Genomic DNA, 72,089 nt, shown 5'->3' on the forward strand with positions numbered 1-72,089 from the left:
AAGTTCTTAATTAAAAACCTGAGGATAACAGGATCTAAACCTGGCACGATCTGGGTCTCTTCCTGCATTCTAAGAGAAAGGGCCCAGTGTCTCAAGCTCATAGCAGATACTGTGGACTGTGAGGCTGACACCCGGAGGACAGCAGGATCTGTGTGGAGCTGCCACTACAAAGACGCCGGCGTGGAAATCCAAGCCTCCTCCCGTGGAGCTCCAGTGGCTTTGACTGATTTGTTGGGTCAGTCTTCCAGAGCTGAATCGTCTTGAAACAAAGCAAGGCAATATCAGTAAAGAGAGCAATTTTAAAAGCTTACACTTTTAGAATGGAAGGATTTGGGGAAGGATTCCCTATGATCTCATGGGTCAAAAATACAATTAATAGATAAACAATTGTTACCAGAGTAGTTGCTATGCTGAAGGTTTTTTTCTTTCTAAAGACCCGCTCCCATCATCTAGAATGTTCCATTAGTTTGCTATTAATCAAGAACAAATAGGCAATGTAAAAAGGATTTCCAGTGCTGTCAGTACTACATTTGTTATTTTTTATCTTGACAGGTAACAGCATGTGACAGGTAACAATAAAGGCATTTCCTTTGAGGCCTAAATGCTGAAGCCAGATGACACAAATCCTTGTCTGTTCTGCTTTCAGAAGAACTGGGCAAGCAGCCACTGCAACATTGCCAGGACAGGTGCTAGCACCTCTTCCTCACCAGCTGATTACTCCCCCAACCGAGGTCTGTCTGTTGTAAACTTGAACCTCACATAGGCACAACAAAAGAACATGATGTCATCATAATATGCTATTAGTGAACAGAGGGTCTCGTCACCCAGCACACGATGTGCCACCTGGGGAAAGCTGTGTTTACCTGCGTTTGGTTGCCCTGCGCCCAAGGCGGAGACGTTTCTAGGTGTTGTAATGCCCCTCCCGCCCTCACCCCTTCAGTGTTCATGTCATCTAAGATTTATTAAAGAGCACAAAACAGACTGTTCAGAGGAAACAGTTCAATTCTTTGACAGGTCAAAGACTGGATAAGGCAACCTTGTAGCTGGTTTGGCTCATAAGAAAGCAAACAGATGAATAAGTGGTGATTCAAGTGAAGTAGAACTAAATACTGTAACACATTAATGCTGTCTGACATTTGGCTGTAAGTATAATTCATTGCCTAGAACAGATTTTTTTACATGAACAACTTCCCATTGTATTTCAGTGAACCTAGTTGTGCAGTAAGCATAAAATTCTTATTCCACCAGTTGGGGGCAGGCTTCCCCTTTTCTTCATTTACATAACGGGTGACCTGGATTGTAAATCCTACTCTAATAGTTGTGTTGACAACATAATCTACTGAAGTTATGGATATTTAGACAGCACACACTGTTCAGATGGGGACATCCAAGTTTGCAGACTATATAAGGAGTACCATGAATCTAATCACCACACAATATTTTAGTCATGCTTTTCATTATTTATCTGGGGTTTTTTTGTTTTTTGTTTTTTTTATTATTTGAATGGTACACCATGACAAAATAACTAAAGTTAATGTCTTTGCCCAGTTGTATATGTAATGTGTTTTGTCCATGTTACGAATATTTTATGACATGGTAAAAAAACAAAAAAGAACGTGACACTGACAAGATTGATGTTTGTGTGTCAGGGATTTTACTTAAGATGATTATGTATCACATACTCAGTCTGCACAATGAATGTAGTAGCTAAAGTGTCACTGCCTGTGGTTAATGGATCTCAGTGTGTGGTTTTTAAATCCAGGCATAAAGATTTTATCTGTCATTTTATTTAATCTTCCCTCAATAATAAACACTTTTGCCTATCTATTTATTCACCAGCATTTACTTTCACTCCATCATTCTTTCCTTTTCACTTCAACCCTTTTTCCTTTGTTATGTTATTGTTATGTTAAGGGATGATATTTTGCCTAAATGGACAAGTATGAACTCATTGTTCTTCTGCTGCAGTGTAAATGAGGGGTTGGTGTCCTGATGTGGATTGGGTAAGTGAGCATCACCCAAACTCTAGCATATGTTGTTTCATGTGAGTTTGAGTTTGAATTAATGAGAGACAGAGAGAGAGAGAGAGAGAGAGAGAGAGAGAAGAGGCATGCTATGATCTAAACCTGGAGCAAACAATTCACCTTACCCATCACTTCATACATTAGAAGGTTTTGAAAGTCATTTTTCTTCTTGACTTGTGCTGATTCACTTCTATGTGAGATAGTGCTACATTTGAAATGCCTCTCCCTTTGCTACCCAGGGAGAAGAAAAGTATGCAATCCCCATTACTTAACATGGACAAAGTAGCGTGAACCTCTCCCCATACAACCACATTTACTGGTGAGAAGATGAGTCATAGACATCCCCTGTGTTTTAAGTAATTTCTTAGCGCCATGGAACTTCTCAACATCTGAGCAGCAGATGATAGTGGTGGGCTGTGTACTCAACAGAGGAACATACATGGTTATTCTGAACTTTAAAAAGCAATTTTGGCAAACACACTCACAGACAGGATGTGACCTGTGGGAGTGACAGCAGTGAACTTGTCTCAGCCATCCAGAATCTGACACGTTGCTTCTATCTAGTTTTATGTGTTCCTTTTTTGTTTGTATGTTCTCCTTTTTAGAGTCATGAAAGGTCTTCAATACTGTGAAAGTAAATCTCACCTAGACATTTTATTCCTCCCTGTAGGGCTGATTTGTGATAGCATCCATCATATAGATCTATATAGAATGAAGCTGAATGGAATACCCCATCACTGAATGCTAAATGTTAATATGGTGTTTTTAGTGTCAAACGGATTATGCTCATCTGAGTTATTGCATGAGCATCATAGGAACTGGGTTGACACAGAAGAGGACAGACAGGCAGTGGGTGGGGTAAAGCTGTGTCAAGCTCAGGGCCCAGACACGGTCTGCAAAGGACATTGTCATTGGCTCTTGCAGGCTGGGAGAGGACTACACACATGGTAGTATCATCAGCCTCTTTACCCTGGTGGCTATGGTGAGGCTGGTTTTTCTTCTTGAAACATGTTTACCTTATTTATGATGGGAGGAGGGACCAGGCTTCTGCTGTTTCTCTCCTTTAGATGGGTGAATGTGGGCTTTGGCCATCACCGACTGCAACGCTGGTGGGTCAAGCCACACTAGTTGAGTCACTGCCGGCTATCACAAGTCATGAAAAGTGACGTTAACATAAAGGAATGTAAATATACACTTAATTTGGCAACAAAAATGTTTGTAAGATCACTAATGTTCACAAAATCACTAGTGTTCATTGAATACGTTAGGGCCAAATTAGGACACTGTTCATATCTGGACTTCAACATATGATTTTGCTGTTTATAAGATTATAACATAATTTACATGAAAAAATAAAAACATACTTCTGTCAACAATCAATTAAACAACAGTATAAATCAGTAAATTACTAGACTGTTGCAGGCCAGATGACTCATTACTGAATCACTCCGACTGAAGGACTGAAGAGAGAGGGCCTCCCTGAGCTGTCCCAGAGCAGCGTTTCGCTGTCATGTTAACAAACCTCCCTTGAAAGGAACAAAGGATGCCGGGTCATTTTATGTCATACCTATTGGATGCAGGAGAATTCAGCACTCCTATCTTGGCTGAGGGGGCCCAGGAGAAACTACTGCAGTGAGCATACACTGTAGATGATTTTCTGCAGGAGCATGCAAAGGTCTCATTCTTTCATTAGTATAGGTCACAACGAGGAGTGGAACAAACCAGACTAAATTTTTCAACTAACTGCAGTGACACCAAATGTGCAATATTACACATTGACGTCATAGCACATTTACAATGTAATACATTGCATACGTGTAAGTATTACGGTGTAGGTATTGCATGGCAGCTGTGTGTATATCCACAAATTGGACAGTAAATGTATGTACTATTGAAAATATTTTGGAATCTGTTATTAAATGTCATACAGGTTGACTTGCGATGGCTGAATGTGTTATTCCGACTTTTCCACCAAACCTTTTGAGCCCCAAATGTCAGCTAGTTTCTCAAAAATATTGGACAAGCTGGCTAAGCACTTACATGCCCACCAGACAGAATAGGCAATTAGTTCACTAAAGAGGGCAAACTTTCTCCTTGTGCAGTCAGTACCATTTATTCTCAACCTTCATCACACAAACTCCATGCCAAAGCCATTATTGGCAATGAAACGTGGGGGACTTGTTGCCAGAGCTGATATTGGACCTTCATGGTAAATTACCACATTGCTGAGTGTCCTAATTCTGTGGAGGTAAGATGTAGAATGCTTTTTTTCCCCAGGCTAATAGGGAACAGTCATTCCATTCAAATAAGGACAAAGGTTGTTTTGTCATAGGTTAGCTGGGACTACAAAGAAAGGGGCTGTAGCTAAATAACAGCTAAACCAACATACTCAAACAAGCAAGGTGTTTGCCAGATCAAGATTTCAATTAACCAAAATTTACACAAAGAGTTAAAAATTTAGCAAATGCAAGTTTATGTCTCGCGGTAATATTGAAACTGAACTAAAACTGATGTTGGTAACATTACTTTTAAAACTTTACGATCACATAAAAACATCTTCTCTAACATTTGACCACATTCAAAGAGATCTATAGCAGACACCACACATGACTTCTTCTGTGTAGTCTCAAAGCTCATGTGTTACCCAGTTATCCCTATGTTTGTGTCAGTCAGTTTATGTGTGATGGTCAGGATGTTTATCTGAGAACAGAAAATTGGCCAAGCCAGGCAAGAATGAAGCTGTACAATGATGGCCTAGGTCTGTACATATCTACAACCTTTAGGAAGAAACTTGCACAAGGGCTTTGAGCCATCTGTAGTTTCAGATGTGTTTCAAATATTTACTTCTGTATTTAGGTCAACATTATTGTGTTGTACAAGTTGCTCACAAATTGGAGCCTTTTGATGACATCCATATTGTCATCAGCATTGTTCCATTAAATTACACAGCAGTCTTTTGACAAGTCCAGCTTTGTATCATTCTTTGTTTGATGGCCTAATACTATTAGCTAACAGTGTATTTTAAAGCATGTCAAATTTTAATTCTCTTTGAGGATGTGTCCAGATGGATCGTCATGCTCCACCTCCACGTCATAGCCATCTTGAGCATGTGCTTAGAATCACTTCCAAAAAGTACGAAAGCTTGTTCTGTACAATAATATATTGTCACAGTTCAAACAGGCTACGAAAAGGTCACCAGGCCTTTATCTTACGGCCACTGTGGCTTGACATATACCTTGGACACCATTATAGTTGTTTTCTTAAGCCTTTGATCATATTAAGCATATTCCTGAAACATCTGACATTTCTCCCTTCTGGAAAAAAGACATCACTCTTATCATGTTATGTCTTGCATTATGTTTTATAATTTGTGCCAGATTTGTCTGTTTTTCAACATGGAAAGGGAAACAAATGGAAAAATTGTTTTACTCATACATGTGAAAGCATGGAACACTGAAAAGCACATTATCCCTTATTTTCTCAACATTCAGCCATGTCTCAGGAACACAAAGAAGCATGGAGATTCCTTATATTTATGAGACACATTATATTTAATTAGAAGAGAAAAAGAAACAATTTAGGAAAGTGAAAAACCTCTTCATAAAAGTGGAACACTAGTCTGGCCAACAATTAATTACTGATTAGCGTGATTAAGACCTTTAAAATGATACAGCCATCTTTCAAACCTCTAACTGCTTAAAGTCCAGACAGTAAAATACTGGCAAGACCAATCAGAGGCCCACAATGACCTATTTTTTTAATGAACTTCAGAATTAAACCAAAGAGGTGCACACTGCCGTAAAGTAACAACAGAGTACAGTATCACACGTTCATTTGTGCCAAGTGAATCATATAATTGAAATCATGGAAACACATGAACATTTTAGGGCTATGTCCCAAACTGAAATAGCCCATAGAAATAATGACCAGATTTCCTGGCCTACAGTTCAAATGGCTCTCACGTTTGACTACAAGCTTTGCCTTGAAAGGCAGATTTACAGCCAGCCAAAGCTAACTGATCTGAATGCCAGAGCTACTTTATGCCAGCACAAACGCAGCATGTTGCGCTGTTCAAAATATCATGCTCGTGGGATATCTCATGGGATTTAGGTAGAGGCATGGTCAGGTCAATCATCATCTGTGCATCAGATAAAAGGAGGAAGACGAGGCGGCCTCTGTATCTCCTTCATCCATGGGCCGGTCTAGTCCTCTCTGCCTCTCCTGACACGGCGTAGCACAGACAGCTTTCTGGCTCACTCCACAACCAAGTCCATGAAGGCGGCTACGTGAACTGTTTCCCAGGCAACGGCCTCAAACATCAGCTGACAAAAACGAGTGGATGCAATGTCTAGGAGGTGATTTCACTGTCGTGGCAAGAATTATAACATTCTTGGACATTGTAGTCCAAAATGAGTCATGGGACTTTATCGGCCCACCGCCGTTTTCCGAAATGACGAGCTCTGAACGAACATGAGAAAAAAAGCAAAACTCAGACACATTCTTTGTTGCAGTTCATTTCAGAGTATAAATTTAGTGAACACTAGGTGCTCATTACTTGCTAAGTAGGCTTGATCATTGTATCAGAAGCAGTCTCAACAACATACTGACAGAATGAAATGGGACAGTTGAGCATTAATGAAATCTTCTATTGTCTTTTATTATGTAATCTGTTGCTTGAATCCTTGCTTCATCTTCAGGTCATCATTTAGTTCTATTATATTATACCTAAGAACTTAAGTAAACATCCAAGGTTATTGAGATTCCACAGCCCTGTCTCATCTGAAGTTCAAATTCACTCACCACAGCAGCCCTTGGCAGCATATACTAAACACTATTACAAACAAGCTTAGTATAGCTGGTCAGTAATCCCTCATATATGCTCTTGCTTGACTAAAATGTTAATTTGACTAAAGCTACATCTCTGACCAAACTCATATTTGATGCAAAAGGATCATGTCCTCATAAAGTATGTGAAGATTTTTGAAACACAAACACTAGTTTTTTCCTTCTTCAGGTGAGCATCCTGTTTGAACATGTGCTCATGGAAAATAATATCATGACCACTGTTTCAGTGTGAAATCCTAAAAAAGTATCATAAAAATATACATCTCGATGATGCACAGGAGCTGGGCAGAGAAGCCTTGCACATATAGATGGAAACCAGACACAATTAAGGCCAAACAAAGAAAGCACACACAAAAAAAGCCATCAATGCAGTAAATCTTGTATATAAGCCCAAAACTCACTGTGCTCTCCAAAATCAGTCTGTTAGATAAACCCAAAGCTTTTTACTGCTTTAGCACCTCATTTGAACAACCAGAAAAGACTGTTTGTATTTACTGTAACCAAGCTGAGATGTTTCAGCTTATCTGCTTGGATGAACAGACTTGACCCACTTTTGCCCTTTTTGTTGGGCAAGTCTGCACAAGGACTCTTCCACTCTTATGAAGACAGCCATGACCTAATACAAGTTCTGCATATATGGAAATAAACAAAATCTGAAATTAATAAAAGAAGTAGAAGAAAAAAGAAACAGAAACCATTTTAATATCCACTCTGACCATTTGAAAATCAGGCCTGAGTTTTGGCATTTGCTGTGCTACTCTGGCCAGGTGCCTAATCCAGCACTAGTGGATATTTCTATGATCTTGGGCAGAGTGAGATAGGGTCACCAACAAAATGACAATAGTTAGACAGCACAGAAGAGGGCAAACACCATGAGCTTGACTAGCTGTAAGCTATAGGTATATGGATCTGGGGAAAAGCTGAATCAAATGCCCCAAAAACCCCACTGATCGGTCCGTATTTTCCAGTATTTTTATAGACTTGAGATTTATGAAAACAATTAGAAAGAATAGGAAATGCAAAAAATAATTTGGCCTCTCCTGAAAGATCAGGGGTATGGTATCATTAAAAGAAATGCTGCTCAGAAACTTGTCATATTGTTTTAAGGCCTTCTGTGCATTTCAAATGCTTTTCTGGAGCCATTTAGACAAATAAGACAAAATCCTAAATAGGACGGTATACCGTGAGACTGCATGTCTAACACATTCTATAACGTTAACAAGTAGAAAATGCATGGCAAAAGCAAAAAGCAGATTTGGAGAATTTCCAGGGCTCTTGAGACTTGCATACTTCTACTTATTAGTCAGCTGTTTAATAGGGCCTTGTTTGATAGAAGACAATTTCACTGGCCTGCCTCCTGTAACTTTTATTAGATGCATCTATGAGACTGCAAGTCTTCTTCAAATTGTCATCAGCAAACATGCCCAGTACATTAACCCAGGTGTTGCAGAAGCCCTCCAAGTCAAGAGCGACTGCAGAATAGCCACAGCTAAGTGGTCAATGTGCACCAAAGGCTGGTTCAATATACAGCTGGGCCTTCCTACCTCCAGAACTGCATGCTGTCCGTGGAGACTCCTCAGAAACGGACCTCATCGGCAATGTCATGGGGATGCTGAAGAACCCTTAACCCCACCCCCTTGTCCTAGCATGGTAGTACGAAGACAACTACACCTTGCTTTACCATATAGTCAATCATTCTTCCACGTCATGCAGTGGCAAAGGCCCATCCTAAGGGGCATGTGTTCATTCACAGGAAAACCTGCCAGACACGTGCCACAGTTTTCTGGATCAAAAAAGTCATCTGCCATCTCTGTTCTTAATAAAATGCTTCCATTACAATGGCTTACAGCCATCAATTCCCCTAATGCAGCCCCACACATAATCTGACTCCCATCTGGGTGCGTTTCTGCAGAGTTGACCCACTTTCTAAGCCTCTTCTTCTGCTTCTGTCTCTCTCACTGGGCTAATGTGATAGGTCACTATGTGAGAAGACACATAACCACAAGCAGTTGTTCACAGTCTTCAACCAGCTTCATTTAAGCCTTATCTAGGAAGCCAGGGCAAAACTAAAGAGCCTACATCTTTCACTTCCCTTCATCTGTTTGTGCAGCTCTGCAATGGGCAGTTGTGTTTGGCCCTTTGCAGTCTAATCGCCTTCACATGTCCTCCTAGACATGAATCTCTTTGCAACACACACATACGCACGCACGCACTGTATGGCATACTGATTACAATGCGGATGCACAGGCCAAAGCTCTATTGTGGGTGTTAGGCTGTAACCATTTACTTTCAGTTGTAACTTGCTGTCTTTTACAAAACATTATTCAGCAAAACAGCATTGGCATAATAAGGACCACTGAAAAGATACAAAACAATAAAGGTACATTTGTCATTATCAAAATAAACACAAGCACACATATTAAACCCATAGTATAGCACTTCAAAAATATTTTAGGTTACAAGCTACATTAGTCTACCAGCATTCTGTCTACAAAATGGTATGACTCCATATCAATGTATGTTTTTACCATTAAAATATACTACAGTTTCAATATCCAAAGGCACAAGATACAAGTAAAACCAGATCTGGGGGTGGAGTGGAGGAACAGAAAAACAAGAATTGAGAGTAAATATCATTAAGACATCGTCACAAAAGCGGACAATACAAGGCTCAAGTCAAAGAACAATTCACACTCACGTCGGTATAAGAAACGTACAAAATCCCACTTTAAAGTGACTATTAATAATGCATGATCAGAAAAAAGCATCATGACCATTAAAACATCAATTTTTCTGTTTTGAAACATTTCAGACATAGAAGGTTGAGTATTTTACATAGAAATCAAAGTTCCACACATATCTGAAACAACATCCAACAGAAAAAAAGAAAGGAAAAAAAATTAAATCAACCCATGCTATACTGATTTTGCTCAGATTTCTTATGTACTTGGATAACATGCAGGTACTGCAGAAAGACAGAAGGCAATATTGTGTTGTGGATACTACATCACTACACAACTCAGGCTAGGAGATGGTGGGGTTTCATTTGGCCACAGCAGTTCTGGTTGTGGTTGGTGGGGGGGGTGCACACTCAAGGGCAATCTTCTTGTATGTCTGCAGCAGATATACTGACTCTAAATGTGATATAATATCAAGATCCCACTGGGGCTTTCCATGTCTTCCTCAATACTGTAGTACTTTGTTGGTAATTGGTTTTTCAAGTGTAGAGCAACAGTCGGATTGATGTTCAAAAGGCTTCTTCAGAACTCCAGTAAGTCCTTCAGAAGGTAGTCCACTCCATTGGGGCATGAGGGCCCCTACTGCCAATTATCAGTCCTACTGTTCATCATTGTCCTTTGCAATTAATGAAAAGGCTCCATTTCACATTCTTGCATGTTCGGGAAGTAAAAAGGCGGTCATCTATCAAAGACGAATATTGCACAACGCAAAAAACACCCTTGAATCACATTGGAATGGAGCAGCTTTTGGCCAAATGATTGCCCTGTGCAATGTCAAATACAAGGAGTTGCAGAAAAAAATATTCCACACACGCTCACAGAAGTGTGTGTTTGGTAAATGACCAAACTGAGTGCTACATACATATTTCACAATTTAACACTTTAAATCATAATCCTCATATTTTGCCAAGAGGTCACAGACTGTGCTGGAAAATTGTTAATTACATACAAACATGGCACTAATTTATGGGAAAAAAAAATCCATAATATACTGATCATAGCAATACAAAAATGGCTACTGAAATGTTTCTTGCACTCTTCTCACACCTATGCCATTTCTTCCATGTGTCCCAATATTAAAGAAATGCTTAAACCAAAGGTTTATGCTAATATTTTAGAATGAAACGGGTTGTGCCCCTCAATGAAGGGCATGAGTCACAACTGACAAACTAGCAGTGTGATATACTGTATACAGCAGAAAAACAGGTAATGAAGGGGGTTCATAGTTCCCACCCCAAATACAACCCAAACCTCTAAATGCTGTTCACATTATAAGTGGGAAATTCTGATTGTGACCACTGTTTAACAGAAATTAAGGACCAGCACATTATCTCTCAAAATGGGTTTATGTGGTTGTTTCACCAAATCAGGCTTAGTAGTGACCACATCTCGACGGACGTCTGCTTGGGTTTCCGGCGCTGCCAAGACAACGCAGATGAAGCAGCAATGCAGTCTTTCACATTTCCCAGAAGCCCCTTTCAAGAGTCCTCCACCTGTCAGCCTCCAGACATCTGGGTGGCAGGCCAGGATGAGCAGCTTGCTATGGTTAAGGCGCTCTGCTGTGTAAGACTAAACAAAACTGCATTGAAGGAGTAGGAGGCAAAAAAAAAAAAAAAAAAAAAAAAAAAAAACCAGAAGGAACAACTTGTTCTTCCACTCATAATCCAGTATGATCCAGTTTGACTGAATAAGGCTAAGGTGTCACCGCAGGAGGTGTGGTTCATCGTCTCACAGCTTTTACATGTACTTTGAGCTTGTCACATGAATGTGTAGAGGGTTAGTATATTAGAAGCTGACAACAGAATGGGGAAATCCAATGAAAAAATAAAGTTATGGGAGTGTTTAAAAAAAGAAAAAAGAAAAAAGTGATGTCTAAAAGTTCAACATTGCATCTCTGAACTTCAGAATAAATGTTTTTTCAAACAGAACATAAAAGTTCTCAGATTAATATCTAAAGCAAAACAAAACATTAATAAAATGTTTAGCATTCACATTTCTGTAAAGAATGGTTCATGACTGAATATTAAGTGTTTAAAAAGTCAGATATTCTCTGAATCAGGATTATTCTGAATTGCACTCAACACACAGTCCAGTGAGTTTGGGGGGTTTTGTGTGTTTTTTTAATAATATGCTGGTCACAAGAGCTGAAATCTTCATTGTAAGTGTGCGCATACACAGACACGCGCACGCACACAAAAACTCATGGAGAACAAAAGGGGCGCTCCTCACTCGATTGTAATCGACACAAGTGCTTTCTTCTGTTTCTGTCCCTCCCCCTGATTCTCTCTCTCCTCTTCCTCCGGCTCCGGCGGATAGGCGAGGGTGGCGGTGCTCTTCAACGCTTCGCACGGCGCCCCCTCCCCACCTGCCTCACCCCCAGGACCCACGTTCCGGGGCAGGGCTGCTGAAGCCCGGGGGTCGTAGTTCATGGTGGAGGAGACCTGGGAGATGACGGGCGTTTGGACCGAGGAAGAGGAGGAGGCGGCGGAAGAGTTGAAGGCCTGCTCGGTCATCTCAAAGTGGGCCAAGCTCTCCACCTCCTCCTGCATGCGGCTCAGGTAGTCTGGGAGGAGGAACTCACTGGGGCGGCAGAGGAAGACAGGGCATGGGGTGAGGGTGGGGGGTGGGGGGCGTTTGGGTTAAACACTGCCACTTAGGTGCTATCTTCATCAACATTGAACTCTTGCTAGAACCTTGCAACATACAAATTCAACAGTATCTTCCTCTGAGACTCCTTTAAACACCATCACTATTGTCTAGCAATGAGGCACATTTAGCAACTTTTTTCAAATGGCTTTTAGAGGCAAGAAAGGAGAATTGACACTGTATGGTCAGTAATAACTAATTACCCTTAGTTACAGAAATTTAGTTTATTCATGAATCCAGATAACCCAATTAAGTTAAGGGGTTAAGTCTAGGTAATATCTGATATTTCAACTCACATTTATCTGCCTCAAAGCATTTAAAAAGTTGTTGCTTGCAGTCAGCCCTTCCATACAGATGTCCAACGTCTACAGCAATTTCATCATCTTTCATAATGCTACTCCAATTGTAAACAGAGGCAATGCCTACACATTGTTACACCAACGATTTTATGATTGTGGAATAAAGATAATCTTCACTGAAATTACCGTCTGAATGCAGGTTCTACAAACCCAACAAAGAACCAACACAGTAAGTTGCGAGAATCTAAAAGACAACAAAATGTCCTGTAGGTGACAATTTCACAGGTAAGACTCAACATATCTGAATCTTCAGCGTCACTGATTTCCTACCATGACTCGATCAAAAAGCCAAGCTAGACCAACAGTAAGGGTTACATGCCTGCCTCTTTTTTTCCCTCCTTCCCTCCCTCCCATTCTGAACGTGTAGAACACCTGGTTTCTGTGGGAGCAGCTAGTGGGGGTAGACATCACCTAGTTTGTGTTATTTCAGAGAAACGCGTAAGGAACACAACTCAGCCCCACACAGCCAGTAATCTCTCTCTCTCTCTGGCTCTTTCTATATCCCACTTTCGCGTTTCCTATTCATCTCATGTGAGCATGCCAAGCCACTGCCTCATCCCCGCAGGCCTGGTCAGTTCAGGCGCTGCTTGTTTGTGCTGCACACACACAGATGGGACAGAGGAGTTAAAAGAAAGAGCAGGCATGTATGGGCAAAGTACTTGACATCTGGAAACAAACAGGCTGCTTCCTTGAGCCCAATACCATGCTGGACAACAAGAGACTCATGCTATTGCACAGCGACTGAGGCCTTTGTTAGGCAACAAGTCAGCCTCTGAGAATGTGCACAATTTGTTTAGGATATCTGTTATATGTATATTCCCTTCTCCATGCAGCATGTATTTAAGTCTTCCTAAGAACTTTTATTTTTGTATTCCTCAGTAACCAGATCGAGTCCTTCAAAGGAAGCAGGGTTTTCCTGCATAGTCCATCATTTCCCATCACAATGACTCCTTTCCTAGCAAAGAACATACCTTATAAGCCTTTATAAGCATATAACTGCTCCTTTGTTTGAGTGCACATCAGCATATTAGAAGAAGTTGTTTGATTAATGTTCCCCTCATCAAGAGAAAGACGGTCTATGGGATATTTTAGAACAGACAAAACACTAGGAACCTGTGTTCCCAGGAACAAGACACCATGATCACCAAGGGTAAGAATGTCTATCAACCTATCAAACAGCTTTATGAGTGTCCTATTAAAATCCAAAAACAAGTGACCAGTTTCACACGGGCCTCAACCTGACAATGAAAACCAATGCAACAGTGCAACTTGTGAGAAGTGCTTGTCATCATCATAAAAAAATAGTAACATTGAACAACATGGAATAACCCATAAAGTGCTATGCTGGTGCAAAGCAGTACCATAGCCTTATTAATGCAGAGGTTTGGAGCAGCAGCCTAATCAAAGATGAAAACGAGTGAAGATTCATTACATCGTCAGTGCATACACATGTAACTCTTCATCCCACCTCGGCCACTGCTGCATTAAAACACCCCCGGGTGAACTGCCTTAGTCTGCATCGGCATTCCTGTTTCGCAACAGAGATTATTTTGTTTCTAATTTCAGCTCCTCCTCACCTGGTCTGGAAGTAGTTTGCTAGCTCTGACGCCTCATGGTTGAGACTCCTCAGGTGTACGATTAAATTGCCGGAGTTGGTAAACATGGCGCCGCACGTTTTGCACTCGTATATCCGAGGTTTGCGGATGATGTGGCGGGACACCCTCATGTGGTGCTTATATTCACCGAAGGAAGTGAATGTGGCGCTACAGATCTGGCACCGGAAACAGCGTTTACCTTCGTGCTTCAGCCGGTGCATCTTTAGGGAGTAGGCCCGTGTGAACTTTTTCCCACAGCGGTCGCACTGGAACGGCTTAATGCCTGTTGGGGGTGGGGGGAGGAGGAGCAGCAGTCACATAGCAGTCAGCAAAGAGGATGCCACATTTAGCTATCATGATTGGTAGTGATGCTTTTAGAAGTACACATAGATTAGCAAGACATTCAACAACAGCTCTGAGCACAGAGTTTAGCACCGATTGGTCATCTCCATGCTCTAAGACACCTGCTACATCAGCTAAATCAAAAGTGTCTAAGCAACAATATCACCTTAGCCTGACGGCCCTTTACAGCCCTCTTGGATTGGTGTCGGCATCCCTGACAGACATTATTAAGAGCAGAGCAGGTCTCTTCAGAGAGCAACACAGTGGCAATAATGCGAGAGGGCAGAACAGAGCATGTACTATGAACGAGCCTTAAGCGCTGGAGCACTGTGGGGAAAGAGGCCCATGGAGAGTGGAGCCAGACAGCACCACCGCCCCACAGGCAGGGGGGCTGCAGAGGATGGTGTAGGCCACGTCACTTGAGGGAAAGGCTCCCTCACCAGAGTGGATGAGCATGTGCTGCTTGAGGTTCTGGATGCGGGTGAAGCGGACCCCGCACGTGGGACATTGGAAGGGCCGCTCGGGCCCATTGACGCCCGCCCGGGCGGATGGACTGATGTACAGGTGGTATGGGTACTGCACGTTCTCCAGCCTGTGGAAGTTAGAAGTTATAGAATCAAGCACTTTCGTCAGTTTGTTTAAGCACTTTCTTTGGCATGTTTATACCCTCCAGTTATTAATTAATTATTAATTCACATTAATGTGTTAAAGTGTTTATAGTTGGGCGATGTCTATCTAACCTGTATACAACGAGGAGTACTGCTACTTTAAATTTCCTATAAATTCTATATTCTCGTTTACATTTTCCCCCAATGATTATACAATTAAAAACATTAATACCGTAATTACTATTAATTAAATTGAGCCCTTGCAATGAAAATAAAGCAAATTTAGATTACACAAAAAGGGAGTAGCCAATATGTGGTTTTTGGTTGGAAGGACTCGACAGTACTTAAAATACAAATTCATCAGTTCTACGGCTCAAGTTAATCTCAGGGAAAGTAATAAGTAATAGTTTTCTATGTTCTAGCAGAGACACTGTAATTAGAGCAGGCAAGATGCACCCCATAGGGGAGGGGCAATATGATGCTGGCTCAATATCGTGATATCTTTCAGCCATTGATGACGGAGCATCGCATCATCTATGGATCCAACCCTAAACTGTTCATTCATTCTTTCTATAGCTCCCTGTGCAATTCCTGCAGGCTGCATAATCTGTGTGCTGAAAAAACTGTGAACTGGCCTACTTTTCTAACAACACCATAATATCAGATAATATCAGTATCATAATATGAAAGGTTTCTTACAAGTCTACATGATCTGCTTGCATATCCATGAACTGCCAATTTAGCAAATCCTCTTGACTTGTTTTCATATTGCCAAATCTACCTTTCCCCAAATCATCCCAAAGGATCAGATCAAAGTGGTTTAACAGGCCCATATAACAAGTTTAGTCAGGCATATCAATTGTCAAATAAAAGTATAAATTCCTCTCCAGAGGGAGACAGCTGGGTATTTTTCTTCCCCTTTTATTTTGCATCATGACACTTCATTTTTCATCCAGTATTCCAACAAAATTCAAGACCCCAGAATTTCCAGAAGGCCTGCCAGCTAGTTTCTGTCTGCTTGGCAACATGTCATCTTCCTAATAACCATGACAATACCGAGTAAACTTCCACCGCTCATAAACAAGTAGAAGTGAAGAAAGACACCTCCCCTCCCCTTGTTAAACAGTTAAAGTGAAATGGCGCAAAATGAGGACTCGTTATAAAAATGCTGCGGGCAGGTGACGAAGCCGTACCTTTCATCCTCCTCCATGTGACCAGTAGCATTAGGAGTGCCCTGGATGGACTGAAGGCTCTCACTCACCCCCTCATCCATGGAGCCTGGGGACACAAAGAGCCACTTGTTCCTATTTCTCCAGTGATAGCTGCTCTGACCCAAGACGACACCAGAAAAAAACCCTGGGGCACTATTTCAGGCAGTGTTGGAGTCATCATGGTTTGTGACTGGCTAAATTTGGGCAATATGCTAACCTAATAGTGAAGAAAGAACGTGTCAATTTGAAATAATAACAAAACTGATTACTACTTTGGCTGACAGCAGCGGTTATGGAATGTATTGCGGCAACGAAAACACATGGCTGAGGGGAGTTCATGAGCCTGGAGAGCACCTTCCAGTGAGACAGTAACATAAGACTCGCAAACAAAATGGAAAATGCTGTGTATTGCTCGATTAACAGAGAGTGCCATTGGTTGACCTCGTGTGACAGTAGGATTGCATTATATAGACAAAAATACTATACTGCAAGTATACACATATATTACACATATATTACACATATATTACATCTGTGATATAATTTGCAATATAAGCACCAAAAGTTGCAAACACTCGATGTGATATTAAACATTCACTGGCATTACTTTGACTAAAATTTGTGATGTTCATGTGATCATGTAAACGCTGTGAATCATCATCTACAGAAAACTCATATGGAATAGTTAAGGATGCTGGAAAGGTTAGGGATGCTAGAATAGTTAAGGATGATCAGGATGCTCACATCACACAAAAGACGTGTGATTTGTCATATTGCTGCATTTTTTTAGATCAGTATTGCATAGACCAATATTTAGATAGCAATTATCAAGCGATATATCATGCTACCCTAAATGATGACAGACGACAAATTTTAGCGAGCACAGAAGCGATTCAGACCCCTGATACATGCAAAGCTAATGACTGCTGAGAACCAGCCGAGTTGACCAATACAATGGTGAAAAAAATGCTGGCTCGCTTGTTCATTAAATCTAGTGAACCATAATCTGTGTACCTATAGATGAGGACTGCGGGCTGATGAGCAGGTCTTCCTGGGCATGCTCGCTACCAGGTACAGTCTGCTGGTCGCTCAGGGAGCTGTGGGAGGCGCTGACTGGCTGTGAGGCCTCCTCGTGTGCCTCTTCATCACTTAGCCTCTCCACCTTAACCTGCACGTCCTCCTCTTCCTCCTCAGTCGCGGCAGCCCCACCCACCGCCACACCCAGGCCACGGGTGCCTTCGCAGGAGAGGTACTCCACCAGTGCCCGGCCACCAGGGTCTTGAACTGCTGCCGCTGGTCCACCCCCGGGCTCAAGCAGCCCCTCGGGCAGCTTGGCCTTATCAGCGGTGAAGCGGCGGTCCATGCCAAAAGGGTATGTCCAGGAGAAGGCTAACGATGGCTCCAAGGCCTGCGCTGAGCTCTCGGGGAATGAGGATGACGAGGGCGAGGGGTTGGGTACCTGGGGCGAGGAAGAGGAGGCTGGCTGTGGGCTGGCGAAGCCCTTGCGCTTGCGGCGCGATTCGCGGCACCCCAGCAAAGGCCGTTCGGGTGCACTGCACTCTGACGACGCAGGAGAGGGCGACAGGGCGTCAAGCGGGGCCAAGGTGCAGGCAGTGGCACCCTCGGGGGCCTCTGTGGGGCGGTGGAGCGCACTAGCTGTGGCACTGCTGGCGGCAGCCCCGGCAGCTGAGGATGAGTTCCACAGGATACTGGACTTCATGAACTCTGAGCAGGTGTTAGCCACACCAAACATCTGCATGTAGCTGGCAGCAGCCAGCACGTCTATGATATTCTCCGTGCTGATGGATAGCGTGGAGGTGTAGGCATACTCCAGCAGTGGTGCGAAGCCCGCCACCGTCACGTGGTGCAGGTCTAGAACTGGTTTATCAGCCTCAGCTCCTGTAGTGCCAGCCATGTCATCGTCCCTGTGGCCCAGTTTACTCGAGAGCTTGGCCTTTAGGAAGTCACTGCAGCAGGCCAGCACCACCTTATGAGCGGAGAACAGCTGGCCCTGCACACGGATGGTGACGTCGCAGAAGTGGCCATCACTGCGCAGGACGTTGAGCTTGGCCAGCAGCTCCTGGCTGTGACTGGGGGAGCTGTGGGTGAAGGTCTTCACTCCCATCCTCACTGCAGATGAAGGATGGACTTCCTGTTGGTGGAGACACTTGGCAAAATTAATAGCACACCACTGCCAAACCATTACAACCTTGTGAAAGAAACAGTGACCACTGGATCTCGAAAGAAAACAGTTAAGATTATGTTCAGAAGCCAGGAATTCGGTACAAAAATGTATAAAAGTATATATATTTATAAATGAATGTTATGTTCTACAGAGAGCCAGATGATTAATCAAAGATGCATGTGATGCCTGTGCAAAGCATGTGTATGCCTCTGTGTGAGAGAGGGGGAGACAGAGACACAGGAAAGGTTTGTCACATTAGGAATTTGCCTATGGCTGCTTGTCAAATTGGAACCCTCATGACTCCAACAAAAAAAAAAATACTAACAATCCAGAATGTCTAAGTGTTGTAGAATGTACAACATTCACATTCAGATGTTCTCTCAAGCCCAAACAAACATTGTGGAATAACATCCGAATAGAATATAGATGACAGATAAATGAGAAACTCTGAAAAACCCTGTTTAGAGGGGATTAAATTTACATGGGATCCTGAGGAAATTTCTTCTTTTACAGGTGCTCCTCTGTGATTTTATTTCTGTGCAAATAGGCCAAGTCTGTGTTTTCCCTCTCACCTTCCCTGAGAAAACTACAGAACAAATTACCTAGCTACTCTTTCACCAAACTCAGCGCTCATATAATTTTAGTGCCATCCGGATACAAATCTCTGTGACTTTCCAGGAAGATGTTGGCTCGCATTGGCAAAAGAAAAGATTGTTGACCATAGCTACTAGCCGTATTTAGTCTCCTAGCACTAAATATGGAACCAGCAGAAACAGTCCTGAATCGAGAAGCGAACAAAGAAATTATGCTTTTGAAGGATCTCTCAACCATTTTAAATAGTCTGGATGGTTAATCTTTCAATCTATTCGTTAGATTCGTTGGGAGAGCATTAATCCAAAAGAAAAAGACACTGAAATCATTAAGAAAAGTGAGATACCATAGACTTACTACAGGGGCCATTAAAATTGCAGTTACAATCACTTAGTAGTTATATTACTGTGGGTTAAAATATTATATTAAAATGTTATTCCATAAACACAAGTCCTAATGCAAACATCCGTATTCGTAGAAAATACAACACGGTAGTAACTCGCTCGTCTTTAACTAATTTTAATGTCGTCCGGAGTTTCATCACTGAGGAGACATGTAAAATGTTTCTTTACAAGCGTCAAGCTTGAAAAACTAATTAAACCGGAAGATGTCTAAAAAGATGTCACGATCTCTGACCTACGTAGCTACAAATTTGCAATTACGTTTTTTTTTTTCTTCACACTGACAGGGCAAAGTTAATCACGGTTGAGCGGTTCAACAAAATCTCTTGGAATTCGATATTTGGGAGGCCGCAGAAAGAGCACACGACATTCCTTCATGAAGAAACCTTCCAAGGCATTCGGCGAATAATAGTCGGACAAAGCAGAGAACTGCTTTAAGACAGTTACTATCGTACAGGTGTAAACCCTGGTATTGTGTCCTTAGATCGATTAAATCAGATTTAAGATAATTGCATATTTCCTATTTATTTCTCAAACCAAAAGAGGATTTATAATAACAAAACATGCAAAGGCTCTATGGCACTCAGGCATATTGTGAACTCGATTCAAGTCCGCTGCTGGATAATATGCATGATGTCAATTTCAATGTAAAGGTACGCACGCCCCCACCCACCAACCCAAACAAACACACACACACACATTCTCATTCCAACAGTAATCCCATAATTTGTGGATTCGGAGCAGAGTAAAGACATGCTTTGGAAAAAGTTGAAGGGGCGTGGCTCTCCACAGGAGTTGCTTTTGTTTATGTAGTCCCTTCCCTCGCGCGCGCTAATGCTGAACAGCAACTCGCCCATACTGAGAATACAGGCAGTCATTGCAATCTACACTGTGCTCAAACGGCACATATGTTTACAATTCTGACACAATGCATACTTCTTTAATTTAGAAAAAAATGAATTTGGCCTATCATTTTAGAATAGCTACAGGTAATGCGCAGATTAAATGAAAAACTCCATTATTGGCTAGCTGGCTAAATTCATTCCTACAAAATAATCAAGGTAACCTATCGAACCGCATAACAGTTAACTTGTAGATAGCTAGCTATCTAAGATAATATCATAAATATGTGCACACTGATAAGACTATTAAACAAATATATCTAGCTATGTCGCACATTAACGAAAGTAAGAAGAAAAAGCCACATTCTCGTCCTGATTTTTGTTTATAGCTGGCTAGCTAACTAATTAGCTGCACAGGTCAGTGTGTGACGCTAACCATTAAAAGCTTCCTTTTATCCATAAACGAAGGCGGACGTGTTAAGCATAAGATACATTAATGTCTGTGGTACTTACTAATTTACATAAATGGAGAATAAATCCGGAGGTTTGATGAAAACGATGTTTCTGAAGCTAGCCAGCTATATGTATTAGCTCGAGCTAGCTAGCTAAGCAACATTAGCATGCTGTTGCTGGCATTTGAACAGGAGTTCCCTCCTTTCTGTTAAAAATATCATCACATTCCGATGCGTCGTAACTTTGTGTATCCTTCTTTTGGACCGAATCCAACCCCTTTGACAAAGTGTTTCGAAAACACACTCGTTATTAAAATTCTTGCTGTATCATATATTCCTCTTTGGGCCAGCTGATGTTTACATGTCCTATCCCAGCATGCCGTTCGTATATCGCTTCTCAGGATTTCTGTCTCTGGGTTTGACTGACGACCCCAGGAGGCTTTGACTCCCATTTGAAGATAGATAGCCTAGCTAAAAGCTAGCTATATGAATAACGTCGTGTAACGCTATATTTCTTTGTAAAATGAATAATATATGGTCTCATTAAATTATATTCAATCCTATCAATTGTAGTTATTTAACAACTAGGCCTATTCTTTTGGACTTCGCTTGTTAAGGCATCACAGCAAATAAAACATTAAGTCGAGACACATCTTTAATAAATGATTTCAATAACAGTTATGTTGGATAGACAGCAGCAACAAGAAATAAAACACTGTTAGGTGTCTTAAGGTAGAAAAATAAATAGCTTTAAAAGGAAGCTATTAACAATAGCATCTTACAGACCTTCACTGAAGGAATAGAACACTTAAGTTTCAGATCTACATAATTTCAGAAATTTTCTTTTTTTCATTTAAAAGGAATGCAAATGCAAGACCAACAAAATGTGTTTAAATCTGTGTTTTATGCAGTTGTTCTAGCTTTTCTGTTGGGTCTGAGAATGCAAGGGAATAGGCAAATAGATTGAAAAATAAATACATTTTGTCTCTCGTTGCATTTACTGTATATGTAATACACCTTTTTTTTCATTTTACAAAGTGTAAATGACTCAACTGACTCTGAAAGATATTTCAGTACTCTACTGGGCAGATGAGCAAAGATCACCCTGTTTGCACTACTCTAATGTGTCAGACAAGTGTTATGTGAGCATTACATGGCAAAGAATTTACTACCGTTTTTTTTTTTTGTTTTTTTTTTTGCCCATCAGATATGAAGCAGATATTTCTTTTCCTTTAAAAAAAAATCTCAGGGCATTCCAATATGATAAACCTTTTTTTTTTTTTTTTTTCCCACAGGGGTTTATATCCACATGACATATCGAAACCACTGAAGCTTAAAAGAAAGAAGAATCATAGATTGCAAAATACAAGCATGTTTGTGTTATTCACAAGAAAGCTTTTTGGCATGAAACGTTATGATTATAAAGTATGTTCATTTTATACATACTTCTATCCAAATAGCTAAATAGCCACTAGTAAGCTAACAATTAGTGCTAAATTATTTCTTACTGCAACCCCTGGTATTGTTTGTGTATATCATCCCTAATGTCTACCAGTGGATGTTGGTGGAAAAGGCAAAGGAAAGGACAGCCTGTGATCACAGTTACGTCTCAATACTGTTGTTTATAAACACGATGACAGCTCAGCTAAGGTGAAAAGCAGTGTTTACTGCTCAGAGGGACTTTTCTAACTGCAGTGCCTCATAAACTAAAAAGCGGCTCGATACCCATAGGCAAATCTGAAGAGCTGATAATCAGAAGTTAAATGCCCTAACTTTATCCCAGAGCTCCAGCACAGGCCGATTCAATGTCTGCATATAGGTTTCAACCATGTCTGTGTGACTAAGGACTATACTTTAAAAATGTTCCAGTGTTGAAATACGTAAAATCCGAAAGCTTTCCACCTGTAATATTAACCAGTATTAAATTATGAACTTTTAATAGTTAACCAACTCATTGCTACAGAACACAGTATGGCAAATAAATAAAATCTGCAAAATCAATTATAAGTGATTATAAGAGCATATAGGAAGAATATCTACTATAAAGGCAGTCAGATGCAGTCTAAAGAGCCAGACACTCCAGCTTGTGAAGCTATTGTGTCTATGATTCAGGTAGCTCTGAATATTAGATTCAGTTCTCATTTACATTTTCAGTCTGACATAGGCTAAAATGCATTGTAATATGGAGGTATTTGACCAGTTATTATCTGAATAGAGCTTCAGCAGGTTTCTGCAAAGGTAAAACTCCTTTGTGGTAAAGGTATAAACAGAATGCTCTCTTAAAAATAGATTTGAGGTAGATGCTAAAGGGGTGGAAAGCAAAAAAAAAAAACCCATCTTTGATAGTGGTTAGATGATTTGAAGGCAAAAGTGGAGAATATGAACAACAATGAGAAGTAAGTTACTCTGTCACATAGATAAAACCTCATACCAAATGCCCTGGTTATGCTTGACAAGTGAATTCTGCACCCATGGTTCATGTTAGTTTCCTTGGTTGCTTCTGAAGCATGGTCAAATGCCTAATGAAAAGAGAAGGGTTTTTAAATGTTACTGGATATCCCCTTCACTGCTTATACTACAGAAGTCCATGCTGCAGTCTCCCCATCCCCCCCTTAGTTTACAGTCCTGGTAAAAGCACTCCCCGGGCTCGGCCTCCGGCCTCTTGTCTAGACTGCACTTGTCCGGGTGCACGGCCTTGCCAGTGTAGTCCACACACAGCACGCCCCGCTGGCGCTCACCAGGGCCACAAGTCCGTGAGCAGGCCGACCAGGGCCCCATCTGCCAGGCAGGACAAGGCAGATCCCCACATGGCCGGATGTCAGCCGGCCGCAGGTCCGCGTCGCAAGAGTATGACAGCAAGCCCGCCACATCTCGGCACCTCCACACTCCTCCGTGACCAACCTGAACCACAGCTTTTGGAGCACTCAGACCACTCACCCAGTACCCAGTTGGCAGCACCAAAAGGGAGAATGGCAATGCGGGGAGAGGCCGCCAGGTCGCTCGAAAGGCACACCCTGGGCAAGTAAAAGGTGTACTTGACCCTGGGTGGTGAGGCGTCACCAGCCGTGGACAGCAGCTGGATGGTGATGCTCTGCTGGAGCTCCTGGAAACTGAGCAGCCGTTCCAGGGTGGTGGAGGAGCCACTGTAGCGGAGTACGGCACCACGCACTGGGATGTCCTGCTCAGCTGTCGACACAGAGAAGTTACCGTTCAGGATGTAGGTGCCATCCTCAGCCTTCACCGCCAGGTAGTTGCCATCATGTCTGAGACCTCGGTGGCTGCGCTGCTTGACATCTATGTTGGTGCCCCGGTGGGATGGTGACAATATCATTGTAGCCAACCTGTGGACATATAATTTCACCCACCTTACCTAATATCTAGTCAGTAGAAACTCTGTCAAAGAACTTCAGTGCTGTTTTACCAGTTTCCCCCTCTGGCTATGTATCTCTCCAAAGCTGGTAATATTTGTAAGGTTCATGTTTTTCCTCACTTACCTAGCTTTGTTCAGAGAGCCACTGATCTTTCTGCAGCTTAACCATCTCCTCCACAGATGCCACACTTATCTAACTTCAGGTTGGAACCTATGACCTGGTCACAGCCTGCCTTGATGCATTGGCCCTGGACACAGATAGACGTGGTATCTGGACCACAGGTTGTACCATCCACTACCTGGTCAACACACACACACACACACACACACACACACACACACACACACACACCACACACACACACACACACACACAACACCACAGACACACACACACACACACACACACACACAGACACACACACACACAAAGAAAGCACAAAGACTTATGACGCACAAGAACATCGGTTTAACATGCCTAGACAGTCCAGACATTCCTAAAAGGTTCCTGTGTTTTGTTAAGTTTTTTTTTTTTTTGGAGTGAAGGCATTTACAGTTAAAAGTAAAGTAGTTGTACAGTATGACCACATCAAAAGAAAACAAGGCAAAGTTATTACACCAATGACGCAAACCCAACTACAATAACTGTGTGGAACACCAGCTGCAGGAAAGTGCACTCAGGAGTTTATAGCAATAACAGGACAGCATGGCTTAGGGGGCTAGGATTTCACATTGTACTACAGAGAAAATATTTTGGACTTAGGTGTTTAATCAGAGTTTAAAGACATCAGTGCTCAGGAAAGAAGTGGATCTCAAGAGGGATTCAGACTTTAAGGTTAGGAATAGAGCAGGCTAACAGAGGAATTGGTGGACGATGCGTACTGCGTATCTTCAGTGAAATCGTTCATACTGGATCGGGGAAGAGAGATGGCATCTCCTAAGCACCTTGGCCTCGAAGACCTTGAACTCGTTGCTATGCTTGGCTCTGCAGAAGAGCTTGCAGCGGTCCCTGGGGGAAACTCCAGAATACTTCGGGATCCACTGCTTTATGTTCCCGCGCGTGTCCAAGTACTGGTTGCTGTTGTATTTCTCACACTGCTCCTCTCTGAAGCTCTTACCTGTGGAAAAGAGCAGCTGCTTACAAGCTACCACAGACAAACAGAAGAAGCGACAGGGACATTGACTAAGGACATGCACTAATGGCACCCTTAGCTGGGAAAACAGGATGAAATGTGAACCCTGACGTTAAAACAGAGTCCCCATTTACACAGCTACCATGCTTTGGTCTCCCAAAATGTAAATTCAGAGAACAGGCTGTTGCATTTATAGAATGTTACCATGGTTTCCTGGGCAGGGTACGATGTTGCAGGACTGGTATTTGACCCTCTGGCCACACAGTACAACCCTCCATTTTGTGCACTGGGTCCGTGCACTCGCGGCCGCGAAAACTCAACCCCACCATGACATGTCCGAGAACAGGAGCCCCAGGGACCCCATGCGCCCCAGCTGCCATCCACTGGTACCTGGAGCACAAGCGAGAGCTAACAGATGTGCACCTCACCATTCAAAATGGCATCTGGAGAACCTGAGGTCTGTTTTAAACAGCTATCTTTTAGGAGATGAGCAAAAAAATTGACATGCAAAAACCAAAAAGAACAAAAGCTAAAAACAAAAAGGGACGGGCAAAACAAAAAAAAAGAAACTACTTGGGAAAGTGCCGTACCACTCTACATCTGACAACTTGCCTTAAGGTATACTTTAGATCAGTAAAAAAAAACTGTAAATTCAGTTGGAACATTTACTAGGTTTTCGAGGGTTCAGCTATTAATCTGTCACTGCCACTGCTTCTCCGATGCATATGGTGAGTTCAAGAAAGTCAAGCACATGATGAACATTCTCTCTGCAAATTCAGCTTTAAAGGCAAATTTCACATCCCTTTTGAGTGACCATATAAAAATATAAACCAGATATTTTGAGCTACATCTGTGCAAAGTTTTAATTTATATATATTATATATTTTTTAAAAATTCCCTCAGAACTGGCTCGGTGGGGTAGACTTTGGAACGCCTGCCATTCGCTAACCCCTCCCCCACATGCCAAACATGCAAAGGCCACACAGACCTTGCCTGCCTTCTAAGCATGGTGCTTGTGGCATGCACATGAATGCCACATTTCATTTATTCCTTCTTTTAAGAGTTGGCTCGCAGATTCCCACTCACAGCCAGGACGTCTGGCATTGCGGGCTAGCTCTTCCAACACACCAAGCCCCAAATATAATCACCCTTTTTTGTATGTGCTTTACTCAATACAATGTGACTGCTATTTAAATGGAAGATCCAAAAATAATCCCGACATTTTAAAGATACTCTGCAAATGAACACCTAATCTCTCTCTCTCTCCTTCCCTTCTTCTCACCCTCTCTCTGGCTTCAGGAGGTGCGGCCGGTCTGGCATTTAGGAGCAGGGTTTCAACCAGATTGATTATTTTAAGCAGCTCTAAGAGGAGGCCCAGTTGGGGTCCAAGAGGAGGAGCTGCCTGGATTTCTAAAGGCAAAAAAACGGACAGTCTAACTCGGAGTGATGCAAACACGTACAGACACCCAAACAACGTGCCATAAGGAATGTGTCCATGCAAGCAAAGAGGGTGATCTTAAACAGACAAAGAAAGTTAAAGGTTGGGAGAAACAGAAAGGGAGTGAGAGAAAGACACTTTAAAGGGGGAATAAAGCAAGTGGCCAGCATATGTGACAGTAACAGAACACAGACTATCAAGAGTGGTAAACAAAGAAGAAACACAATAACAATGCAGGGAAAACACATTTTAAAAACCCCACACTGGTTGTAAATCTGACGAAAGGCATTCAGTGGTGGTTTCTTCTTGCCCTGCATGTTTTGTGTTCTGATAGACAAAAATGTTCCAAAAAACAAATAGGGGTTGACTCAAACCCAGTCCCTGTCCTTTGGCTGAACGTACTTTCTCCTCTTCCATGTTTCCTGGTGTTCTCAAGACGCACGTGCCCACATGGCAGCTTCTCCCCTCCCCGCAGGGCGTGCCCTCGGCCCAGGGCAGGCTCCCGTTGCGGGTGGTGCACTGGGGTTTGCCCACCTCCTGACACCACAGCTGGATGCAGGCCTGGTCATCTGGGGTGTTGGGGCAACGGGCGAACTGCTCGCCAAATGCCAGCTGGCACTGTCGGTCCAGGCCATATGCTTGTCCCGGTGGCTCAGCTTGGAGGGGCAGGGTCTGCTCGGGCGTATCCAGCAGGCAGTCACCTGAAATGGGAATGGGGCACGCAGTGAAAAACTGGAGGCACAGGATTTAGGTCTTTAATACACACAGAGAGGATGTTTATAAAAAAGAAACAGAAGCATGTGATAGGAAGAGAGAAAGAAAAGACTGCAATTGAGGTATGCTCTTATTACTACAACTAATGTTTATTGCTTAACTACTCACACTATATAATGCATGCCTAGAGATTCCTGCTCCTTTAATTACACTGTATAGATAGCTGCACTTCCTCTCTTGAGTGTTATAGGCATATTCCAGTGCTGCGGTACTTCCTGAAACCACCACTTTTTTCGAACCAAGCAGGTGTGCACCTCTGTAGCTTCAGGGAACTCTTCTCCCTATGGAGAAAAGGAGCTGGCAACATATAACCCTCTCCACCGCCTGATGTGAGTGAGTCGGCGCGCTCTCTCCCATCAGGAGATTTCCATTACGGGCCTGCAGTCAAACTCACTACATGTCAAACTCATTACATGTCAAACTCACTACATGTTAAACTGACTACATGTCAAACTCACTACATGTCAAACTCACTACATGTTAAACTGATTACATGTTAACCTCACATGTTAAACTGGCTACATGTTAACCTCACTACATGTTAACCTCATTACATGTCAAACTCACTACATGTTAACCTCATTACATGTCAAACTCACTACATGTCAAACTCACTACATGTCAAACTCACTACATGTTAACCTCACTACATGTCAACCTCATTACATGTCAAACTCACTACATGTCAAACTCACTACATGTTAACCTCACTACATGTTAAACTCACTACATGTCAAACTCACTACATGTTAAGCTCACTACATGTCAAACTCACTACATGTCAAACTCATTACATGTAACCTCACTACATGTAACCTCACTACATGTTAACTTCACTACATGTCAACCTCATTACATGTCAAACTCACTATATGTTAAACTGATTACATGTCAAACTCACTACATGTTAACCTCACTACATGTCAACCTCACTACATGTCAAACTCATTACATGTCAAACTCACTACATGTCAAACTCACTACATGTTAATCTCACTACATGTTAACCTCACATGTCAAACTCACTACATGTTAACCTCACTACATGTCAAACTCACTACATGTCAACCTCACTACATGTCAAACTCATTACATGTCAAACTCATTACATGTTAAACTGACTACATGTCAAACTCACTACATGTCAAACTCACTACATGTTAACCTTACTACATGTCAAACTCACTACATGTTAACCTCACTACATGTCAAACTCATTACATGTCAAACTCATTACATGTTAAACTGACTACATGTCAAACTCACTACATGTCAAACTCACTACATGTTAACCTTACTACATGTTAACCTCACTACATGTCAACCTCACTACATGTCAAACTCATTACATGTCAAACTCACTACATGTTAAACTGACTACATGTCAAACTCACTACATGTCAAACTCACTACATGTTAATCTCACTACATGTTAAGCTCACTATATGTCAACCTCATTACATGTCAAACTCAATACATGTCAAACTCACTACATGTCAAACTGATTACATGTTAACCTCACTACATGTCAAACTCACTAAATGTTAAACTGACTACATGTCAAACTCACTACATGTCAAATTCACTACATATCAAACTCACTACATGTTAACCTCACTACATGTCAACCTCATTATATGTCAAACTCACTACATGTCAAACTCACTACATGTTAACCTCACTACATGTTAAACTCACTACATGTCAAACTCACTACATGTTAAACTGACTACATGTTAAGCTCACTACATGTCAAACTCACTACATGTTAAGCTCACTACATGTTAACCTCACTATATGTCAACCTCATTACATGTCAAACTCAATACATGTCAAACTCACTACATGTAACCTCACTACATGTTAACTTCACTACATGTCAACCTCATTACATGTCAAACTCACTATATGTTAAACTGATTACATGTCAAACTCACTACATGTCAAACTCACTACATGTTAACCTCACTACATGTTAAACTCACTACATGTCAAACTCACTACATGTTAAACTGACTACATGTTAAGCTCACTACATGTCAAACTCACTACATGTTAAGCTCACTACATGTTAACCTCACTATATGTCAACCTCATTACATGTCAAACTCAATACATGTCAAACTCACTACATGTAACCTCACTACATGTTAACTTCACTACATGTCAACCTCATTACATGTCAAACTCACTATATGTTAAACTGATTACATGTCAAACTCACTACATGTCAAACTCACTACGTTAACCTCACTACATGTCAACCTCACTACATGTCAACCTCACTACATGTCAAACTCATTACATGTCAAACTCACTACATGTCAAACTCACTACATGTCAACCTCACTACATGTCAAACTCATTACATGTCAAACTCATTACATGTTAAACTGACTACATGTCAAACTCACTACATGTCAAACTCACTACATGTTAAACTGACTACATGTCAAACTCACTACATGTCAAACTCACTACATGTTAACCTTACTACATGTTAACCTCACTACATGTCAACCTCACTACATGTCAAACTCATTACATGTCAAACTCACTACATGTTAAACTGACTACATGTCAAACTCACTACATGTCAAACTCACTACATGTTAATCTCACTACATGTTAACCTCACTATATGTCAACCTCATTACATGTCAAACTCAATACATGTCAAACTCACTACATGTCAAACTGATTACATGTTAACCTCACTACATGTCAAACTCACTAAATGTTAAACTGATTACATGTTAACCTCACTACATGTCAAACTCACTACATGTTAACCTCACTACATGTCAACCTCACTACATGTCAAACTCATTACATGTCAAACTCATTACATGTTAAACTGACTACATGTCAAACTCAGTACATGTCAAACTCACTACATGTTAACCTTACTACATGTTAACCTCACTACATGTCAACCTCACTACATGTCAAACTCATTACATGTCAAACTCACTACACGTTAAACTGACTACATGTCAAACTCACTACATGTCAAACTCACTACATGTTAATCTCACTACATGTTAACCTCACTATATGTCAACCTCATTACATGTCAAACTCAATACATGTCAAACTCACTACATGTCAAACTGATTACATGTTAACCTCACTACATGTCAAACTCACTAAATGTTAAACTGATTACATGTTAACCTCACTACATGTCAAACTCACTACATGTTAACCTCACTATATGTCAACCTCATTACATGTCAAACTCAATACATGTCAAACTCACTACATGTCAAACTGATTACATGTTAACCTCACTACATGTCAAACTCACTACATGTTAAACTGACTACATATTAACCTCACTACATGTTAACCTCACATGTTAACCTCACTACATATTAACCTCATTACATGTCAAACTCACTACATGTTAACCTCACTACATGTCAAACTCACTACATTTTAACCTCACTACATGTCAAACTCATTACATGTTAAACTGATTACATGTCAAACTCACTACATGTCAACCTCACTACATGTTAAACTGACTACATGTTAACCTTACTACATGTTAAACTGACTACATGTTAACTTCACTACATATTAAATGTTTGAATCCACAACATTGTGGAACTGCCATGATGACCCCAAGTTCCCCTCCTGTAATGATTTCCAATTTGGTCAAGGTGTAACATCTTGACATAAGCTTATGCAAGCTTCTTGTCTGTCTTTGTGCGTCTTAAATTCTTTGATTTGTACATTTCATTTGGGTGGGGGTGGCTTTCAGCCACATGAGGCAAACTGTTTGACAGTTTCACACTTAAAACCACTATACGAGATTTTGTTAACAGTAAAAAATAACTGAGCCTCGGGGCTGTATCAGCACTCTTGTCTGCGCTTGGCAATGCATGAGGTCTGAGGGAAAACAGTTGTTAAAGCTGGAATGTGTTAGTCACCGAGGATGACTCAGAGGAAGAACGGGATTGGGATAGCGTAGACTGAAATATTGTCTGAGATAAATCAAACTACAGCAAAAATATGTCAGCTATTTTTCAACGCAGATATTCCACAGATACTGCAATGCCATTTCTTTTTCTTTCATCCTCCCCTTTTTCGGAGTGCTTAGAGGTACATCTTGCATAATTGTTTAATTTGCAGTGTGGTGAAAAGTTTGCAGAGGTTTAAAGTTTATTTTCTGGTGGAGACAGCGATCATAGGAACAGATTCCTGTAACTGTCTCAGGCATGCCTAGCATGTGCCGCTCACCTGTCTACATTGCGCTAAGATGGCAAAACCACCCAGAGGGAGAGAGAGTAAGAGAGAGAATGAGTAAGACAGAGTGAGAGAGCATGGGATGTTATTTTGCTGAGAATATCAAAACTTGCAATATTCAGTTTTTCAGGTCTGTTATTAGTGGTTCAGGGACAATTAAAGGCAGAAGAGGCGCACACTTAAAAATGGAGTGAAAGAAAATAAACTTGTGAAAATGAGACCTCCTTATTACAGATAGATTTTTTTCCCCACATGCCAAAATCAAAATTACACAACCCATTTTCTATGGCAAGTGTGCATTAACTACATAATGATAGCTGAGTGATTTAGAAAAGTTATTGAATGATATTGCTTTTTGGTTTTAAGGAAATATGGCCTACTTTCATTCCCACACTCCCACAAACCCCACCAAACCTCACATTAAAGGAGAGAAAACCAACTGTCAAGCAAACTCTCAAAAGCACAAAACACTCAACATCCCACTACCCCCTAATGTTCTTGAGACCAACAGTCTGAGAGGTTTTGGCAAGCGTAATGGGATCAGGCAGTGACTTTGGCCGTACCGTGCCCATTGTCGAAAAACTCAGTGACGTAAAGTGCGCTGCATGGTGACCACGGAAGAGTCTTGTTGAGGTGTACAAAGAGGGGAGCCATTATGTGGTGGCCATCGATATGCCCAAATAATTTCTCACAGTTCCTAGAGTCATCATGTGGCATGCTAAGTACATGGCCTTTGAGAAATAGAAAAAGAGAAGGAGAGAGAGAATTAGCTTGGTACTGAAACTGGATGATTAGTTGTTATTGTTCAACAGACATAGTATTTTTGTAAGAGTCCTTTAAGTGGAAATAATCTCCTATGACATACTTACTAGGAACTTCCAAATTCCAAATGCTTTCAATTAAGGTGATCTCATGGAATAAAAATATTCTCTCAAGTGATTACAATTTGGTCATTCTGTAATGGTATAAATAAGACCATGGAAACTGTTCAAATGAAGCTGAGAAGGTTTGGCTCATGCTAATGAATGACTCAGTCTAAATTTGGGGCATCCACTCTGGTCCAGACTTTCTGTGAGGGTGAGCTGACAGACAGAGACATGGAGGAGAGTCTGGTGGCATGCTAGTGTGTGTGTGTGCGTGTGTGTGTGTCTGTGTGTCTCTGCATGTGTGTGAGACCTCTACCGAGTTCATGTGACACGGTGAAGGCTGCCTGGAGGCCGTTGTCCTCGATGACTGAGCAGCTTCTTTTGGGGTCACACATGGTGCCCACATCAGCTACACCGAGGGTGTCACAATGCTGATGTCCACAAATATCCTAGAGGTGTGAAAGAGAAACACGACAGAGAGAGAGTGCGAGAGAGAGAGAAAGGATGGTCAGATTGACAATAAGAAAGCAGGATTGAGAATGAGAGAAGGAAAGGTCCGAGAGGGGAGGAGGGAGAGCAGAGGGAGGACACGTTTCAGACACTGATATCCAGACATCGCTCCATTAGTTCCAGACAGACTTTTTCCCCCCCAAAAGTAGGCTCTTGCCAGCAAAATATATTTGTCAGTGTTTCCATCGTAAAATGAAGCAAATACATTGGAGGCAGACTCCAAGCAAGAGGAACTTTAACTGTGCGACGGCGGTTGTCTGAGGGATTTCTCGGGCACAAATCAACCCCGATTTGAGTGGCCCTGACTGGGAAAGACCTACGGAGGTGTCCCTATCCAACACCCGGTGGAACCAGGAGCATCACCCATCCTGCTGTGCCACTTGCTACAGGAAAGGGCAGCAGAGTGTCGGTTACTTGTACCAATTCCAGTAAGGCATCATGGATATGGTGCCTTTGTGGCCAGACAGGGTGGCTGGGGTAGGTTCACCAGTAAGCCATGTGGTCACAGGCTTTACAGATCATTTCCTGCTTGAGGGCCATGCACAAAGGTCTAGTTAATCAAATTATTTCAATGACTGTGTTCGTCCACCACATATGATAAACATAGTTGTAGTTTCGTACTTCGAAGAAATGTCACGAGGAGGGTTCTTGTCATCACTCCCAGCAATTTGATTAAGTAAATGATCCAGACACTTTTTTAATCTTAATAGTAAATAAGGGATTAGATGTTCCACTCCTTACATTACCAGAAACCTTCATGAGTCCAAAACTTGGACCGTGACCCACAGATGAAACCTGAGCACACTCTCAGTCTTAGAGTCATTATAACCGAATAAGTGAATGGTTAAGAAATTAGCTACAGTGTAATATTACAGTAATCGAATGCAATGTGGGACAAAAGTCATGTGACCAGTTGAATAAAAAAGGACACCAGAAGCCCTGTCTGAGCTGACCAGAATGATATATAACCCTGTGTTTCTATTTAGACTTTATTATTAACTGTTAAAATGGGGCGAAAACATAAAAATAGGCTCAGAGCCCATTTCGGTTCATTTGACAAGTTTGAGTAGCTCAAGACGACAGCTGTCAGTGTTGTCTGTGGTTCGACGTACCTCTCTGGTGAACAGGATGGCCGTGTCATAATGCTCAGGGTGGCGCACACTCGCCGGGTTGAAGAGTTGCTGCCAAGCACAGAAATTGCGTAGGGCTACACCTCCATTGCTAGACAACTCAGGCCCTGCCTCCTCATCCTCTACCACCAGCATCTTAACAACGACCAGGCTCACAGCATTTTTCAGGCTTGGGTGGGTGTACAGTTGCGCTGCCATGCTCATCAGGGTCAGGAGGTAATGCTGGAGAGAGAGAGAGAGAGAGAGAGAGAGAGAGAGAGAGAGAGAGAGAGAGAGAGAGAGAAATTGTTTCTAAATCCATTATATAAAAGTGAAAAAAAATGTATAAGAGTGGTTGTACAGCCACAAACCAAAACTGCAAAACCCTTAGCACAGCTGTTCAAAAACAGGAATGCAACTATATGGCTGTGGGCTGGACAATGTGCATGGGTCAAAAAGACCTTCAGAACATCATTCCAGCCAAAGGCTATAAGTTTCTTTTATCCTAAAGGCCAAAACCCTGACACACAGGGGGCAGTTCATCAAACTCTAAATTAGAGAAACCAGCAGGTTCAGCCCATTTGGATGGATTCAGAATTCATCCTCGACATGTTGTTTTACTTTATAGTCGTGCTTCTTTGGAATCACTTGTTTTCAAATGCGAGCAGAAAATGCAGAAGGCATTTAAGACGGGAGCTGCTCATCAGGCAGAATACCTATAACTCTGCAAAAGATAAGTGGTGGTGGTGCTGGGTGACCCGAATCTAAAAGATAAGTGGTGGTGGTGCTGGGTGACCCGAATCTAAAAGCCTTTGGGACTGAAATATTTAAACATTTGTTTTTCTTTCCATTAATAAAATGGGTGGAAGGGGCTCAAAAACAAACTCTTCTTGGCCTCTCCTCTCTTCCAGATGGTGCTCAGCCGAACTCAAGGCCCTCATGCCAACATTTCTATTTCATCCTTCTCTCTCCTGCTCTCTCTCTCTCTCATTCTCTGTCTCCGTGTCTCTTGCCCTTTCGCCTAAGGCACTGTCACACTTCAAGAATGAGAAAGCATGTATTTTAAAGGGGGTGTCATATTCCAGATATGTCAATTTATTATAACAGCGGGATTTCACACATAATAACACTACAACTTCATTTACCAGCTGTAGCAGTGACTGCAAACCACAAGCATAGGACAGGCTTGTGTGAGAGCCAAGCATACACCATTTCTCAAATGCTGGTGGCCTGTGTGGTTGGTAGTGTATTGCATACCCAGACAACTTCAGAGGATCTGATGCCAGTAAGTGATATTCTCTGTTAGTCTGATGCTAACATGCTATGTGAAATTGGTGATGAAAGATGATGTCCATTTTTTTTTACAATTAACTGATGGCAAATTTTTAAACATTTAGATAAGAAAACAATAATGGTCACCTCACTAAGACTTTTTAAACTATTACATCTGTTGTTCATTTACAGTACAAAGTGTTTAAAGTGCCATTGTGATTCGCCAGGAAGAAAAACATACTATGATGGAAATATTTGACACTTACACTTCCCTGAATAATTGTTCTCTCCTGTATTTCCCGTCAGTATTTAAAAACACACACGTACCCATTTTCTTAATAAAGAGTGACAGCTGTCACCTTCGGTTAATTATACACTGTTTAAAAGTATCAACAGAAAGGTTTTAAAGAATTCTCGGTCTTCTGTTTATGGAGGGACATACCAAGAGGAAAACACGATCAACTAAACATGGAGACCAGTAAATATTTGTGGCCACAGTCTGTGCTCAAGGTCTGTGGTAGTAAACACGGGTTGACTATATGTTTTCCTCATACAGATGACAGCAAAAAAGACATCTCATCTACTAAGTAACTATAATAAACCCTAGTAAGTAGACGCATACAAAATATGCTCAAAATTCATCTATGGGCATCCAGCCCTTGACAAAACAACCTCCTGATATTTAAAAAGTATTAGCGAATGAATCCGTATAAACTGATCTGAGACAACCAAAACGTTTCTTGCGCACGAAATTGTAGCAGAGTGAGCTGTTAAAATGTTTACATTTAAAGTAAACAGCAGCCACTTATCCTTTTGCAAAAGACGATAAAATTCTGCCACATGTGTTATTCGGGTTGCCAAACCGAAGATTTAACCTCTGGTACGGTTCATCTCGCGCGTCATGGTTGAAAGAATGTTGGTGGAGCCCGGGCTTCAGTTTGGGATTACGCACAGATCTGCGTTACCCTCACCCCGCCCACACACGTCCAGAAACGTGAAATTGACTGTTCTTGGAAACTCGGTTAGGCACTTGCCAGATCGAGATTAAAATGGAAAATATTCCGCGTATTAAATAAATTAATGATAAAAATATTAGAAATAAAATGCGAAACAATTAAATTTTGCACTAAATGTAGCCAATGTATCATTAATTAATGTATTAATGCACGAGCTAGCTACACTTTTTAAAAGAAGGCCGAGAACCTGTTAAAGACGATTATAAAGAAAGGTTTTATGTCGTTTATTCATGAAAAATGAATGTAACAACATTCAAGATGATCTATGAACCTAATTCGTAACACTATAACTTTCGCAAGTACATTTACCTTTATCTCGTCTCCATAGAAACGAGTCATTGAAGAGTCAGCAACTACAAGGGTCTCGATGTACCTTGCGGTTGACACAAATCTTCTTTCCCGCCTTTGATTGCCATCATGCTTTTCACGGGACCAAAGGATGCTGTCAGTCAATAAGTGGTTGTCGTCCGTTACACGCTCAAACTTATTTTTCGAAGTTGCTTGATTTCTGGTGAACACGCGCCTTTTAATGAAGTGCATCTGCGAGAAAGATGTCCCTTTCTTGTCACTTGCGACAGGCTGAATAAAGTACTCATCTCCATGCGTCAAAAACGTTCCCTGTATGCCACGACAGAGACTAACAGAGACCACCGACTCCTTGTCAGAATTAACTGTGCCCTTGTAGAAGCAGTATCTGAGGTCGTCTCCACTTTCCCTGGACTCAGTAACATTCTTGGGAATATTCTCATTTTTGGAGCCGTTCAGAAAAGCTGAGAGATGATTTGCTTTGATACGTTGAACATTTAACGTCGGAGCTACAAAACTATTATCCGGGCTCAGGTCTAGCGTGAAAACTTGACCAAATGCATTAATTCTGAAAATCTGTCGCTCTTCACTCCTCCCAAACCAACTGTTTCTCGATGACAGTTTGACTGGTATGATCGCCTCGGACTCTATAGACTCACATTTCACAACTTCAGTCAGCAAAACTGTTGCCAAGATTAAATGAATGTGACAACACATGGTAACCGCTGACATAAACGTTTCCGTTTTTTTTTTTGTTTTTTTTTTTTCCAAAAAAAAAGGTCTAAAACCCAAATACGGAAAATAAATAGCAACAACACTCTATTAAGTACTCACACAAACATATAGCTGTAAATGTATTAATGCTAAAATGTGTACACCGAAACTGCACGATACTGTAGGTATGGGGTAAAATGTCCAGTCTGAACTGAAGCAAATCAGTTCATTTCAGAAGCAGTTTAGTAATCCTTTTGTCCTTTAACAGTAAGACCAAAAATGCAAAGTTCGGCATAAATTTAGAGTCCTGAGAAAAGTAGATTACTCTTCCAGATCACTGTGTGTCGGTGTTGAGCGCTTGTGTCGGTGGTATTTATACAGTCATGATCTTCTTGAACGTGCGCGGTTTATTTTTGATATTCATACCAACCTCACACCCACCCCCTCCCCCGTGCAGCACAGTAGAACGCCAACAACTCCACGAGTTTGATCCAATGGGGGCTCCCTGCACGCCCCCTTTTGAACAGTGCAGGTCTGACTTATAGGCGCCTATTATTAACCGACCAGGCGGCACAAACTGCACTGATGGAAAACTGCAATCCTGTGACGTTTGGTAATATATGTAGCTGCTGAATTGTTTGAGCGGGAAAGCGTGCGTCAATCTTTTAAGAAAATATTATCTTTTAATAACGAAAGACAGTTAGGCTACTTGTCACAATACAGATAATACTCTAAAATGTTATTAAAACAGGTGCGAGTATAAGGAAGACACGCAGAAAATAGCAGTTTTTGTAGGGTGAGATTATTACGGTGTTAAAGAGTACAGTCTGCAGTTGTGTTCAGGGGACGTCTTTCTATTAATATATCCTCTCTCTCTCTCTCTCTCTCTCTCTCTCTCTCTCTCTCTCTCTCTCTCTCTCTCTCTTTCTGTGTGTGTGTGTGTGTGTGTGTGTGTGTGTGTGTGTGTGTGTGTGTGTGTGTGTGTGTCTGGGTGGGTGGGTGGGTGTCTGTGTCACGGTGCGCGTGTCCTCAGTGTATACTGTTAAAAGCATTCAGATTATAATTATCATGGAGCGTTCTAATTACTCTGACTTTGTATAAACCCTAGACTACAAGTGCAATATTAGAAATAAATTTCTCTGTTAGGAGGACGTAACTATTTCTGTTCACAACTATTCAAGTACTGCGCTATGACAGCGAAGCCACGCGCGAAGAACTATTGCGATTCCTGTAACTTACGGTGAGCGGCAGTGCTGGATCATTTTTAATGTGACCTTTGGTATGGCCCAGTAATCCACGAAAGACAAATGATTTAAATAGAATTTAAATAGAAATGGAGAGAAAGACCAGTAACAGTTCAAAAGATGCAATCTAATTGTTGGCGATTTCCAGATGAGTTTGTTGAAGATTTTGACAGACTCCAAGAGAGCGTGACATGTATCATTGTTTGAGTTCTTACTGTGGTTTGGTCACCATCAGATGGCGCACGCGTATTTTAAGTCCTTTCTTGCCTGCATTGCGATCGCGTGTTGCGAGTGCATTATTATTAGCGTATGTGATTACAGATGAGTAGATTTTAATTATATATTGCATGTTAATATAGTATTTAGGCTGTCTATTTAATACTGAGATATTGGAAAAAGGTAGTCCTGCATTTTCTTAAAAATTATAGCATTGCTATATGACTCATCCGTTATTAACCATATCGTCGGTAATTATTATTGATTGGTTTCATCCCACAGTAGCTAGGGTGTATATGGTCAGCAGCATTACTCTAGATAATTAATCAGTAGTGCTTCGTTAGCCATGTGAACGTGTAATACAAGTGTTGCGGTTTTCCATAAAACCAAACTACTCACTAACATTTGGCCCCAAGCATCAGTCACTGTTCTCCCTATACATAAACCACTATATAACATGCCATTACAGTATGAACAGTATGTCTGTTATGCACTGATGAAATGAGGGTGTTGGACAGCCCACATGTTCGCTTGCCTTTCTTTTAAACAATCAGGATAACACTATTTGGGTCAGATATCGTGTGCATGTTTTAAGGATAAAACAAGTAACACCACGTCGCAGTGATGATTGTGTGTTTGACAAGTGTACCAAGGCTTAAACCAAACGTGGGAAACGTATGATAACTTTGGAACATATATTATTCAACGAAGCTCTAATGACAATCTCTAGTGCGTCACATGCGAATTTGCAAATTTGTGGATATAAATGTGATATTGCACTGAGGTACCGAATAGGCAACAAAAGTTCCAGGATTCGTTAAACATTACCGTAAGTACTGCAGAAAGACTCCCCCAGAGCCCACAAGGAATCAGGTTAAAAGTCCGCGTTAAAATGCAGCCACGGCACGATTAAGCATCTATTAACATCTATGTGCATGAGTGGACTAAGTTTATTTTCCTTGTCTTAGTATTTGGATAGAAGAGAGCACAATGTTCGCCCGCGCAAATGCAGGAAGAGTGGGAGGGAAACCCTGCTTGTGCAGAGAGATGATGTGAACTGAGAGGCATACCCAATGAGCGAAGCCTGATTACAGGCGTTCTGTGTTTACACATGACGTGTGCCCTTAAAGACGACAGATCAGGAGAGACAATTGAGCATACAGGTAGAAGAAGGGAATGGATCATATACTTGCGGATCTCGCACTGAGCGGACGCGCACAAGCCACATTTTAGACCGTCGCGTTTTGGATTATCAATAGACTCCCATCGCTAATTTCGAGATACTCACTGACTAAATCACTTTCTGGTCCACACAAACATTGCAAACAATCATGTTTGTATTCGTAAGGACTGTTCTTTTTGCAAATGTTTTACTTATGAAATACGAAACTGTTCGTTCCATGCAGAGTCAGTTGTGCGTTCCAGTCAGATTAGACACTAATCAATTTGCAAATAATTTCGTCGATTCTAAGATCGGTAAATTACCACAAAAGGTGGCTTTTAAAATTAGCGCATTTGATCAGGATTTTGTTCTTGAGTTGCATCCAGATGCCAGCTTCATGGCACCTACTCTGTCGACGCATATCGTCTCCAATGCTCCAAATTCAGCTGACAGCACAGACCTGAGCCGGTGTTTCTATGCGGGTGACGTGAATTCTGACCCGTTTTCATATGCAGCTCTTAGTTTATGCAAAGGCTTACAAGGTGCATTTGGTTATGACGGCTGGGAATATTTCATCAATCCGTTTTCTAACAACACGACTTCGGGGGCTCGCTGGAGCGCAGAGAACGCGCATGTCATCCGACGGCGGTCCAACGCCAACCTAAGCTCTAACTCCACGTCCCGGTGCGGCGTGGACAGTGGTATGACACAAACCGTCGCTCGGTCTTTGGAAAAGTTTCAACAACTTAAGGAACTGCACATGAAAAACATGACTGAATCTGTCTTGAGAAGTCGGTCCAAAAGATTCGTCTCGGTCCCTCGATATGTGGAAACACTGATAGTTGCCGACGAGTCCATGGCTAAATTCCATGGCGAAGATCTTAAACATTACCTATTGACCCTAATGTCAGTGGCAGCGCGGCTTTACAAGCACCCGAGCATTCTCAACTCTATAAGCGTCGTGGTCGTCAAGTTTATGGTGATTAACGAGGAAGACAAAGGTCCCAAAGTGTCCGGCAACGCAGCGATGACCCTACGTAATTTCTGCACCTGGCAGAAGAAAATGAACAAAAACAACGACAAGCATCCGGAGTATTGGGACACGGCCATTCTTTTCACGAAACAGGTAAGAGTAATCCATATTACGTCAAAAGGAGGCAATCCATTAGAAAGTGGGGGTGAACCCAGAACGTATGTAATATAAAGACGTTTTAAAATACGGTACGATACTGCGGACAATGTATCCAAAAAGCAAAGACATTTAAGTACCATTTATGACCTTTAAGATTACGAACTTCTCTACATGATGTGTCCACCCAGTGTAAACTTTAAAAACCTGCAGTTTGGGTGTATTCTTAACCACGAAAAAAAACATACGATTACTAAAAGCATCATACAGGATCATCTGATATGCCAATTCTAAATACAGTGTCCATCGACAGTGTTAAGTAGACAGTGTGTACTTCCAGGAAAATAAGCAAACAAAAAAGTGGTATAATGCCATTCTTATAACTGAAGTGTTTTCTCTGTGTAACTGTACAGAGGACAACAAGAACTGAACAAGTTCAGCATCCTTAGTTAACCTCCAGTCCCTTGGTGCACCACATTGGTTTTATGTGATGTTGTTATAGTTAAGGGTCAGCTATGACCAAGGGTACTGCCCCTTGTTGGAAAATGAGTGTGAGTTGGAATGTGTGCACTGACCAGAGAAACATACACAAATCACCACACACAGTAGATCAAGATCAGGCACAACACAATTATTAAACTGCTGATCTGATATTTAGGGGAGTTGCTTTAAATGAAGTAATAACCCACCACAAGATTACATGGAAAGGAAGATGCCAGGGCCTATGTGGTAGACTGGTGTGCAACTGTGGTGGTAGATGGGGTAACTGGTAGTGATTGGTTAACAGGAAGTTGAGTATCAAGCGCTCTATTGTAGAGGCTGTACCTTCAGTAAGCATCTTTATCCTTTAATATGCACTGACATAAATAGAAGACATATGAGGATTTGTTTACGGTTATAATTTACCCTATTGTAGTATAGCTTCATTTCATTTCATGTAGGCCTATTCACATTTACAGAAACAGAGACAATTAAAGCATGGTAAAAAAAGTTTGTGCTTGAGTTTTTAACCTCAGTGGTTTGTGTTTAAGCAAACACATACAGAAACATTAGCTTTTGCACTGATTCACCTCTAACAAACTCAACTGAACTCAGTATTCTCTGTCAGCTGTTGCTTGGGAACACCCACATGTGCGGGCGTCTGGCCAGCGCCTCACAATCCAAAATGGGCAAAGTTTTTTCCCCCCTGTAAGCTCTTCTGAGTCACATATGGCCTGAGTTGACCGTCCCAGCCCGGCAAGCCTTGCAGGACCTCGGCCCCAGGCCCGGAGAGTTGGCGCGGGGAAGAGAGCAGGGTTGTGGTTCCAGAATGCACAAGACCCTCCCCTACATTCCTGCACTTGCTGCACTTGGGTCGCAGGAGCGCAGAGATGTTCTACAGGCACGGAGGGTGGGGAGGTGGGGAGAGAAGCGTGTGTGTGGGGGGGGGGGGGTGGGGGGGGGGGGGGGGGCTGTTTCGGCTGAGAGTGCAGTCACTCAGAAATGAAGAGGATGAGGATAGATAGAAAGGTGCATAAATAGAGGGATTTATGGATGCATGTATTAACTAGTGGGTAGGTGGCTGGATAGAATGGTTGGTTGGTTGTCTTGCTGGATAGATGGACAAAAGGACAGATGGTGAAACATACAGTTGGATAAATAAGTGAAAAGTCCATAGAATATAATGTAGTCCAACAGGTAGACCAGTGGACATCTGCATTACTTCGCATTAATCAGTGTTTTCCTTGTTTAAGGTAAATCTAGTTGATAGCATTCATAAACACAAAGCTATTCTGGCATATACTGTAACCATCATGGGCACAACTGCTATGTGCTTCATCCTCAACCCACTCCAACAAATTTCTGTGTACCCTGCCATAGTCTAGAGGAGTGGGGTCTGAGGTTACAGACAGCTGTGTGCAGTCATGTTGTAAGCACCTTTTTAAGTTAGAAGGTGAATGATGCTGCATACATTTAAAAAAATTATGAAAATGCAACTATGAATTAGTGTCAGTGCACTAAGAATACAAAGTAAGGGCAATTTTCAACCATTGGAAAACCTGAAATCACCTTAAAACCTCCTTCAGAACTAGTCCTTAAATTCCAGTTTGCAGCACATCTTATTCTACAGCAAGACCCTGCGGAGCAAAAGTACTGATCCTCTCCAGATCTCACCCCGAGGTAAAGCACCTCGCAAGCTCACATTACTCCCTGAATGACTTAAACAGGTGGACAGGAGAACCGGCCCAGGCTCAGTTCCACGGGGAGAGCTCTGGCCATGCAATCCAATCAGAAAAGCGACACTTCTTTCACTGCAGCTACTGCCTTATGTCATTCTGATGATGTCACGGTAAAGGTTATGTCATAGCATGGATCCTGTCATGTTTGGGACCTTATTTCCTTATTTCCTTCATGAGCGCCATTACTGCACTGAGACAACGAAATGCTTTGTACAGCCACCCACAACAAGAGGAAATTGTGATGGGCATAATAAAATCAGTCAAATAACTAATTTGAAGGAAAATGAGACTTATTACTTGGTTCTCAATGCACATTGGCCAAACACTTCATATATTTCCATTTGCTCTCTTATTGAAGCTTGGGTGAGCTATACAACTGGGGAAAAGGCTTTAATGCAGGGATATAACAGATGAAACATGAAGAAGTGTCCAATTTCGAAGGGCTCTTCTCTTAACCGCACTTCCAGCTGGGAATGATCGGGCTCCCTCCCTCTCTCCTAGACCCCTTCTACCCCTCCATCCCCTTGCTTCAGAACAAGAGTGTTTCCCATTACTAAAGGGGGGAAAGAGACACCTAAATCTGACCTCGTTAAGGCCCACCTGCTGTATGAGGCCCCTCCCAAGTTCAGTCCTGGGGGAAATATCTCTCTGAGGTGCTGCTAGATTTCTTCCGATTTGTTCCCTCTTCCCATCCAGCACATTTTTACAGCTTCCTACCTCACACTTGTGGGCTGTCGCTCTCAGCATTCAGGAAACCAGTGTTGTGTGCAGTTTACTCTTCTGGTTCTCGGCAAGTGCAGTAACTTCCAAATGTTTAGCACGGCTAGCCCACTTAGTAAATGTGCTCCTGCAATGGTGCACAAATGATTATTTGTGATAAATTCTGATAAAAGTAACTGTGGATATAACTAGCTTCTACATCAGCAATGTAGCAGTTTCTCCAATATAATCAGGTGTTTTTTGTTGATATTAGTACTTACATCTCTACCGCATCTGTGAATGCCAGTGGGCTAGCACATAATCTGAATTTAGGGAACCTTAGTTGAGCATCACAGCTGGCATATCCAGTCACTCACAGGGCTGGCCACAGAGCTTGATTGCTTTAAAGTGATTGGTTAACATTTTCCCAAGCATTGCAGCAAAGAATATGATCCATTATGTCTTATGTCACACAAGCCTGCTCCTGGTTTTGTTTTTTTTTAATAAAAACAGAACAAAAACTGTTACTGGGCAACTATCCACGAGGGGGACTTCCAGAATGATTCAGAGAGACCCTGCGATGGTTACATGGAATATGTAATCTTGCCATTACATTGATGACTCACAATAGATTTACTGAGCTCCAAGTCCTATATAACCATAAGGCAATGAGCTCAGACTTGATTTAACTCATATTTGCAGAAGTACATTTCTGTAAAAGCACTGCTGACAGATGGACCTCTTCTTAACAGTTTATTACTGTTGTGTAATGGGCATGTTACCAGAATAATAGGCAATATATAATGACTGGAAGGTGTTTAAAAGAAGGGATAGAGTTAAATAGATCACAGCAGAAAATAAAACAAACAGAAATTAGAGACAACCGAGGGGGAGAGATGCACACATGGAACAGTTTGTATTTAATAAAAAGGGGGTAATGAAAGTCATATGTTTTCTCTGCTGGGAGCCAATTGGGTCAAGAGAGAAGAGAGCCCCCCTCCTCACTTTTCCCAGTAGTGAAGAGGTTTTGCCGACCTGGAGATGTCTGAAAGGGAGAGAGACAATACACGTTCACAGAAAAGCATCTAATCAGTGCTCACACCTCCCCACTGATGTTCAGGGAGGTATCATATTTAATATTACTCTTCATAAACGTCATGTGAAACCTATTTACATCTTCAATAAATTCAGGTGGTCATCTTTTGCTGACACCCACTCCTCTCAGAAAACACATTACTCCACAGCTTTGATGGCCCCTGAGCAACAAGGCCTCACACACTTTTTAATCTAATTAATCTAACTATCTTTTTGTATGGCTGGTCACAAGGGACCAGCTAAGACACAAAAACAGTCTTTGTTGAATATTAAAATATTCCAACAGGGTTTATTGAAATGGCACATAGTTTTGTCAGAGGATCCCATTTTGTGATACTGGTGTTAATTCAACACATCACTGTTGAGAATCTACTACACATGCACATTGTAACACAATGGTGTTCCAAGTGAAGGGTTTCCCCATTGATTTGCTCTGGTGAACTGCACTACAGCAGCACAGTTGTTGTGTAGGTGTGCAACTCCTACTTAGTTTGTCAAATCTTTGATCACTGATTTCTGTAGTGGAGGCTGAGTGGTTTTGAAGGACTGACCCTGTGGAAGCTGAACGCTTTTGGTGGCATTACCCTGTGGACATTGAGCAGTTTCTGTGGAGTGACCATGTGGAGGCTGAGCGGTTTTGAAGCACTGACCCTGTGGAGACTGAGCAGTTTTGGTGGGGTGACCCATGATCTTGTGAATGCTTCTTCAAACAAAAGGACAGGGAGCGGTTGTTTTCAATTAACCTGTGCCGGTCCTCACAACTAGCAGCTGAGACCAAGACAGGTACAGCAGATGTAAAAACTAGGTTACCATTATAAAACATGTACTTGTTACAAAGGTTTTTTGTTCCTTATTATTATTTTTAAATTTGCTTTTAGATTTTTAACTTTAGCTGTCAAGTGTGTTTGTTAACAGTCATCTTTCTTTTCACATACCGACATCTGGTTTGGGTTTTCAATGGTCGAAAACTGTGGTGAATAAACAATTTGTCACGCCGATTTTAACATCATGACCAAAACTTGGTTTTGACTTAAGAATCGGAGCCAGAAATATGCTTAGCCATGAAACATATTTTACATAGCCTTTTCAGAAGCGACTATGGAGTGCTGACCTGAAAGACCTGTCACAATCTTGACCTACTTTTCGTTAGCTGCTGTGATGTCAAACTAACCCTCAAATGACACATCAGCTGTAATTCACGTGGATACAGGCTCACAGAGGGGTACTGTGTGAAGTAGTGCACTCTGCACAATGGCAGGAAGCCAGTATAAATCCTTTTCTTAGGGGTTGGTCAGTGAGGGTGTTACGTCCTAGGATACTGCTGAGAGAAAACCTGTTATTACAATGAGCAGTCGGCTAGCTGACAGACATTTTTAAAACAATGTGGTAAAAAAAATATAGGTCAGCTGGAAACTTTTGCCGTTGGACTAAGAGCACATTTTTAGCCAAGCAATTACTTCAAGGAGTACCAAAATGCTAGCAAAGAAACTTTAACTAGACATCTAAAAGACAGTGCTCTAATGGATGATTTGGACACTTATCAGCATGTACCTTGACCACAACTCAAGATTTTTTTCTGTTTGAGTATTTCCATACTTCTCGGGGTTTTTTGTGCATGAATATCAAAGGTGACCCTTTACCAGACTGGACTATTAAATCTGTGGTTATGTCTAAATGATTGGTCACAAAATTGCCTGAATTACAGGGACTATACACAAACAAGTTATTTGACATGAATTAAAGAGCACAGTCTGTTTAATATTTCCCTAAAAACTGTTTTATACAAGCATCATTTTTCTGTAAGCCTAAGGATGTTGCTCACTGTGATGGTGCTGACAGAAGCATATGTAAGCATACGTTCACAGAGTGATAACCAGAGGATGATTTAATATCCAATTACAGGAACATTTCATTCAAATGATGAAATAATAAAGCATACATTGATGAATGTATAACTTCAAATCTCATATCATTGCTCAGAAAAACAAACCATTTGGCTAAAGTGACCAAATCTGAGATGCTGCAGTCTTCTTCAGACTGTTATCTTGTTATAGAATGACTCAAGCAACTTTATTTTCCAAGCTTGCCTTAGCCACAGATGCTGTTATATATGCCGTCTTCTAAATACGAGTGAACCTTTTACTTCAGCAACAAACTCAGGGCTTTCTTGTTAGAATGTGTGTGGTCTGATGCTTAGCTTTCATGCACAGCTCTTAATTCTTTTTTGTCTGATCCAGGACCTATGTGGAGCCTCCACCTGTGACACGCTGGGCATGGCAGATGTTGGAACCATGTGTGACCCTAAGAGGAGCTGCTCAGTGATTGAGGATGACGGCCTGCCATCCGCATTCACCACCGCGCATGAACTCGGTCAGTATGCATACTTGATCAGACAGGCCAGTAATCTGACTTTTGAGATGCCAAATGGTCTTTAATGTTTCACTCCTTGAAAACTGGGACACGAACCAATAATTTACCACGTGTCTCGAAAAGCTTGCTGAACAACTCAAACATGACATTCCTTCACCTCAAAATTAGGTTACATAGGAGACATTAGGGATTTAAGAATCCACTGAAGTATGATGATAGGCTCTTTTTACAGTTGCTTAGTTTGGGTAGACACATTTACAAGGCCAGGGGAGGAAATGGGAAAAGCTGCTGGAGGCAGTGGTGGAGAGGCTCACATAGCTGAGCCATGAACACTGGTAAGATAATTACCCAAGACCAGCAGACTGATGATTCCAAGGGCAAAAATCAGAATTTGATTCACTTGAGGTTTTGAAGTGACTGATGTACATTGGCATGGAGAGATGATTGCAGCACTCTTCTCTTCTCTTCTCTCCTCCAAAGGCCATGTCTTCAATATGCCCCATGACAATGTCAAGGCATGTGAGGATGTATTTGGGAAGCTTCGGGACAATCACATGATGTCTCCGACGCTTATCCGGATCAACCGCACCAGCCCTTGGTCTCCCTGCAGTGCTGCCATCATTACAGATTTCCTCGACAGTGGGCATGGTGAGTCAGAGTGGCCTGCTTTTCTCTCTGTCTGGTCCCTCCTACCTTGCTATTTTTTCTGTGCCTTTTGTTAACTTTGAAGAAGTAGATGCTGCTTTGACAGGTAGGTAATGATGAAAATCAAAATGCTTCAGTTTTGGATAATTAAAAATGTAATATACTGGGATTTTCAGGGAATAGACTTGTTCTGGAACATATGTAGTCCACTGGCAACATTGTCTGCAATTTTAATAGACATAGCAGCAATAGGTAACTCATTCATGAAAGTCGTTGCTTTGGAGTGTGCTAAGCTTGGTGTAATGGAGTACACTTCCCTACTCTCATCCTAATGACTTATGCATTTAATGATCCTTTGGAAGGCAGCCACACAGTACTGCAAAGCTCCTACGAGTCCTACGAGCTGCTGAGCATGAGTCTCTGCCTATCAGGACAAACCACTGCATCTGCATTCAGCAAAATGGCAATTGATGGTTCGCAAATCTCTTTGCAGGCAGCCGTCCAGACCGCTTGTCCGAAATTAGATGGGGTTAGAACAGACAGCCCAATGTGGTCTGGCTGTCCCTAGCTGAAGGTGTAGTTCTGCCCAGTTTTCCCACGCAGGTTGAAATAGAAACTTAGGTCTCTGAAACTTACTGTTTTGCCTGTGTGCATCTTACTGTGTGTACATATGTAGGTATATAGTGTCTCCAGCCATATGCTTAGCAGTTGCACAAGCACAAACACATGCACGCAAGCACACACACACACACACACACACACACACACACACACACACACACACACACACACACACACACACACACACACGCATGCATGCGTGCACACAATGAACACACACACATACAGTGTAATCTACAACTGTGTTAAAGAAACAAACAGTTTTGACATAAGTATTTGTGTTAATAAGGGCCCAGTGTGATTTCATTGGGTTTTCAGTTAGATCTCTGGGTTTACAGGACTGGGTTTACAGTTAGATCGCCGAAGACCTCAGAGCCTAAAACTAATACTCATACTTTCTCAGACTACATCATTCTTAACAAATGAATATTGATGTGATGAATCTAAAGATGTAAGTTGAACAAATATACCTCAGGCATAACTCTTTGATCAAATGTCTCCCAAAGCGATAAAACTAAATATAAACATCCTTAATGGTAATGGTCCAGATTGCTTCGGTGTGGTGACAAATTAGTATGATGTTTATGTCATCTTGATCTGAAAGATAAATACTAAGCACTGAGACTATGCTTTCAATGCTGTCCTGTTTTCCATATGAAAGGCTGCTAGTTCAAGGTTATCTGTAACAAAAGTAACAGAATCTATTATAGGAAGTCAATGTAAAAAGTAACGAAACACAATGGCCCAAGGAAAGCTTATGTATACGGGGCATAACATAAACTTGTCCTGTAGGTGACTGTCTACTGGACCAGCCTCAGAAGCCCTTGGTCCTATCAGACATCCTCCCTGGTGTATCCTATGGCTTGGAGAGGCAGTGTGAGCTGGCTTTTGGCACTGGCTCCAAGCCATGCCCACTCATGCAGGCACCCTGCCAGCGGCTGTGGTGCACAGGCAAGACCCGTGGGCAGCCCGTCTGCCAGACACGCCATTTCCCCTGGGCAGATGGCACAAGCTGTGGTGATGGCATGCTCTGCATGCGTGGGGTGTGTGTAGAGAAACAGGAGGTCATAAAGGAAAAGGTGAGCATGGGACATGTGACAACACACACTGATATGCTGTATATGTACTCAGTGAAATCACACTGCTAAATAGCAAAGTAATAATTTTGCCAATCATGTTTATCAGAAGGTTTCTATCTTCAAAAGTGAGACATGCTCTATGATCATACATCAAGTCTCATTGTCGCAGTAACAGGAGCCATGATCATGGCAATAAGTTAATGTGTTGTTGCTGGCCTGGTCAGTATGCTCCTATGGACCCTTTCATTCACTTAGTTTGTTTTGCTAACACTGCATGTGTCATTTCTTTTAGCAGGAAACCTCCATGTAGAATCATCTTTAGAGAATTTAGCCAAATTCTTTAATCCTGTACAGCTGCACTTGTGCATGATTTAGTGCTTATTGTGTTCTGCAACTTTTAATAAACATTATTTAGGTAATCAGGTTATTTGCAGTTTTTTCTGTGTCTGATAGACCCCTTTTATAAAGCTTTTCCAAAAACAAGCAAGAAATGTTTCTGCTTAGCAGTATAACCACACCTGGAGGACATATTTCTATCTGGAGGACGTACATTTCAAGGGGGTGATGACATAAAGCAAAGGAAGGGCAGAGATTTTTCGAACCTACATGTGACTTAACATCAAATCTCACTCTGCTAGACTGACACTTGTAACAGTTGTTAAGTGCCAAAATATATCACCTCATCCATGTTTTTTACATTCTTTCTCTTAATCCCTTTCTCACTCTCTCTGTCTCTCACTAGGTGGATGGTAAGTGGGGCAAATGGGGGGCATTTGGACCTTGCTCCAGGACCTGTGGTGGAGGGGTGCAGTTGTCAAAGCGAGAATGCATTAACCCAGTGCCAGAGAATGGAGGCAAATACTGCCAGGGTGTGCGGGTTAAGTACCGCTCATGCAACCTCAACCCATGCCCCGAAATTGGTAAGGATTCAAATACTTAGGTCAAAGAAGCCTAAACTTGGTGCTGTTTAGTTTGAAATTCATTATAACTTAAAACAAAAGAGAACCAAATAGGTACTTTATAGTTTGGTAGTTCCAAATGTTTGATGCAGCCCATTGAGCTCAGTTCTTTAAGGGATAAGTTCCAGTAATTTAACTTAATTAAATTATATAAACTCAGATTCACCATGACTACGGTTTGGTTTCTTGACCTTCCAATCTGGGACCACCTAGAAAGAAGAAACCATTTGGTCTTAAAAACCATTCATGGGAACAAGTGTTATTTACAATATGCCTCTCCTCTACCTTCTTTTGTCACACAGGCAAGAGTTTTCGTGAGGAACAGTGCGAGTCCTTCAATGGCTTCAGTCTTAACACCAATCGCCTCACACCCTCTGTAGTGTGGGTGCCCAAATACTCAGGAGTCTCACCTAAAGACAAGTGCAAGTTGATATGCAGAGCTAATGGAACAGGCTATTTCTACGTACTAGCCCCCAAGGTGAGCAGCAAGGGGTGAAAATAGGTCCATTTCAATTGTGATGAACATTCCAAGCATCCTGTTTGATGATCAGATTTGGAAACCTAGAATGGTATGCAGGTATAAAAAATATACAGAAGTGGAAAACTGCAGCTGAGCAAAGGGATTATGTCTTCGTGACATTAGAAATGTTTTTGGGGAAAAGTTCATGTGTCAAGAATTAGAAGTCTATATCTCAAATGATTTAAGCTTGAATAGTTTATGAAGGACCAGCAAGCATGTTTTTCTTAAATCTTACATGTTTTCTACATAGAGATAACCTGTCAGTTAAGCAGATTTTTGGACAAAGGAAACAATGTACTTTGAAACTTGAAACAAGTTTACACTAAAAATACTATAGATATAAAATAGAGGCAAAAATGTAAGCTCTGCAGTTTTCAAGAAGAACAGTGGCAACTCTTCCATGACTGCCTTATACTTAAACCAGCTGGTGGTGTGGACAGAGAGAAGAAAGGAATGATGGAGGAGATAGTGAGGGAGAAGTGACTAATCTGGGTGAGAGAGTGAGGTGTGGAGTGAGCTTCCACAGAGTCCCAAAACCCAATAGGACCAGACTATCGCTGATTCAGGATTAGCTGAAGAGGCTGGCATGCCTGCATTATACATGGTTAAGAAATGAGCAAACATTATACTCAGATCAGGTTCATATTGACAGAAACACTGATATTCTACAAGCCATAATTTTTTCAAATGAAAAAGTAATGGACAGAACCTCATAATTGTTAAGGTGCTCTGCTCCTATGTGTTCCATGTTTGGCAATCTTATCAAGGGGGGAACAGAACATATTCTTCTAGGTGTGATGTGAAATAATCATTTTACTGATTGCATATTTGCAAGCAATTATTATGATATAAGGATAGATGATCATTTGCATCAAAACCCAGCTTTATTGGCCAAGTATTTTTTGCAAATACAAGGAGTTCATCACTGTGCTGATGGTCACAATATTTACAGCAAAGTGTCTTTCTGCTTTTAGCTTTTATTAAACAGATTATTTACAGGATCTACAGGGGAGTGGAACCTTCCTTTCTGTTTGTGCAGGTTGTGGATGGGACTCCATGTTCTCCAGACTCCTCGGCAGTCTGTGTCCAGGGTAAATGCACCAAGGCTGGCTGTGATGGCAAGCTGGGCTCCAGCAAGAAGTTTGATAAGTGTGGTGTCTGTGGGGGTGACAACCGGAACTGCAAGAAGGTTTCGGGACTCTTTACAAAACCTATGTAAGCAATCAGTGCTGTTGAATAATGAATACCTAAAAACAGACACTGGCCAGAGTTTTAATCACTTTTAATCATTTTCATCCATGAGAAAGCGGCAGCCAAACCAATTTTCTCTGCTCCACTTCCACAAAACCCTTTAATTTGTACTCCTCCAATGGCTCTGGTCAGCAATCCTAAAATACAGAGAAACACAGTGCCACATATAAGAACAGCATACACTGGGGAATGCACAACACACATGTTTTTTAGGCTAATATTTCAACGTACTGAGTGCAGCAATCTATGAGGCAGTAAAAAAGGTTTTGATGGCACAGTACCTAAAGCATGGACATGTAAAGAACTCAGTCACTGTTAAATCCATCATGTTTATTTTTCTATATGATATTTTAGACATTTTTTTAGTATCACAGCCAGTAAGATCATATAGATATTCAAGTGGTACTGATATGTTCAAGTAATTTGTTAAAAGAGGGATTTACAGTGGTATGTTAGTCAGAGCCTGCTTGAAGTTCATCAAATCAAGCCAATGTCAAAATGCAATAAATGCATGCAGACCAGGAATAAAGACACACAATATCTGTCATTTCTTCAAAAAACGTAATACTTTCTGAATAATCATGAGCGTCAAAACATTACAGAACGATTCAGTCATAGGGTACTCACATACACAGGACTACTGTAGTAGATACTGTTTATGCAGAACAACTATAGGTCCTCCAGTCTTAAGGACCTACACTTACACTATCCTTTCCCTCCTCAGGCATGGATACAATTTTGTTGTCATGCTTCCAGTGGGAGCTGCCAATGTCGACATCCGCCAGCGTGGCTATAAGGGCATAATGAGTGATGACAATTACCTGGCCGTGAAGAACAGCCGAGGGGAATACCTGCTGAATGGGAACTACGTGGTGTCTGCCATGGAGCGGGACATCCTAGTGCGGGGTAGCCTGCTCCGCTACAGTGGCACAACTCGCCAGTCTGAAACCCTGCAATCGGTCAAGCCACTGGGGGAGACGCTGACTGTGGAGGTGCTGTCTGTGGGACAGATGACCCCTCCGCGCATCCGCTACTCATTTTATTTAAGGCGAGAGAGCAAAGAGGACAAGGCACTGAAGAAGGAGGGCCGGACACGGGCTGAGAACAGCGTGCTTGCCGAGGAGGAAGGGTCCGACAGCATTGGGAAGCGAGCTGACCACTTGAAGAAGAAAATCCCGCCCCTGTATACCAAAGAGGACACCTCTCCCGGGAAATGGGCAGCAGGCAGGTGGGATGAATGCTCGGTGACGTGCGGGAACGGCCTCCAGAGGAGGATGGTGCAGTGCCTGAAAGGAGATGGGGGACCTGGGACAGACTGTGACCCGGCTAAGAGGCCCAGCGCCATGCGGGTGTGTGGAGACCCATGTCCCATGTGGAAGGTGGGCGAGTGGTCCCCATGCTCCAAGAGCTGTGGGAAGGGCTTCAAGCGACGACCTCTCCACTGCAGCACCCAGACAGGGATGCTCCTGCCGAGGGAGCACTGTGCAGGCATGAAGAAGCCTCAGGAGCTGGACTTCTGTTCATTAAAATCCTGTTAACGACTCTTCTCCTAACCCCCAGTCCTTTGTCTTCCATGTTAACTCCCACCACAGACTTGTCACTTTGTCAAACAGTGTACTCAAAGAAAAAGAACAAACAATGAAAAAAGATAAACGACCCGGAACTTTATTGGTTCTGCTGCATCTTGTTTTTGTTTTTGCATCTGCCTGCAAAAGTGGAAAGACATGAAGACAATAAAATGTACAAGTTGGTAAAACAAACAGAAATAATATAAGAGAGAGAAAAAGAAGCAAAAAGACAACAGAACAGCAAGAAAGTAGGTGGAAAGACAGGGTTAAACACAGCTGAAAATGGTCTTCTACCTCTAACTCTAACGAAACATTTACATGACCCAGATCTCACAAAATAGCAATCTTACTGAATCGTATTGCCCTTGCTTTTCTGAAGAATTGACTCAACAGAAACGTGCATATACTGACTCATCTTTGACCATCTTTGTTTAGTTAAAATTAGTGTAAAGATATTTGCCTGGTCAATACAAACTGAACTCTTTTGGGCTTGTATTTAATATGTTATTGTTGAGAACAAGAATATTGTTATGTGAGCATTTGCTTTTTTACAGTGCGATCTTTTAAAATATTACTGGTCATAGAGACCAACCCCAACACTAATAGTCTTCTGGGTCAAAAAATACACATTCCACACAGAAGAAAAGAACTACCACAGAAAAATGCCCTTGTACTGCATGGAACTGGCTGCCACTGTGTCATGTTCCCTTTGAGTGTTTTGTTTTTGGTTTTTTTTATGTAAAAAGCATAGAGATGCCAGAGTGGTGAGGCTTAACTGAGATTAGGTCAGATATTAACTTGGTCAAGAGTGTTATCTTAGCTTGCCTTGAATATAGGCTGAAGATGTTAACAAAAAATCACTTTAATTATTTTGTTGTTCTTCCTTATCAGTGCTACCAAGCCCAAAGATATTTTCTTAGCTGTTTTATATCTGAATTTACAAAGACATATTTAGAGTATGTACACAACTACACAGACATTTATCAGACATAAACCATATACCAGAGAAATCTGACTAAAAGTTAACATTGTTTCTGTCATCTGCAGAGTGGGAAATTGGTGTTCCCCCTTCATTTATGGCACAGACAAAAGTAAAGCTAGTTCATGCTAATTCATGCTAGTTCATGCTAAAAGCATGACTACAGCATCCTCTCCTGCACTTTAATATAAGGTAGGTAGTAACCATTCATGCTGCAGTGTGAGTATAAATAGCTGGAAGAGGACACTCTGACAGATCCTGGAAAATGGACATATAAACATATAAATATATAAATCCCAGAAATCTAAAATTAAGATGAGAACATCCTCTCAAAATCTCAGTGTTAGCGCATTTTTTCTTCTAAGTTTTTCTTCTAAATCTCAAAGGCTACTTGTCAATTCAAAGCAATAATTTATAAACATTTCACCCTACTAGTCTGGCCAAAGTTTTCTGACCAAAGTTTTCTCACCATGTTCCCTTTGTTGACCATACTTACAGAATAAGTGCTTCATCTCATTTTGACACCCACCTCCTTCATTGTTTGTTTACTCGTATTAATTACATTTTTTTTTTTGTTTTATCATAATTGTCCTCTCCACCACCCTTTCCATTGAGCCAGAAGTGCAGCTGCTATAATCAAGCCCTGTCTGGTACAGTTGCCACAGTAAGTTATTTTTGCAATTAGGCCGATTTCTTTTTAAGGAAGTGGTGGCTTATATCATGAGGCGGTACAGTTTCATGCCTGATTCCAACCTGGCGAGCCATTTTTTTTAGACACGGTTAGTGTAAAATTCCTGTAATGCATCATATAGTGAAACATATATGTGCGTGAGGTTCTTCAGAGCAACCATATTGTCCATCTAAAAGATGGTTCCTGTATTACTTGGAATGTTTTATTCATTTTTTTTTCTTTTGCGCTTTAGTACAGCAAAAGATTTCAATGTCCTGCATGGGCTGCCTTGTATACCATGTATACATCCATCTAGCTGTGCACAAAGTATGTTATGTAAATGTAAATACCTTTTTGTGTCTTGTTATATATGGTTTCTTTTTTTTTTTTTAGTGCTGCCATTTGAATTTAAGGTATTTATTCCAAATAAAACATGTACAAACAAATGCTGTTTTGTCTGTGACTGCTATTTATGTTTTTGGTTACTCAATAAAATGTCTCAGTAAAAAGAAACACATTCAAACACAATAAAAGTCTTTATTTAAACTTTAAACTGCAAGAAGTAATGTAGGAATGAGCAGATTCTTGTGCAGGAGATGCTACATACTGGCGAAATATTGCCATTTCTGACTTAGGTTTACTATAGGGGAAAGACCATCCTTTGTCCATATAATTATCTATATAGCCTCCTTTAATGTTCCCCTGTCTCACAAACTGAGAATGTTCAAAGGATACCACTTCACCAAACAGAGGGAGGGGGGAGGGAGGGAGAAATGGAAAGTGAGAGAATGAAGATGTGGGCCAAATTTCAAGCACTAGAAGGTGGCAGCTGTATGCTCACTATACCAAGCCTTATAAGGCAGGTAGACTTCATTAGTTGAAGGGTACATATATAGCCACTGGGAGAACTGTGTCAGGACAGAATGGGTCATGAGGCAGTTTGGGACTATTACATCAAGCAGAAGGCATTGTCATGTCAGTGGCCAAAAAATGCCTGATTTCTGTTGACCCATATACAAATAGCTTGGAATGTCAAAAAGAAGCATAACATGGAATTATATTTTTTTCCCCTTATGTTCTCACGTGCACAAAACACACACACTCCTACTTTTCCACTTTCAATGTATCTCTTTTTAGCACTTATGAACCTTCATCTGCATTCCTGAGAAGTGCGTCGTGCTTTTAAAAACACTAGCACACCTTCTTTATGAACCATTCAAAAAAAGATCTCAGCAATACAAAAACCAGAGACCCAGTGCTGTGTTCCAATCCAGAGCATCCATTCATTGTTTCAAACTAGTGACCCACACAACCAACAAGCCTGTCTGATTCACTGGCCTTGCTTGCAGGTTCCTATGGAAAGGAAGACACATGCGGTATTCCGTACCTCTGCTCCTTCACTTCTTCCTCATAGCTACCATCCCCTTCTCCCTGACCCGGCCTGTTATTCAGACCCTGAGAGAATGGGAAACAAGGAATTGAGGAGGCAGAGTGTTGCCAGGGAATGACAGGATGGAACAGTGCCGGGCAGAGCCAGGGTGGGGGACTGGGGGGCTAGGGGAAGTCACCAGAGGGGGAAAAAAAGGAAAATACAACCTCACTCGTGCTGGCCTGTCCCGCATCTCCTGATTGAAATGACTTCACCCATAAATCTTGTCTTCCCATGTTTTCTTCAGGGTTTATTCACGTTCTGTTCAAAATAGCAGCGCTGGGAACGCTGGAAGCAAGTTTCGTTGTTGCACAATTTAGGTCATCTTGTTCAGCTTGCTTTGTCTGCCCATTGTTCTTGATGTGTTGCACAGGCTGCCAATGTAGAGGAAAATACTACCTAATAAGGAAGAATGACTGATGATTCTCCATTGGGTAATGAAGGTAAATGCACACAGTCATCTGTTTGTTTCAATTCAAAGATTCTTCAACACATTCTAAACTCAATAAAATGTTTTTCAATCAGTATCTTAGGTTTGCAACCCATGTTTAAGAGCTGGTTAACAATCAGTAGAGTAGCTCTGTCTCTACAGCTTAAGATTAGATATGTTCCTGGCATGTATTTCCAACTACACCTAAAAACAGAGATTCAAAAAATCAACTTGTTTGAACCTGTAAGATAAAATCTAAAAGTTTCCTCAGTGTACATGCAGATGCTAGCTCACTCTCTTCCCTTAATACCACTGGGATGTAAAGGCTCATAGGAAAATCAGAATAGACCAATGAAGCCCTTCTTGATACTATTTGCTATGAGCCTCACTGGAAGAACTGAGAGGTGTATGCCGCTCAAAGAGGAACAAGGCGTGACTCACAGATCCTCCTCAGTTGGATACTTGACATGACGCATGTATACCCGTCTTCCCCGAAATCAGGGGCATTTTCAATCTCTTTTTACAAAAAATGTTTTTTTTATCACTCACCAAACTTTCCTGTCTTGCCATGTTTCATGAAACTGACTGCTGAAGCATACCTCTCTCAGGACCATGAGTTTACAGGAACTGAAATGCATTAATTACAAAGCAAAATGAATTAATTGTATGCAGATAGACTTTGGCTCTATTCAAATAATAATACCAAGCCATCTACACTTTGTGAATCAAAACTTGCACTGTAAAAAGCTTGGATTGGATGTCACCTAAAAGCACATTTTTGTTAGTGTTGCTTGTGGTTTGTGATCTCACAGGTTCTACCTGGACGGAGGATCTAGAAAAATATGCTGACAAGACCTACTGCAGAATCATTCCAATCTAATAAATGGTAACTTAGCGAGAAGCTTCCCTCATCCTGTTTAGCCAGTGTAGCGCTTAGTCTCCTTGAAAACCTCAGCACAGATGGAGCAACACTGGAGGTGCCACATGTGTGTGATCTACCATGCAGGTGGATCTTCCTGGCATTAGTGCACTCCACTCTTAGGATTTCCAGAAAAGTTGCCCGCTGGACCCACAGCATGGCCAACCTACAGGAAAATCCCTCAGCACTATGTCACAACAATCTGGTTCTTCCAAAGTGTAGTCCCTGACAGAAAAAGAAAGAAAGAAAGAAAGAAAGAAAACAAAATAGCATGCTGCACTGTACAGGATGTTTCCACATTATGCAGTTGGTTTAGAAACGTTTTCAGGATGAAACAGAAAGATCTAAGCCCTTCTATCACAGTGGTGGTCCACAAAGGAGATAAGAGTAAGGATATGGTTTGATGATGTGGAACATGTCGAGTCTGCTTATTCTCATAAAATAATTATGCTTTTTGTTTGAAGTACAGAACCTCTTAACTGCCTCAACACTAGAACACCACCAGTATGATCATGTACGCTGTACACATATTGACCATATAGCTACACTGAAAATTCTTTTTGTTGAAAACTGTAATTCAGAGAACAATTGTGGCCTATAAAGGGAAAAAGAAGGATGTTTGGAAACTTGCTTGTCATGGAGACAAAAATGGATTTGGCTAAAACATGATCAAATCCTCCCACACTCCATCATAATGCCACCAGTTCCTGTAAACCCTGTTCACCGGAGATTCCCATGTTTCCACTGTACTGTACTGACCGAAGGATGTGTAACACTCCACCATGGAAGGGGAAGTACTAAAGAGTGTTTTGTACCTTGCAAGTCTTTAATGTGTGGGGGCAGGGGAAAGTTTTGGGAGCATCTGTATGGAATTTAGTAACTAGGTGAAGACCTGTATTATACAGCTATGAAACAACTACTACTTGAATGCACCATCCTTTGTTTGGAAAGACCTACCTTGTATCAACACTTTCTACTGAGTTACACTTATCTTATTGGTGCATTTTATAAGTGTACAATTATGCACTAGCCTATGTATTGGTATGCATAGACTGTGAGCCACCTATTCAGCTATTCATACCCTATTCAGCACTTTCTGACACCAGAATCCCTGCTGACTGGATATTATTTGGGTCACAGTCTCCAAGCATTAATACTGACATACACTGAGATGGCAGAGTCATGGACATGGGTGCTGAGTGGTTTGATATTTGCCATTGATGGTGGGCCAGAGGATGCAAATAGTGCATGGCAATAAATGCAATTGTCTATAGAATCAGTCTGAGAACCTACAAAGTGTTTCTCGGTAAATGCAACATAGCTTGATGCCATTATTGTGCCAAAATAGCATTTTAGTTAACTTTACATTTAATATTATACTACTCAGTACTGAGGACACACTGTTTCTCAACTCTGACCTTTTATTTAACACTTAAAATCTTGACGCTGCTATTCTTTTTAACACAATACTATTTAAAAAGTAGAAATTGCAGCAGGCATCAGGATTGTATAGCCAAGTATCTCCTGGACATATCTTAGCAATCTTTTGATCCACAGTGTGAGGCAGAAAGCAAGCAGTCTTGCATTGTTCCAGACCCAGATGTGAGCCTATACTGTGAAGTCTGCACAAAAGATGGCCCTGGGGGTAAAAAACATGACACAATGGGAGCAAATTGTTTCGCTTCCAGTCCATGAATGGTGCTCACTTTGATCTGTAGAATGTTATGTAGAACAATAGAAAAATGTTTGAAAACCAAAACCAAACAAATGAATCATATTTCCTTTTTTTTTTTTTCCACAAACAGCAGTGTTCTGTCCTGGTTTATATATATGGTATCCATAACAGTAAAGCTCAAAGAATTACATCATACAGCACAGTCATGCCTGATAAGATGGCACAGAGCAGTAAAGAGAGAGAGAAAAAGTGTATGTATCTGTATGTGTGTTTGTGTGTGTGTCCCCTGCCCTTCATTCATTTTTTTAGACATACTTATTTACAGATTTCTCAGTTTGCTTGAGTGTGTACCACTATACAAAGCCTTGCTTTTGCTTTGGCAAAGATTTTAAAGAAATAATGGCTGATGCAGCAATCTGATTTCTCACAATCCTTAATTTGGTCTGACTTCTTACTTTCTTGGCACCTTACACAGAAATTGTGTGATATCAAGCATTGCAAATGATGGAAGTGCTGAGTCAGTAGAAATGAGAAAAGTGTTTAACATGAAAATGGTAGGACATGAAACACACCCAAACCACACACACACACACACACACACACACACACACACACACACACACACACACACACACACACACACACGCACACACAGCTCACACTTCCTTAGTGTCACCAAAAGAGACATCTGAAGTAATCTGGACCTTAATCAGAGATTTTATTTTCTCCATCTTCAGCATCACTTTTACTATTTACTACATCACTTACTATTCATCCTAAAGCCATCTGCCTCACCCAGGGAGCTTTAAAAGTCACGTCCCCTCAATAAAGAACACCAACTGATGGGAGGGATCTGTCTGGCAGCTGGGCATAGAGGACAACACAATACAATGATGTTATGATGTTTCAACAACACAACAGAAAAGACAGGGGGAGGGGAGGCAATTCAACAAGCATGAGATGGGACAGTGTCCCCAAAACCCTATAAACAAACTTTGCTTGTGTGTGAGAAGGACAGTGAGGGAGGAAAAGAAAGAATGTGTGGGAAAAGGCCAAAAAAAGAGAGAAGGGAAAGATAAAGCAAGTGAGAATAAGTGAACAAGCAAGAATGAGCACGAGATAAACAATGTGTTTGAATGTGTGTCTGTCTGTGTATGTGTGCATAAGAGACAACGAAAGAGAAATAGAGTGAGAGAGAGTGTGAGAGAGAGAGAGCACACAACAGAGAGAGAGAGAGAGAGAGAGAGAGAGAGAGAGAGAGAGAGAGAGAGCAAGTGACTGCCTTGTGGCCATGTGGCTGATTTGGAACATTTTAACCCATTTGCATTAGAATTGGCTGACATTACTGTCGAACTGTATATATGGCAGGATGAAGACTAGCCTTATGTAGATTAAGAGTGGTAACACAGGAGGAGCACATGGCTAATAAGAACATCATCTGAACGACAGCAGCTGTTAGGGAAAGCAGTTGGAGAATGCAAGCCACACTCCATCATGTGGCCACCATAACAGGCTGAGCAAAAGTGTAACACACTCCACACAATTTAGAATATTAAACTAATGAAAGAAAAAAAAAACCCTCCACACTCAGATGTGGCTCTTGTGTGACTAAAATAAATACCCATTGCTTTTTCTTTCCCCCAGCATACAGGGCAGAGTGACTTCAGCCTCTGCAAAATGTAAAAAGTCCCAGCTCATGTCCAGTGTGTGGAGCAACTACCGGATAACCTTATGGCAGAACTCTTGACACAATTCTCCTCAACCCTCCCATGACAAGAAACAACCTGGGCGAGCAAGAATGTATCTATGACTTGTATCGTGCATTTTGGAGGAAGGGCTTGTTGAGGAAGGTGCTCGGAAGCGAGAGAAAAAGTAGATCAAGACAGAGAGAGAGAGAGAGAGAGAGAGAGATAGACAGAGAGAGAGAAACATGGGGTTGCAGTTGTTGCTTGACTGCAAGCTTAGAGAGCAAAAAAGGCCAGGCTATGACTCCATTTCTCCTAACTCTGGGATCTTGACCAAAACACTCACTTTTAGCCACCTTGCAGGAGAGCTGACTTGGAATTCCAATTGAGATTCAGTGTCCTAGGAGGATTCATTAGTAGTGACCTGCTGTCTGTGTGTGCGTGTTCAAAGATTCAGCTAGAGTCACAACTTTCCACAGGCCTTAAAATACATGCATGATGATTATTTGGAAGCTTTGTCAGTTTTCACGCTTACGCTCTGGGTTTTCCCCTGCACCCTGGCCTTGGGAGGCTTGCAGGCTGTGCACATTTTAACCTCCACTACATCAGTCTGGTTGGCCAGTCTACAGAGACTTATTTCATTATTTACCAAGCAAAACATCTTGAAGGAAGGAGAGAGAGAGATAGAGATAAAATTCCCAACAGGTTGGTATTAAATCTGTTATTGCAGAACTCATCCCCACCCCCAGGATATCCAGTACTTTAATATGTGAAACCGGATCACAAAACAAGCAGTTTTATTGTAGTTTTTGTATCAAGCAATTGTGTGAGGCCCAGCAACAAGGCAAACACATACAAGTGGCAACCAGGAGTGGATCATGGATCATGTTAGTAATCGCTTACTGTTGCGATGTGGATTAAACATAGATCTAAGGCTGTTACCACTCAGATGGAATAGGTCTGTCACATTTCCCCTTCCCTGGCATTGTGGTTCCCATGGCTATGTTCTCCTCGTGGACTTTGTTTATGTTTTTGGTTCAGTTCTGGGTTCTGTTTTCTTCACACCTTGATTCTGCCCAGCTGTTCCTCGTTGTCTTGTAATTCCTATGTGTATATAAACCCTGTGCTTCCTGGTTCTAGTTTCTAGTCATTGTACTATGCTCGAGTTCTGTGTTTGAGTTTAGCTGTTTCATGTATTATGTTAACATGTACTGTTTTCTATGTTACAGTTTTTACGTAATGGTTATTCTGTGCTTTGTATTCCTTGTTTTTCTCTTAAATTTTTCCTTTTGTGTTTAGCTTCCATGTACTCTTTCTGTAACTGATTCCTCTGGCTTTTCAGCCCTGGAATGTCCCCATGACAACTATTTTGGATTTGCCCTTAATAAACATCGCACTTCTCAGCACTTGTGTCCTTCTTTCACTCACCGTTACAAGGTCAGACAGAAGAATGAATAGATTAGTTGTAGAGTTCCATAGTTGGGCTAAAAGGAGAAAGAAATCTATACAGTTTGTCAGAGTCTTATGAACTCCCATTCATTGCAACTATCTAATTACAGAAGTTAATAATGTAGGTGGTCTATAATTCAAACCAAATAAAAAATGTAAATTCCTTGGCCAATAAGGGTCTTGAACCAAGGTATCAAGAAAGACATCAATCAAAAGCAGGACTGAACTAATGTCAGCCTGCTGTATTCTGCCACTCTCAAAACATAAAAAAAAGCTATGGAAAATTACTACATCAAAAACATAACATAACACTGAAGCTTGGTAAAAGTGTGCATGTGTGTGTGTGGTATATTCAAAAACATCACTTGTAACATATACACTTACATGCATAAACTAAACACTCTTTTGCTTGAATAATTAACAGACTTTTCTGACAGGATTTGTTTAGAGGAAAGGACCAGGCAGACTGAAGAGGGTGCTACCTTTGTATAATAAATCACAAAATGAAACTTTGTAAACTTTTGAGAATCTATTATCCAAATATTAGGCCTGAATCTCAAAATACTTTTTTTTTTTTTGCAATAGTTTTCCTATTATTGCAATCATTTTCCTATTATTATGCCTATTATTCTTCAAATATAGAGATTATTATTGAGGCACTGATTTTAATCCTGTATCTTTTCTTGCAATTAATGCAAATATTATGCCAATCCCAGTGATTTAAATTACGTTCCAGTACACAGAGTGAGCGACATCAGAGCAGCAAGAGACACATCCTTTTCACATTTCTGAGTTTACTACAATATGCAAACACTGGGCCTGCACATTCAATTAAAGAAAAATAAATACATAAATAACAAACCAAAAAAACTTGACTGGATAAAAGCAGATAATTAGGTTTATATAAGTTATATATTACTTGGTCCAACCCAACCCAAGAGGGAATATCAGAGTTACTGCAATGTTGCCAAACCACACAGCCAGAAAACATCCTGTGACTGTAACATGTTTTAAGTACTATAATGCTCACTTTATGACTTGTATGTATAGATAACAAAAAAGCAAATAATCAAGGTAAAGAAGAAAACATGTTGGAGTGAATGACAGGAGAGGAGAATAAGTAGGGAGGTGTAATTATTTTCAGGGGTGTTGCTCTTGATTGCAGAAGTGAAAGAAAGGAACTGGTACTTCACTTTGGCTTTTTCATTTTGACCACCATACACCCCCCCCCCCCACCCCCATGCAAAAAAAAAGATTAAATAAATAAAATAAAATAAATACATTTAAAAAACAGTCCCAAAACCCAAAGCTGAAGCAAAGCCATCAATCATAACACAGGGACATAGAGATTCACAGAGGTCTCTCATGTTGAGCCAATGAACTCTCTTGCCTTACTCAATATTTGCATATAATTTATTTGGATATGAAGTTTATTAGTTCCAGATGACTTGGCATGTAAATAAGCCATTAGACTGTTCTTTTTGGGGTGAGTTCTTTAAAAAAAGAAGCACAGTTAGTCTCAAACCTATCGACAAGTCCTGTCCCACATCTCAGAGGATCTCTGTAACTTCTTACTTCTAAACATCAAACTGGATGGTGCAATTACATCTTAAAGTCTTCAATCAAGCTACCAAACAAGTTTGAGCTAAGATGAACTCAGCAGAATGACATAAGCACCTAATGAACAGATAAATCTGTGTCAACTCTGCCTCTGTGACATGGGCCAACAAAACCATGAGTTACCATTCTCTTTATTAAAGAATAACAGTGACCCATCAGAGTATTGACTGTGTTCACAGAAGAGCAGACAGAGGCCCCTTCACATGGTCTGTGTTCTGTGGAATATCAGGTTAGATCTCAGTTACTTTACTAGTGTCTCCTGACTGTGACGTGCTTGGTTAATAGCATAATTCAGCATATGGTATGAATTCTTTGGCTGAACTGAGGCTTCTTTGTAGGCTTGCTTTTCAGCTATTTGATTTCCGCCATGATATTTAATTCCACTCTCATTCCATTTAACATAAAAAAAAAACTGTCAATGACTGTCAAAGCAGCTTCATTCTGCTGAATACCCAGTGATCTCACACAAACCTAATCCAAAGCTTGGTTTTAAAAAGTTCACCAAGGCCTTTGAAAAACAGAATAAAGACTCTTAGGACCTGTTGAAAAACTTTGAGAAATGCCACTCGTGTGGTTGGGTCGGCGATGGTTTCTCTCACAAAATGCCAGACTCGTGTCCGTAGTGACAGCATGTAGATTTACAGAGTGGATTTGAATACCAGGGACATGCACTTCTTTGGTCCTTCAAACCTCCCAAACCCCACATAGCCAGTGAAAAATGACACCTCTTCTCACAGCGAAGCCCCAGAAGACAAGTTCACTGACTCTATCGATTTTATCTACTTTCAATGGGTTCTGGTTAGGTAAGCATTCATTCTTTATAGTTTGTTTGACAATTTATCATATACAGTGATGACAGTGAAAGCATAGAATAAATGCTATAAATGAAACCAAGCTTCTAACATCGAATTCTCTCCTACACAAAAATAGACGCCCGTGCCATGTAACTGGCTATAAGTCTGTGATCTCGCCTCATTTGATTGTGGGTCTTATGGAACTCCAGTATTGACAGATAGCCTGTAATACTGGGGGTATGGACAAATGCATTTGTGATTATGAGATGTGTAGCCAAAAATAAGAAATGCATTTAAAGAGATTTGACATCAGATTTGGATTTACATTTAAGGTAAACATATTACAGTGCTTTCACACATAATTTATAGCACGATTTCACATGAGCAAAGTGGCGGAAATGGAGCATGTAGCACAGATGGAGTCTTCTCAACATCAGAGAACAACAACTAAAAGCTGTAAATCAGCAAAACACATGAAACCCAGCCAAAAACTAAAAGAGAGAAAGTCACATTTAGGACAAGACCCAACCCTTGCGAGTTTAACCTTAAACAACCTCTCTCAGCCATGCACTCAAACTGTGTTTAAATCCCTGTATCTTCCCCACTCACTGTAACCATAAAATATTTTAATTACATAGCCAGCCCTTCTGAGCCCAGCTAACCAACACTTACTGTATTCCAGCACTGCACTTAGCACTGCTAAGTTTTGCAATGAGAAAAAGAGCTTTGCAATGAGAAAAAAACCTGTACCCTGATGATTGCATAACTAGCCAATATGTTCTCAAACTTTTACAAATATTTACGTCTAGGGGTAGGTAAAGTGGTCCCTGCTTACGACTTCTGACATCCATTAAAGAAACTCTCAATCTTCACAAATACAACAGATTGTATCAAACACTTTAGAGATCTACACTTCTCATGCCTCTACCCCTTGTAATATGTTGCTTAATAGGCCATGCTGAACAAGTCCAATTTGAAAACATATGTCTGAAAACATGTCCTCTTTGATGTCATTTGAGCTTAAAGAAAGATTTAATAAAGATATATAAAGGAGTCAAGTTGAATGACCTCCAAAAATATCTACTGCCTTAATAAATGTTAGATCTACAATAGTTAACTCAGTGAATATTCAAACTGTTCATTGGAAGTATTGCATTTTCAGTTGTGTCTTGGTATGATTTCTTGGTATGATTTCAAAACACAAATGATTACATTTCTCATATCTTAAGAAGAATATATGTTAGAATGCTGACCATCCCAACCCTTCCTTATAACACTAGCCTACGATCTTCAGTCCCACTCAGTTTGATACATGTTTATGTGGCCTATTCTAAACACATCACAAAAAAGTATACTTCAGACATATTTTGGAATTTCACAACATGCAGCAACATCCAAAGGGCCATTTGGGAAGCAGTGATTTGAAAAAAAAAAGTTTTAAAAATCACACTGCAACTTTGCCAGGTTTATTATACACATCTGTGTCCAATCAAAGCACATAAAAACTCTAATTTCCCTGATTGTAAATTGCTATTAATAATCAGTCATTTCTGTCACTGTGACCCATGATGCCCTGTAGGTCATACTTTAGGTGTGGATCATGTTAGCGTGTCAGCCAGGGTATTAGCTCTAGGCTCCAGATCATTCCAGAAATTTATAGCATTACTGGGATCAATTCCTTTGCGGTGTCTTCTTTAGAGCTCTGTATGGCAATGAGGAATGGCATCTTTCCTCTGTTATATTCATGTGTGCCAAATGTTAGTACACATACCTCTTTTACCATAATTTTAGGATGAATTAATTGTGCAGTATTTGGACGGTCATAGCTAATGATGTGTGGTTTCATGTCTATTAGCGTAAATGAAAGGACTGAAATCCAACATTTGAACTGATATTTAGTCTTATTTGCTAAGCCACTATCAAAATAGCCACAATAAACAAGACAAACAGGCAAGTTTCAATGGTATGATATCCAAAACACTTGGAATCTTCAAAGGAAGTATGTGTGTCCCACAGTCTCCTGTGTCTAACTGCTTAGATTAAAAAAATACTTTAATTATTAGTTATTGCTAGTTAAAAATAAATGTAAAACATAGTGCTTCTTGGATTTTTTTGTTTTTATGCATTTCATCAGTTATAAGTTTTCACTAAAGCACTTGACTTCACTGTTTAAAACATTGCTAATAAATTAACATTTGGCAGATATGTTTATGCTACATAGCTAGCTAATGAATATGGCTGTTGACTTGCTAGTGCTTGCAAGCCCTGAGCAATAAAAAATGATTTTGTACACTGGGTATATCAGCACAGCATAACATTAGAGTTACGATACGTACAGTAACCTCATCAATATTGTCATCATTAACCTCAGGAACGTCTGACATTACAAGCCAAAAATTTAATTGTTAACCACTTGATATCTACCAGATAGAGCTAGCATGCATGTTTCAACAAAAGAACACAAGTCAGCTATGAAAATAGTACTTTGAAGCTGGCTTACTAGGCAGACAAGCCAGCCCATTAGGCTGCCACAATAAACACCTTAAATGACTCACTAAACACTAAGAAGATAAACGTTTTTTAATGCCATCTTTTCTTCTTATCTAACAACCGAATGCAAATAAAACATTACAACTGCAAGTATGTGACATTTTAGCTTATTTTCTTGGTGTAAAATGGAGGTATTTCAATCAGCAGAAACATGCATGCGAAATATTATTTTGATTTATTTCACTTGAACAATTATTCCTGTATCTTGCAAATGTTGATCCCGCAAAAGTGTGCTTCATAAATCAGTGTTACCTGCCTATCAAACCTCTAAAATTCAGTTTTTTATATATTGGTCCTACACCTAGATTATAATTTAAATATCATATATTCACCACCAATAAAAACTAGACACTAGCATCAGGATTAGCCAAAGTAGTTGCTACTGCTTTTGCTGCTCCCATCTGTAGGTGAAATCAAAGGTGAGTCAGAAAGTACTAGTACTTTTCCATAAATCAAGGTGAATTCTGGCATGACTTTTTTCATTTGGTTACTTAAATTAATACTCATAGACTATTAATACTGATAGTGTATTGATAGTCTGTTATTGTTGTTGTTGCTTCTGGGCCCATGTTAACACCTATATATGCATGCCATCAACATGTTGTATGAAGAACAAGCTGTTCCTGTTTTGCTCCATTACCCTCCCAAATCATGTTCCTTTTTCTCACTGCTCTTTGCACTTAAGTCCTTTAGGAACTCAAAGCAGGCCCCCCAACATTACAAAAGAGCTCAGTATTAGAAAAAATACTGCACAAGGTGGTTTTCATTAAAGGAAACCCCTCTGGGGCAGCTAATGACTTGTAATAAAAGGTTACAAAGATAAATTTGTGATGCAGTTATCAGGTTTGCAGTTATTGTGGTCTGTTAGGCCCAGACGTTTTCATAAGTTTTAAGTTTTCATAAAAGCAACATGGACATAACAGATGATGTAAAAACAAAGAAACTAGAAGAAACCTTAAAGAAAAATGTAAAGAAAATGAGTGTTAGAAGATCTACAAGTATGCTAGAGCAAGATTTTTAACTTTGTTATATTAGGAGAAATGTCTAAAGGTCAAGTAAGATATACAATGTGCAGTGTGAGAGCAGACACAGGCATGCACAGATAATGCTGGCACTATGGGAGAAACATTTGTCAAACCTAATCCAGACCCACATTTTTTTAGAAAACCTCTGAAATCATACTTGTTTTTGAGAATAAGCTCATATATTCTACCACATTACCATCTAAGAAGAAGTTGGTTTCCACAGGGCAGATGTGTCCATGCCTCAGATCTCAAATGCGATCATGCTAAAATACATAAACAAACTGCTCTGAGGCAAACTAGCGCTGAACAAGTGGCCATGCACGAACGTGCTTAAAGGTCACCACTCTGGTCTCCTGGATGGAGCTGGCACAACTCTGTCAGTTCATGACAAACTGCTGCAGTTGGAAAACATACTGCAAAAAAACATCCAGAAAGCTTTCCATGAATGATTGACATGTGGATTAAGGCCTATGAGTTTCGTGATGCTTAATTTGAAGATGATCATAATAACCTGGCTGGCAAAAATCTAAAAGACATCCAATTGGAGATACGCTATGCTCGAATTTTCTTAACAGTGTCAGCATAGTGCAGCTCAGTCAGACAAAATATTTCCTCATGAACTTTACACCAGATGAATAATGAATTATGATATGAATCATATGTGAAAATCTGATGCAGCAGTCATTTTGACTGATGTAGCCAAAGCTAGAATGGGTAAACATTTTAAAAAGGTGAAACTTTATCTGGAAAGCTTGTTGCCTTAATTTTTAATTAAATTAAGTTAATTTCATTTTACAAAGTATCTGCTGAACAGCTGAGTAAACTAAAACTAAACTACATAAAATAAATGTAAAAAGAGCAGACAAGCTAAAGGCACAGCTAAATCTACCTGTGATTGTGTTTGGCTTTATTGTGTTTACCTAAATATCTAAAGACTAAAGACCTTTGACACTGCCATTAGAAGTGCATATGAACAGCCCACAGAAAGCACATTATGAAAGACAACGAAATAGATAAAAATCACTTCAGGAGAAAAAGAACAGTAATTAAGGCTTTTCCAGTGTTACTGTAAATTCATGTTGCCATGGATAAAGCTTTGTGGGTTTAAGCTGAAGCATGTGCTGTAAATTGTATGTGCATGCGGAGACCTGGAGAAGGTCTTTAATCGAAACAACCTGTTAAATGTGACAAGAGGGCCCAGACCCAGCGACAAATCAGTTGCCTTGTGATCAATGACTTCTTTTCTGTCTGCCTCCCTTCTTGCGTAACAGCCCAAAAAGTAGGCGTGAGAAAGGGAGGGAGGGAACAGAGGTATGGGGGATAAGAAAGGAAGCAAAGATTCTGAATAGGAGAAATGCTGAGAGATGGGGAATGAAAGAGTTGACAGAAGACAGGAGAATTGGTAAAAGGAAAAGACTGAATCAGAAGAAAAACTGTATTTATTGAGCAGCCAAAACTCTGAAAAACACAAGAATGATAAAGGCATCAATAGGCAGAGAGAGGAAAAGGGTCAATAGGCAAGAACGACCCTTGGAACACTGGCTTCAATATGGATTTCCTCAGATCACCAAATATGAGTTGAGACACAAATAAGTGACTTGCGCAATATGGTTCAACATTCAGGCCAACATTCCAGCTACAGGGACTGCAGCAGTTATCGCGTGCCAGAGCATGTGGCAGTATCAAACTCATCACATTCCTCTTTGATTTTGCCAGAAGCCGCTCCACCTGGACATACCACTTTGCACCACTTTCCACACATGATGTCCAAGAAAATTTAAATAAAGCACTGAAAATGTGATGTCAAGGATTCACAGAAATAATAAAAAAAAAAAACATTCCAATGCCACAATATTTATCACATTCAGACATAACCATGAATTTGAATGATTAAGTAAAGTTTGGAGGTCACAGAAATTTGGTTAAATGCTTGAGAAGTAATTTTATAAACGTAAGAAGTTGTTGAAAAGTCCTTTGCTTTGTAATTAAGTGGTTATGACTTTGAAGAGATACCACAGTGTAATTTTTCTCATGGGGATTTTAACCTCTGTAAAAAGAAAGATGATCTTCAAAAGTAGAGCCAGCTGATCCCCCATCTGTAAGTATTCTTAATGGTGGGGGTTTTCTCCTGTCCTGTTCTCACTACAAAGTAAAGACCACTGCACCAATGAGCCTTCAGTCAGTCTGCTAAAATTTGTGGATTAAACACCCATGGAGGGCCTTGTTTCCAGGAAAAGATGAATTTGTTCAGATTACAGTGAATATATAAGGTTCCTGGAACCACTGTTTGCAGCACCCACATGATCATCTGCCATTACAGAATGTGGTCCCTACTGCCTCCATCAACACCTACATGTCCTCTACAATGGTGCATTGCAGGTTTTGCTCTGCGGAAGGAGCCATTAGTTGCCAGCATCTCCACCATGAGGGCCCTGTGTTTATCCAGAGGAATGAAGAGGCTAGGAGGATGTACATGGATCCCACCC

The 72,089-nt window shown here is 41.0% G+C and overlaps 3 protein-coding genes across 4 annotated transcripts; 1 reads left to right on the forward strand and 2 right to left on the reverse strand.

Moving 5' to 3' along the window:
- Positions 1-5,366: 5,366 nt before the first annotated feature.
- zbtb44 (zinc finger and BTB domain containing 44) lies at positions 5,367-21,226 on the reverse strand. Of its 2 annotated transcripts, none has more exons than XM_026998477.2 (6): positions 20,901-21,226; positions 17,383-18,520; positions 16,351-16,435; positions 14,990-15,141; positions 14,190-14,490; positions 5,367-12,187 (listed from the first exon to the last, which is right to left on the reverse strand). In XM_026998477.2, exons 2-6 carry the CDS (start codon positions 18,491-18,493, stop codon positions 11,833-11,835), a joined length of 2,004 nt encoding a protein of 667 aa, XP_026854278.2. In that variant the 5' UTR covers positions 18,494-18,520; positions 20,901-21,226; the 3' UTR covers positions 5,367-11,832. The 2 variants fall into 2 exon arrangements, with proteins under 2 accessions (XP_026854278.2, XP_026854279.2); XM_026998478.2 differs by having other exon boundaries at positions 12,076-12,187; positions 14,407-14,490.
- A 255-nt stretch (positions 21,227-21,481) lies between these two features.
- Positions 21,482-37,937, reverse strand: adamts8a (ADAM metallopeptidase with thrombospondin type 1 motif, 8a). The gene is given in 13 exon segments (XM_035527607.1): positions 21,482-23,716; positions 23,718-24,144; positions 24,146-24,180; positions 24,330-24,373; positions 24,376-24,508; positions 25,155-25,327; positions 25,547-25,603; positions 25,606-25,732; positions 27,183-27,481; positions 32,372-32,539; positions 32,991-33,123; positions 34,297-34,536; positions 36,891-37,937. Coding segments are annotated over 13 exon segments (2,895 nt in total). The 5' UTR covers positions 37,620-37,937; the 3' UTR covers positions 21,482-23,386.
- A 2,154-nt stretch (positions 37,938-40,091) lies between these two features.
- adamts15a (ADAM metallopeptidase with thrombospondin type 1 motif, 15a) lies at positions 40,092-56,473 on the forward strand. The gene is made up of 8 exons (XM_026998464.2): positions 40,092-41,349; positions 47,603-47,735; positions 48,216-48,383; positions 49,794-50,080; positions 50,823-51,000; positions 51,342-51,517; positions 52,599-52,774; positions 53,535-56,473. Exons 1-8 carry the CDS (start codon positions 40,393-40,395, stop codon positions 54,346-54,348), a joined length of 2,889 nt encoding a protein of 962 aa, XP_026854265.2. The 5' UTR covers positions 40,092-40,392; the 3' UTR covers positions 54,349-56,473.
- The last annotated feature ends 15,616 nt before the right edge of the window (positions 56,474-72,089 follow it).

Source organism: Electrophorus electricus, chromosome 6, assembly GCF_013358815.1.
Source record: "Electrophorus electricus isolate fEleEle1 chromosome 6, fEleEle1.pri, whole genome shotgun sequence".
Classification (NCBI taxonomy): Eukaryota; Metazoa; Chordata; class Actinopteri; order Gymnotiformes; family Gymnotidae; genus Electrophorus; species Electrophorus electricus.

What these genes read in the sequence shown, in the direction of transcription:
- zbtb44 (XM_026998477.2), bottom strand. Translation starts at nt 18,493, where the DNA reads ATGGGAGTGAAGACCTTCACCCACAGCTCCCCCAGTCACAGCCAGGAG. An exon ending in CCCGCAGTCCTCATCTATAG is followed by an intron (nt 16,436 to 17,382) that starts GTACACAGATTA and finishes TTGTGTCCCCAG; the next exon opens with GCTCCATGGATGAGGGGGTG. An exon ending in CACATGGAGGAGGATGAAAG is followed by an intron (nt 15,142 to 16,350) that starts GTACGGCTTCGT and finishes TAACTTCCACAG; the next exon opens with GCTGGAGAACGTGCAGTACC.
- adamts15a (XM_026998464.2), top strand. Translation starts at nt 40,393, where the DNA reads ATGTTTGTATTCGTAAGGACTGTTCTTTTTGCAAATGTTTTACTTATG. An exon ending in CACCACCGCGCATGAACTCG is followed by an intron (nt 47,736 to 48,215) that starts GTCAGTATGCAT and finishes TCTCCTCCAAAG; the next exon opens with GCCATGTCTTCAATATGCCC. An exon ending in TCTACGTACTAGCCCCCAAG is followed by an intron (nt 51,518 to 52,598) that starts GTGAGCAGCAAG and finishes CTGTTTGTGCAG; the next exon opens with GTTGTGGATGGGACTCCATG.